A 66,553-nucleotide genomic window follows, 5' to 3' on the forward strand; every position below is an offset into this window, starting at 1 on the left:
GTGTTTGAGTTCAACGCCACCAAGTACTCCACCGATCGGCTTCGCATTGCTCTTCTCGTATCGTTGTTGTCCGGGCAGGCAGCTGAGTGGGCCACGGCAGTGCTTCGAGCAGACACCGATACCGCTCATTCTTACAACGAATTCACCAGCCAGCTCAGACTCACCTTTGAACATCCTGCGGGCGAGGTGGAGACCGACACAAAGCTCTACCACCTGCGGCAGGGAGGATTGTCCGTGAGTCGCTATACTGCCGAATTCCGCACCCTCGCAGTACAGACAGCCTGGGGAGACGCCGCGCTCCGGACATCCTACTACGAGGGACTGGCTTCACGCATCAAGGATGAACTGGCCGGACGAGAACTCCCCGCCACACTGGAGGGGCTAATCCAACTCGCCCTCCGCATCGACCAGCGCCTCCTCTCTCGTCCGAAGCCAGCCCCGAGGACCCTGCCGCCTGCTCCAATCCACGCCTACACGTCACCTCGACCATCCACCACCTTCACTCCTGCCATCACTGAACCTGTCGGATCTCCACCTCCTGCCGTGGTTAACACCGGAGCCGGGGAACCCATGCAATTAGGACGCGCCTCCCTAACCGTGACAGAACGAGAACGCCGGTTCCGAGAAGGGCTGTGCGCCTATTGTGGGTCAGCGGCCCATCACCGGGCGATCTGTCCGCTCCGCCCGGGAAACGCGCAGCCCCGGTGAGCAAGGGGAGAGACTCACCGGGCGCCATCCACCTCTCCACCACCACCCACACCACCACTTCGCGTCTCACGGTTCAGGTAACCCTCCAATTTGGCCACAAACGGGTCCGAAGTACCGCGTTCATCGATTCCGGTGCCGCGGGGAACTTCATTGACTCCACGTATGCCAAAGAAATGGGGGTAAAGATCGAGGCGTTATCCCAGCCGCTTCACATCACCTCAGTCGACGGTCGGCCCCTGTCATCTAGCCCCATCACTCACCAGACCCAACTTCTCTCTTTCATCATCGATCAGCATCACGAACAGCTACAGTTTTTTCTCACACCTATCTCATCACCTCCGGTCATCCTCGGTTATCCCTGGTTACTGCAGCACGACCCTCTCATCTCATGGGCACAGAACCGGATCCTTCAGTGGGGGCCGACCTGCACCGAGCTCTGCCTCCGGGCACCGGCTGGGACGTGTTCCAAGGAGTCCGAGGTCCCCGACGTCGACACCGACGCCATTCCACCTGAGTATCGAGACCTGGCTGAAGTATTCTGCAAAAAAAGAGCCACTCACCTACCACCTCATCGCCCATACGACCTGGCGATTGAACTTCAGCCAGGCTCCGCCCCCCCCGCGGCCATCTTTACTCTCTATCGACCACCGAGACACAGGCTATGGAGGAGTACGTCGCCAACGCCCTGCGCCACGGTACCATCCGACCCTCCTCCTCACCAGCCGCCGCGGGGTTTTTCTTCGTGAAGAAGAAAGGGGGCGAACTTCGCCCATGTGTCGACTATCGGGGGCTAAACAAGATCACAATAAAGAACCGACATCCGCTGCCACTCACCAACTCTGCCCTGGACGCCCTCTCTGGTGCCACCATTTTCACGAAGTTGGACCTCCGGAGCGCCTACAACTTGGTGCGTATCAGAGAGGGCGATGAGTGGAAGACGGCGTTCATCACACCCACTGGACACTACGAGAGCCTGGTCATACCCTTTGGACTCTGCAACGCACCCTCGGCCTTCCAACAATTTATTAATGACGTCCTCAGAGACATGCTGGGCCGATGGGTGTTCGTTTTTAACAAGGGGGGCAATCACTTTTTCACACAGGGCCATGTAGATTTGGAGTTTTTTTTCTCTCTTAATAATGTAAACCTTCATTTAAAAACTGCATTTTGTGTTCAATTATGTTACCTTTGACTAATAGTTAACGGTTTTTGATGAGCAGAAACATTTAAGTGTGACAAACATGCAAAAGAATAAGAAATCAGGAAGGGGGCAAATAGTTCACAAAATAGATTTTATTTTAACTTTATGATTATATTTCTTACTATAATCACCATAAATATTTTTCTGTGGTGCACTGTTCATACACACACATTACAAATGTTAACAAATTCACATTCAACACACACACTAATGCACCCAACAAATATTCAGGGCCTAAACTGACATCAGCCCTATATTGTGTCTGAAATGTGCAAGTTGAACGGTGCGGCTATGGCTTTTTGTAGGTCTTAACGCACTCAAATAACACAGGTTGTGCGGTAGAACCGGGATAACGGTTGGCGCAGGGTGCTTGGGCGCGTCATTGTTACTTGCAACTATATTTATTACTGCTGTTGTTATTTAACATGTTATTAATTATTATTAAAGATTTAACAAAGCAGCTTCTTACATCCACAGTCTTCAGCATCCAAAGATATTGACCAGGATATGACATACAGCTTTGTAAATATTGCTTCCAAGAAGAAAACTGTAAGTTAATTCCATTAAAATAAATTATATTCCAATACAATCCATAACCAGTATACTCACAAATTTTCCAGGAAAATATATATATAAATCTTATACGTCTTTATTTCATATTTTGTTCTAGGTGTCTCGAAATGCTGTTGATGATAAATCCTTTTATAGCACTGTGGTTTACCATTAAGAGGTTTGTGATAAAAATGTATATATATATATATATATGTCATTATTTTCCTCCACACGGCATACACCAGTCCAGCCACTGAATACAACTACATTGTACAACTAGTTGGTAACCCTACACAAATGGATGAATATTCATTTATAAAACAAAAACAACTGGTGTTTGTCTTTTTCAGCATATAGCATATCTATGTATGCTTATTTACAAAATATTTCTCACTTTTGCCTATACAAAAGCATGGATTAAAAATGTGAAACATACACATGTCTGATGAGCATTAAATGTATTTTACATTCTTCAATCATTAAATTTTTGCTTAAAAAAAGAATGTATGACTTATCTTATTAAGATTTTATTTTAACTTTATGATTATATTTCTTACTTAATTATAATATAAAAAAAATATTTTTCTTGAATGTTGAATTTATATTTACCTTTTATGAAAATCCTTGAGATGATGTTAAACGTTTCATTAATAAAGATTATATTGCTTTAAAATGATTTATGCTAATAAACTAACATGAACTAACCTGTCTTATACAGTAGATGACCCACAAAAAAAGAGGTAAAAATAATCAAGGAATAATTAATTATTTATTGTTTTAATGCTGTTTTCTGGTTGTATTTTTGTTACAAATTTCACTTCTAATGAAGATTTCCTCAATTATGACTAATTTTTACAAATTCCTGCAGTTAACAAACACAGAAATATTATTTTACACCACTGATACTTCAGATGATCAGTTGTTAGTATAAACCAGCAAGTTTCGGTATTTAAAATTTAATTTACTATTTTGGGTTGTGCATGCTTCCCAAATAATGTTTAAAGATTTTACTGCAACATGAAGAATTCTTAACCTTATTCAAAACTAAGAATACTTTCCTTTTTTTATATTTTTTCCAGATTTTCTCCCTAATTTAGTCATTTCCATTGTCTCCATGTTACCACTGTTGGGTGTAATGCATTACAAAGTAACATGTTAGAGTACTTGGATTCCTTTTTGGTGTAATGAGTAATCTAACGCGTTAGGTCCGCTATTTAAGTACTCAGTTATTGTTATATTTTCAAAAATGTAAACCGTTATTCAGACAATTTATGTAACCCGTGAGCCAGACAGCAGTGATTCGTTATTGTGTATGCGGTATGACTCACGGTGAGAAGAAGTGCTAGGCACTGTGAGTTCTCCAAGGTCTAATCACATTACCGCGTAGGTGAGATAGGGGTGTTAGTAGCTGAGTGATGATGGTAGAATAATTATAAATGTATTACAAAAATATTTTTTTTATATACAATTAATTTCTTATACTGTACAATTTTTCCCATTACAATTAAAACTTATTATTTTGTAACTAATTATTCATTTCCAGTTGAGTTTAAACTGAATTACAGTCCCTCAAAGAAAGCTAATGAACAGAAGTCTCCATGTGATAAAGAGTAAAGATTTTAAAATGCAACAAATGAAAAAAAAAAATGAAACAAGAAAATGAATGCACATTCCAGACATAAAAGCCGCAGAAACACTGAGCAGATTGTAGAATCACATCCTTATTTGAGTTGTCAAAGCTTGCCCACTAAAGGTCCTGAAGGGCCACCAGTGGTACTGCCACACAGAAATGCAAAAAGGTTGTTCCTTTATGTTAAATAGATTTTGGGGTTCAAAATTTAGTAAAGCCACTTTTAGAAGACTAATGGAGCCTGGTTCATACTAATGGGAAAGTAAAAAACAACACAAGGATTGTAAGAACTTTACAAATACAACTGAATCAAATAAAGTCACATACTGTAAATTAATATGAGGATTGTTGAGAAGCTCTACTGCGGATACAATGTGTTTGTGTTATACTGTAAGGCATGGAATAATGTCTGGCTGATTTGCCTAGAATTGCTGATTTTTATTTACTTACATATTTGTCAAAGACACCTTTACAATTTTTCAGGAAGCACAAACTTACTAAATCACAAAATCATGGTTGTACATTTTGCACAGAACAACAACAACTCCACCCAATATACGCACCCAATACTCAAGGCACGAGACACATGAATACATCTTACACATAAGTATGTAGCTTGTATGCTTGTGTGAGAAAAGAAATTCAGGAAAACTAAAAACATGACACACAATAGCAGTGTAACCCAAATTTTAAGACTATGCAAATATATACAGTACTGTGCAAAAGTCTTAGGCGCCATATTATATGCTGTACCAATTTTGTTATGTATGTTTATCATGTCTGCATAATTATGTACAAAAGTATTCAGTATTTCCATACAATTAAAAATAAATAAATAAATAAATAAATAACATAACAGGAAAATATATGCATGGCTGTAAATAAATATAGTACAAGCCAGACCAGTTTTCAGATGTAAACAAAAAAAATTATGTACGCTACTGGGATTTTCATAAAAATAGAAAGGAGCGAGAGTGACAAAGTTACTCAGGTTTTACTGAGCTTGCTGGAGAATATGGGTTCTTCTGGTAACTTTGTCAAAATAGAAAGGAGCGAGAGTGACAAAGTTACCAGAAAAACTCATATTCTCCAGCAAGCTCAGTAAAACCCAACAAATATTATAATACTTAGAGTACTGTGCAAAAGTCTTAAGCACATACAAAAATATGGCATAAGCAAAAGATGCTTTTCAAAACATTTCTGCATGAAAGAAACTTCTATAAAGAGCAATAAAGAGTAAAAAAAAAAATTAGTCAATATTTGAGTGAAAACCAGGGGTGTGCGGTGATGGGGTTGGGGGAGGCAAAATCCAGTGTCTTCTTGTGCCAGTCCTAAGTCTAAATACCTGCAGAGGGTTGTGGCAGGAAGGGCATTCGACGTAAAACATTTTCCAAATCAAATGATGCGAATCACTAAGAGGACTTCAATACCGGATCGGTCGTGACTCAGGTTAACAACGACCGCCACCGGTGCTGTTGACCTACAGGGTGCTGGTGGAAATTGGGCTACTATTAGTCGAAAAAGAAGAGTTTGTAGGCAGAAAGGAGGAGAGGTTGCAGTAGAGTTTCTGACTAGTCTGTTTAACAAGATTTTGGAGAGTGAGAGAATCCCAGAGGAATGGAGAAGTGTATTAGTGTCGATCTTTAAGAACAAGGGGGATGTGCAGAGCTGTGGCAACAGAGGAATAAAGTAATAGGGAGGTGCATTGTGTCTGTAGATTTAGAGAAAGCGTATGACAGGGTGCCGAGAAAGTTGCTGTGGTATTGTATGAGGAAGTCTGGAGTGGCAGAGAAGTATGTTAGAGTGGTGCAGGACATGTATGAGAGCTGTAAGACAGTGGTGAGATGTGCTGTAGGTGTGACAGAAGAGCTCAAGGTGGAGGTGGGTCTGCAACAAGGATCGGCTCTAAGCCCCTTCTTGTTTGCTATAGTGATGGACAGGATGACAGATGAGGTTGTTCATCTCCATGGACAATGATGTTTGCAGATGACATTGTGCTTTGAAGCGAGAGCAGGAAACAGGTGGAGGAAAATCTAGAGAGATGAAGGTATGCTCTGGGAAGCAGAGGAATAAAGGTTAGCTGTAGCAAGACAGAATACATGTGTGTAAATGAGAGGAACCTAAGTGGAACGGTAAGGCTACAAGGAGCAGAGGTAAAGAGGGTGCAGGACTTTAAGTACTAAGGGTCAATGGTCCAGAGCAACGGAGAGTGTGAAAAGGAGGTGAAGAGGCGAGTACAGGCAGGTTGGAATGTACAAGACAGTGGTAAGACCAGTGATGCTCTACGGCTTAGAGACAGTGGCAGTGAAGAAAAGACAGAAGGCAGAGTTGGAGGTGGCAGAGATGAAAATGTTGAGGTTCTTTTTGGGAGTGACAAGGATAGATAGGATCAAGAATAAGTACATCAGAGGGACAACCCATGTTAGATGTTTTGGAGATAAAGTCAGAGAGGCCAGATTGAGGTGGTTTAGACATGTTTAGAGGAGAGATGTTGAATATATTGGTAGAAGGATGCTGAGGTTGGAACTGCCAGGCCTAGAGGTCTAGAGGAAGACCAAAGAGGAGATTTATGGATGCAGTGAAAGAGGACGTGAAGTTAGTTGGGGTGAGTGAAGAGGAAGCAGAGGATAGGGTTAGTTGGAGGCAGATGAAGAGAACAGCCGAAAGACAAATAAGACTTGAGTGAAAACTCATTGCTTAAAATCAGGAGTTTTAGACACAGATTTGTGCAGTTTTATAAGAGAACAGCTGTTAGGTTTTACTGAGCTTGCTGGAGAATATGAGTTCTTCTTGTAAATTATCACCCTCGCTCTTTTGTATTTTTATGCATATCCCAGGAGCGTACATTAGGTTTTTTGTTTATATCTGAAAACTGACATGTCTTGTACTATATATTTTTTTCTTTACAGCCATGCATAAATTCTCCTGTAATGTTATTTATTAATAATTTTTTTAGGTTATATATGGAAATACTGAATAATTTTGTATATAATTATGCAAACATATATAACAAAATTGGTACAGAATATAATATGGTGCCTAAGACATTTGCACAGTACTGTAAATGTAATATAAAATGCACCCTGCAGATGATCATTGTCTTATAGCATCACCATCCTGAAATGTTATATGTCATCTTTGTAGGGATTTTATAATTGGAGTGCATCTTATACAACAGCTTAATTAAATGTATAACATAAGCAAAACATGTTAGCTCTTTTATAGCAGCTCTACACATTTGTTGCTACATCAGCCTTTCTTTTTATCTCTGTTAAAGTTGAGAAGGAAAATCACCAAATTAAGCAGGTTGTGGTTTTAGACGACATACTGTAGTAACCTTAGCAGGAAGAGAAAGTGTTTGATCCACTACAGATATACTAACAAGTTCACTGAGAAATAGGACAAAAGAACATCTTACATTTTATTCAAATTCAAAACAAATTTAACATGAGCCATACACAATATAAGAAATTCTTTTTTTTTTTTATAATACTTAGTTAGCATACTGTACAATTACTGCAAAATTTAGGACAATGGTACACATTGTGTAGAGTGACTGTGACTGATAATCTATCTGAGAGTCTTTTTACTCTGACTATGAATAATCTCCAGACACAAAACACAGCAGTGCTCTTACTGACTATCTATATAAATAAAACTTACATCTCAAGCTTTGGTATCTTTACGTTTCATAATGTTGGAGACCCGAAACCAGTCTCAGAAAAACAATAATAAATTAAAATAGATTATGTCACAGCATCTTACAAAACTGCCTAGACAGAATTTAATGAAACTTAGATATCTGCCTAATTAAAATGTTGAGTACTGTAAAAGCAATGTTATGAACAATTATGTGCCGGGTTTAATAATCTACTATAAAATAAGTTACTTGCTCAAAGTAAACAAAAACACACCTGCACCAATAGATATTAATGAGAAAAGCTAAACTTATAAAGTCCATATTTCCACTGCTGAAATAACAGCACTGAAGTGGTATAAGTGAATTTTAATGGCCTGGTCGTATTTAGACAAAACTTACTCTTTATCGTGATCTGCAGTTTCAATTTTTTATTTGTGATTCCCTTTTTTAATTATCAAACAGGGAGAATATTTGGCTGACGATAAAAGCAGTTCAACTTAACATAAACAAGGTGTAAACAAAGTTTTTATATTCTCTTTTTTCATTGACTGTAATAAATTAAATGACAGTAGATTTAAAGTCTAGTCATGAAATAGGTAAAAATGTTTTACCTTTTCCTAATATTTAGCCATCAATCCATTGGAAACCAAAACCATATAGAATTGTCACACAGGCAGACATGTATGTGGGCTTCAACCTAAAATAAAATCAATGATTAACTTAAAGCTGATCAGCTTATTTTTAGCTTTAACCTTTTAACTATTTTACAAGCTCCTAACAACAGCTAGGTGACTATACAGTATTTGTACTTTTGAGTGAAAGGTGAGGAAGGAGGCAGTGTCACAGTCCAGTGTCTCTACAGCATGGTGCAGTGGTGCAGAAGCCAAGTACTACAAAAAAAAAAAGACTGAAACATCCCAGAATTCAGCAGTGCAGCTCAGTTAATACAGAAGAGGCTCCCTAAATGTGCAGATAAGTAGACTGAAGAAGTGTGATGCTGGCTGGTACTGGTGCAGTGCAGGAGATCTGCAGGTTCCTGTTTTGTAATTTAATTTATTAGATAGAAATAACACTGACTTTTTTCTGTTATGACTAAAACACTGACTACAACATCTCACCATGTCAGTACTTACAGTACATGTAAGTATGAAAGATCCATCTAGACATGCTTTTGTCCTCTTCAGTTTTACAGATTTTCTATGAAGTGTATATAACTTGTTGAAAGAAGAATGGAAGTAGACCAAGTTCAAGGTCCATTAAAATTTCTCTCTTGCCAGCTGTGTTGACTTTAGCTGCCCCGCCTCTTCACACATACTGTATGTTGAGGGGGAGGCTGCATGCCAAGTGAGCCCTTATAAATGAGCAAGGGACGAAGAAAGATTTGCCCATCACCGTTGCCATGACACCAGGCTCAATACTGTGTAGATATATTTTACAGCTATTTTGTTTTTAGTTCAGAAAATTGTTATTAAATTTTATTTGTATAGTGCCTTTACCAATTGTTATTGTTACAAAGCAGCTTTACACAATCAAAAGAATTATGTATTCTCAATCAAAAGTTTGTATGGAATGTGAATGTGTATGAATCAAAATGGTCAGATAGTCCCTGACGAGCAAGCCAAGAGCGACAGTGGCAAGGAAAAACGCCCTGAGATGGCAATAGGAAAAAACCTTGAGAGGAACCAGACTCAACAGGGAGCCAATCCTCATTTGGGTGAAACAGAAAGCGGGAATTAATCTGCATTCATACTGTGTGTTAGGTGGCAGGCAGTATAACAGTTGATGTTAATTGATGTTAAATTAGGAGTCCAGGTAGTTATTGGAGGCTTAGATAGACTTGTAGAAAATTCCAGTCCTGAACTATTGAGCAACTGCAGCCAAGTCAAGTCCTCAGAGAAACAGCTGTCAACATCAGTCGAGGCCATAACCGTCTTCACGGTAGAGTGAAACTGTCCCCAGACACCTGACACATCCCGAAAAGAGACACAGGGCATCCATGTGACGAGATCTCCAACCAGAAGCGGGGCACTAGGATAATGGCAGCTTAGGAATGACATGTGTAGCTTGACAGAGAGAGGGAAAGAGAGGGAAGAGAAAGAGGGGGAGAGAGAACAGGAGAGGCGATACCAAAAGAGGACAGATAACAGTTAGGTATGGTCACAGTCACATAATGTATAAGGTGAATGTATATTTAGTGTAGAGTGCAAGCAGGGATAAGCATTACTTAAAGGAAAAGCCAGAAGGAAACACAGACATGAGGGCTCCCTGAGATGTAAAGTCACCTCACCGTCAACAAACCCTGAGTGATCAATGAGAGTGGGGTAGACAGCATTTAAACATACCAGTTAACCATAATACTCTACGTCCATGAGACCCCAGATCTGCTCCTTTACCTATGGCAAATCTATTTACAAAAATGCTTGATTAAAAAAATAGGTTTTTAGCCGAGACTTAAACATTTAAAAATTTACTCCTAGCTGTATGCAGTCCTATGACTAGAACTTCTGTCTTATCCAGATTAAGCAGAAGGAAGTTAATTAGCATTTCTTGTGTCCTGCACACATTGCTCAACTTTAGTAAGCTGTTTTTTCTCATCTGGTATTGCTGAGACATATAACTGTGTGTCGTCAGCATAACAATGAAAACTAATACCATGCTTACGGATTATGTTCCCCAGAGGAAGCATGTAAAGGGAAAAAAGCAGTGGACCTAAAACTGAACCCTGCGGAACGCCAAACTCCACTAGAGAACATGCAGAATAATCACCATTTAAGTCTACATACTGATAACGATCGGTCAGATAGGATCTGAGCCAGGAGAGGGCTATACCCTTAATTTATACTACATTTTCTAATCTGTGAAGAAGAATAGATCAATGGTGTCAAAAGCTGCACTGAGGTCGAGTAATACAAGCATATACACAACCCTGATCAGAGGCCAATATGAGGTCATTTACTACTTTAACGAGTGCTGTCTCTGTGCTGTGATGAGGCCTAAATCCTGACTGATACAGTTCATGTATGCCATTTCTATGTAGATATGAGCATAGCTGCTCTGCTACTATCTTTTCCAGAATCTTAGAGATAAAGGGGAGGTTTGATATTGGCCTGTAATTGGACAGCTGACAGGGGTCGAGGTCAGGTTTCTTAATTTTTTATTTGATAACTGCTAATTTAAAAGATTTTGGAACATAACCAATGCTGAGTGAGAAATTAATTATTCTCAACAGGGGTTCTGTTATTGCTGGTACTATCTGTTTAAGAAAATGTGTCGATACAGGATCTAATATACAGGTTGATGAATTTGCAGAAGAGATGAGTGAAATTAGTTCATTCTCTTCAAGGGGAGTAAAATATTCTAGGTTCTGATCTGACATGGCTAGATTAACATCTGCATCAATTACATTGTTTGGTTTCAAAGCCTCAATTTTATGCCTAATATTTTCAATTTTATTATTAAAAAAGTTCATGAAGTCCATACTATTGCATAATGTTGTTGTGGAGATTTCTGCAGTGGTCTTATTTCTGTTAAATTGGCTACAGCATTAAATAAAAATCTAGGATTATTTTTTGTTATTTTCTATAAGAGTGGAGAGATATGTTGATCTAGCTACACTAAGAGCTTTTCTATAGTTCAGGATGCTCTCCTTCCATGCTATTTAAAATACTAACAATTTAGTTTGATGCCATTTACGTTCTAATTTCCCAGCGGTCTGTTTTAAAATGCGCGTGTGATCGTTATCAGACGGTAATCTAATCGAAGTTGGGAACTCTGGGAGGTAACTGATAAAACTCTGTTTGGTAGTTGATGTGAATGTACGTTTCATACGGTAGCGTGGTGCTGTGCATACATTATTACTGTGACACACTTAAATTGAGACAAGATAGTGATCTGAGATAACTTCAGATAGTGGAATTGTGAATAAAATTCTTACACTTAATCCGAATAATATTATTAAATCTAAAGTGTGACCTTCTTTATGAGTGGGTCCTACTACACACTGATTTACTCCTACTGAGTCCAGTATGTGTCAGGAATCAGAATGGACACAAATGCAGGTCTCCTTCAGTGTTTTTTCCTTTATTATTATTTGTTAGAGAGGTGCCTTGAATCAGGCAAAAAACAAAAACAAAAAGCCAAAAACAAAACAAAAATAAACAAACTGAACAATTCTTCTTAGGCAAAGACACGGGGCGCCAAAGTCTCACAAGAACAAAAAACATACAACAAAAACCACTCAGAAGAGGAAAAGGCCTTTAATGTGAGACGTGGCTGCAGTTCCCTCGGCGGACAGCAGGGGGCGATAGGACCGAAATCCGCTGAACTGCGCAGCCGCGAAGAAGAGCGAGGGCAAGCCGGCCTCGGGCCGGGAAACTGCAGAACGGCACAAACTAAGAAAAGCAGGACCCAGTCTGGATGCAAAAAGGATAAAAACCGAGAGAGAAGGGGGAAGAGAGAGGTGAAATAAAACAAAACTGGAGAATACTGGCTTGGAGCCAAAATAAGGAACAACATGTAATGAACTGGACAGGACACGAAATGGGCAGACAGCTGGCGACATGGAACAACGATCTGACACAGGACAACAGAGAGGAGGAAATAAATAGGGTGAATGATTGCAACGAAAACAAGGGGAACAGGTGAGTGAAATCATTTTGATAGAATAATAAAGAGGAAGTGGGAGGGATGGTGGTGATGTCACAGAGACACAGGCACATGGCGAAGGATCAAAACAAACGCCATGTGCTTAAATAGGCATGTAAACAACACAATACGAGGGAAGAGAGAAAATAAATGAAAATCTTTAAGATCAGACCCGGGGTTTGACAGTATACACAGGTTTAACCCTAGAAACGTGAAATACTGGGTGTACCCGACCAAGACCTTTGTGATCCGGTATGGGCCAATAAACTTGGGAGCCAACTTGCGTGAGGCTACCCTGAGAGGCAAGTCCTTGGTCGAAAGCCATACTCTTTGACCACAAACATAGTTAGGGGCAGGAGTCCGGTGGCAATCGGCTGCAGCTTTGGTTCGTCTACTAGCCCGGGCCAAGGCCTTTTTAGCTTTTCTCCAGGTGCGCCGGCAGCGTTGAACAAAAGCCAAGGCAGACGGAACCGCCGCTTCGGGTTCCTGTGAAGGAAACAGAGGGGGGTTGATAGCCAACAGAACACTAAAATGGCGACATACCTGTGGCAGAAACCGGTAGAGTATTGTGGGCATACTCCACCCAGGAAAGCTGTTGACACCAGGAGGTTGGATTGTGGGATACCAGGCAGCGGAGAGAACGTTCCAAATCCTGGTTAGCCCGCTCAGACTGCCCATTGGTCTGGGGATGGAATCCAGATGACAGACTTGTTGAGGCCCCGATCTGTCCTTCCAAAATCGAGAGACGAACTGTGGGCCCCTATCGGAGACCACGTCAACCGGAAGACCATGAATCCGGAATACTTGGTCAACCACCACCTGAGCAGTCTCTTTGGCGGAGGGGAGCTTGGGAAGAGGGATGAAGTGGGCTGCTTTGGAGAAGCGGTCCCCCACCATGAGAATGACGGTGTTGCCCTTTGACTTGGGGAGGCCAGTGACAAAATCGAGAGCTAGATGTGACCACGGGCGGGCGGGAATGGGTAATGGGCGAAGCAGACCAATGGGAGGCGAAGATGAACTCTTGTTCTGGGCGCAAACTAAGCAAGCTGCCACGAACTGCCTGACATCCTTGGTCATGGCGGGCCACCAAAATCGCTGATGGATGGAGGCTAGCAATCTCCGCACTCCTGGGTGACAAACAAGTTTGGATGAGTGACCCCACTGGATGACTTTGGAGCGCAGTATCATGGGAACATACAACTTGCCCACTGGAACCCCTCTGGGTATGCGGCACTTACACAGAGGCTCCTGAACCTCTCTCTCGACATCCCAGGAAAGTGCAGCCACCACCACGGCAGGATGGTGTCAATAGAGGCCTCCTTCTTGGGGGTCTCAAACTGAGACCTAAATTTTTGTGGTCGGTCCAAACCACGAACGGTTGGACTGCGCCCTCCAGCCAGTGACGCCACTCACCCAAAGCCAGTCTGACTGCCAACAATTCCCGATTACCTATGTCATAGTTCCGCTCAGTGGGGCTCAGGCGGTGGGAGAAGAAGGCGAACGGATGCACTTTCCCATCCCGAGAGCGTTGTGACAGGACCGCACCAACACCAACATCAGAAGCATCCACCTCAACAATAAACTGTCGTTCAGGATCTGGAGTAGACAAGACAGGAGCAGAGACAAACCGGGACTTTAATTTATCAAAGGCCTCCTGGGCCTCATTACTCCATTCGAACAGTACCTTTGGAGAGGTGAGCGCTGGTAAGGGTGCAGCCATTTGACCGAAGTTCCGGATGAAGCGCCGATAGAAGTTGGCGAACCCCAAGAACCGCTGCAGAGCCTTCCGAGAGTCAGGAGTTGGCCAATTAGCCATCGCCCTTATTTTAGCAGGGTCAGCTCTGATCTCACCCGCCGAAATCACGAACCCCAAGAACGAAACCGACCTTGCATGGAAGACGCACTTCTCCGCTTTCACGAATAGCTGGTTTTCCAAAAGCCGTTGCAACACCTGGCAGACATGCCGAGTGTGTACCTGTAAAGAGGGAGAAAATATTAGGATGTCATCTAGGTACACAAAGACAAATTGGTTTACCATGTCTCTCAGCACATCATTAACCAGGGCCTGGAAGACAGCAGAAGCATTGATCAGACCAAACGGAAGGACTCTGTATTCAAAGTGTCCTGTGGGTGTGTTGAAAGCTGTCTTCCACTCATCTCCCTCCCGAATACGGATAAGGTGGTAAGCATTGCGCAGGTCAAGCTTGGTGAAGACCTTGGCTCCCTGCAGGAGTTCAAAAGCTGAAGACATAAGAGGGAGGGGGTACCTGTTCTTAATGGTAATGTCATTCAACCCACGATAATCAATACAGGGATGCAGGGAACCATCCTTCTTTTTGACAAAGAAGAACCTCGCCCCCGTAGGAAAGGAGGAGGGATGGATGAGGCCGGCTTTGAGGGATTCGTTAATATATGTATCCATGGCCTCTCTTTCCGGACCTGAAAGGGACTATAGCTGACCCTTGGGTGGAGAAGTGCCTGGGAGGAGCTTGATGGCACAGTCGTAAGGGCGGTGAGGAGGCAGGGACATGGCCTGGGTCTTGCTGAACACCAGTCGCAGGTCGTGGTACTCCGCCGGGACCCCAGACAGATCAGCAAGCTCCACCTGTAACACAGGACAAACAGAACCAGAAAAAGGGGCAGGACCAAGACAAGAAGCAAGACAATTTTGGCTTCAAGACAAGACAGAATTTCAAGACCAATCAACGTGAGGGCCATGCTGTACCAACCAGGAGTGCCCCAGTAATATAGGAGCACCAGGGGAGTCCAGAAGGTACAGCGAGGTTTCCTCACGGTGATTGCCTGAGACTACTAGGCTAACCGTGGGTGTCCGATGCGAGACAGTAGTAATCAAAGTCCCATTTAGGGATCGGGCAGGGATAGATTCCGGCAAGGGAATGGCTGGAATACCCAATCATGCAGCTATCGAACGGTCCATAAAATTACTCTCCGCCCCCGAATCGACCAAGGCCGAGCACGACTCTAAAATCTCCCCATACTGGACCAATACAGATAAAAGTGTGCAAGAGGAGGGGGATTGTGAAAAAAAAAATAGTGCTCACCAGGATCCCCCGCTTCACTGGTGAGCCTTGGCTTTTGGCGAAGTGGCCTGGTTTTCCACAATAGAGGCACAGTCAGAACGAATGCCACCCTTGTCTCTTCGGCTGCGAATGTAAGTGGCTGGAGGGCGAACACTACTGAACATTGTGTCAGGAAGGCTCGACAGGAGTTGGGATCCCCGTCATAGGGAGGTGGATTGTTGCAGCGGGGTTCATGATCGTGATGGGAGGAGAGGTGGGCAGAACCTGCTTGGGTGCCTTCCCGCTGGAGTTCCTGGATGCGCGCAGTTAGGTCTGCCACTTGGTTGGCGAGGAACTCGACCTCTCTCGTGGTGCTGGTCAGCCGAGTCTCATGCTGGCCTAAGAGAACCCCCTGTTGGGCAACTGCTGATCTGATGGGGTCTGGACCTGCTGCGTCCATGCTTGGTCAGATCGTTCTGTCGGGAATCAGAATGGACACAAATGCAGGTCTCCTTCAGTGTTTTTTCCGTTATTATTATTTGTTAGAGAGGTGCCTTGAATCAGGCAAAAAACAAAAACAAAAGGCCAAAAACAAAACAAAAATAAACAAACTAAACAGTTCTTCTTAGGCAAAGACACTGGGCACCAAAGTCTCACAAGAACAAAAAACATACAACAAAAACCACTCCGAAGAGGAAAAGGCCTTCAATGTGAGACGTGGCTGCAGTTCCCTCGGCGGACAGCAGGGGGCGATAGGACCGAAATCCGCTGAACTGCGCAGCCGCGAAGAAGAGCGAGGGCAAGCCGGCCTCGGGACCGGAAACTGCAGAACGGCACAAACTAAGAAAAGCAGGACCCAGTGTGGATGCAAAAAAGGATAAAAACCGAGAGAGAAGGGGGAAGAGAGAGGTGAAATAAAACAAAACTGGAGAATAGTGGCTTGGAGCCAAAATAAGGAACAACATGTAATGAACTGGACAGGACACGAAATGGGCAAACAGCTGGAGACATGGAACAACGATTTGACACAGGACAACAGACAGGAGGGAATAAATAGGGTGAATGATTGCAACAAAAACAAGGGGAACCGGTGAGTAAAATCATCTTGATAGAATAATAAAGAGGAAGTGGGAGGAATAGTGGTGATGTCACAGAGACACGGGCACATGGCGAAGGATCAAAACAAACGCCATGTGCTTAAATAGGCATGTAAACAACACAATACGAGGGAAGAGAGAAAATAAATGAAAATCTTTAAGATCAGACCCGGGGTTTGACAGTATGGACATAAATGCTGTTCTCAGAGGGTCTTCTGGATTCTCAAAATGAATATTAAAATCTCCAGCAATAAACACTTTGTCTACAGAAATGACTAGGTTTGAGAGGAAATCTGCAAATTCGTTAAGAAATTCAGAGTACGGCCCTGGGGGTCTGTAAATGACAATTAGCGGAATCAACTGAGCTGACTGTACTTAAATACACTTATGTTACTATAAAGAATTTCAAATGAATTAAATTTGTGTCCGTGTTTTTGTACAATAGTCAAATTATCATTGTAAATAACTGCGACGCCTCCTCTACCAGTTAACCAAGGCTGGTGTATGTAGCTGTATCCAGGAGGACTAGCTTCATTTATTGCTACATACTCGTCCTGTTTAATCCAGGTTTTAGTTAAACAGAGTATATTAAACTCCTGGTCTGTGATAATTTCATTACTATAACTGCTTTAAATGCGAGAGATCTAATATTTAACAGTCCTAGCTCCAGATCAGAGGTGCCAGCTGTGCATTTAATGTGATCCGAGTTTGTGGTCTTTATGTTGATTAAATTTTAAAAACAGACATTCTGAATCTTTCTACATTTTTGCTTAGCTCGGGGAACAGACACAGTCTCAATACAGTGAACCCTGGGAGACGACTCTATGCAGCTATATGCATATGAGGACTTGGATATGGATTATTAGGGCCCAAGCACTATGACATCAGCCCTATTACATTACAGTGTGTAAAGGGCCCTCTTGTTCTTCTAAAGATTGTTATTAGGAACCAAGCATCATGAACATCAGCCCTACAGTATGTCGTCATAGTGTGTGAAGGGCCCTTATGTTCTTCTTAGGATTTAAAAAAAATTTTTTTTTAGGGCCCAAGCACTATATATCGTCTGTATGTCGTCATAGTGTGTGAATGGCCCTTTTGTTCTTCTAAGTATTTTTTTTTTTATTAAGGCCAAAGCAATATGAACATCAGCCCTATTATGTTACAGTTTGTGAGGGCTCTCTTGTTCCTCTAAGAATTTTTTTTAATGGGGCCCAAGCACTATGAACATTAGCTCTACAGTATGTCGTCATAGTGTGTGAAGGGTCTTTTTTTTTTTTTCTTTTTAATTAGGGCCCAAGCACTATGAACATCAGCCCTATTACGTTACAGTGTATGAAGGACACTCTTGTTCTTCTAAGGATTATTATAATTAGGGCCCAAGCACTATGATATCAGCCCTATTACAGTATGTCATCAAGGTGTGTGAAGGAGCCTCATGTTCTAAGGATTATTATTTTTTAGAGACCAAGCACTATTACATCATAGTGTATGAAGGGCCCTCATGTTTTTCTAAGGATTTTTTTTCCAGCCTCCAGGGGCCTCATGTACAAAGACTTGCTTTGAAATTATACTAAAACATTGCGTACGGACAAAGCTGTAAATGTGCGTACGCAGTAAAAAAAATCTGATGTATGAAACACTGCGTACGCGGAATCCCACGCATATTCACTTTGTACATCCGAATTAACGTGAAATTGAGCGCACGTGCACAAGCGCAAAACCCGTCCCTGCCTTCTCCCCCGTATAAATATGGTAATGACTCCACTTTGAGTGACTCCACACGGCTCGCAAAACCAAACGAAAAAGCAATGACAAAAGCAAGCAAGAAAAGAAACTTCACAGAATGTGAATTAGAGGTGCTCCTATCTGAGGTAGACCGGAGAAAAACTGTGCTATTTGCAAGTTTGTCCTCCGGAATTAATAACAAAATAAAAAAAACTTAGCTGAAATGATATCTTTAAATACATCACTCACCAAGAAGCCACCCATCGCATACCCTGCCACCTTAGAGCCTCATCCATGCTGTTTGTGAGGATGAATGAATCATGAGTTGTCCCAGGCCACCTTGCCACAATATTTGTTAGGCGCATTTGAGCATCACATGTTATTTGCACATTTATTGAATGGAAATGTTTCCGATTCACGTATGCAAATTCGTCTTCTGATGGCGCCTTTATAGCAATGTGCGTGCAGTTGATCGCTCCGATTACATCAGGAAAACCGGTGATCGCTGCAAATTGTTTTGGCTTTAATGTTTGGCTAGTCAACTGCTTGGTATGAAAACCTTATATACCTGCTAGACATGCGGATGATCTCGTACCATACAGCTGGCATTGCACGGCTCAAAGACGACTGGCTTAACCCCGAGCGGCCTGCCAGTTCCCTTTGGAAAGAACCAGTTGCCAGGAAACCAAGCGTTGTCAGCACCTGTAAGGGAACAGGTAATGCGTGGCTCCTCGCTGTCTCTCTTTCCAAATTTGGACTTAACTCAGCACAGAGCTTCAAGAGGATAGCTCTTGGAAATCTGAAATGGCTAATAAGCCAGTCATCATCGTGGGCCAGAAAATCACTGTGATCCCTAAAAACGCAGTCCCCTCGGATTCGGCCATTGACAATGTCCTCTAATAAGGCCAACACTGCCATTGCCATGGGCTAAGGGTTGTATACATTTGCAAATGCTTTTATATTTTCTAAATCACATAATTGGTAGAAAAATATTGTGTCAATTAACCCATTTTATCAATTATAAATTAATAGCAATGTTTTTTACGTGTTGGTGCGATACTTTGTAGTGTGCAATTTACCATAATTGCCACTAGGAGTCGCCAACGGAAATAAAACAAACACACACAAGAAATACACGTACGCCAGACAAGAAGTTGGCGTGGAAGAACGCACATTCTCACGTTAATTTCACTGTTAGTAAATCCGACCATGAGCGTGGAAACTGGCGTGAGCAAAGTTTTTGTGCGTAAGCAGCGTTGATACATGAGGCCCCAGGTCTTTTTGGCTTTCCTAGCATGCCCTGAATGTCATTAGTGACAGGTTAGAAACTGCTGCCATTAGGATGCAACGCCAAGATCTCACACAAGATTTGGCTGCATAGCTTATGCACATTTGCATGTATACATGGAAAATCCGGTACACATTTACAAACTCGATTCCAAAAAAGTTGGGACACTGTACAAGTATTCAGAATAAAATATAAATAACATCAAATGTTGAAAGTGAGACATTTTGAAATGTCATGCCAAGTATTGGCTCATTTTAGATTTTATGAGAGCTACATATTCCAAAAAAGTTGGGACAGGTAGTAATATGAGGCCCGAAAAGTTAAATGTACATATAAGTATCAGCTGGAGGACCAATTTGCAACTTATTAGGTCGATTGGCAACATAATTGGGTATAAAAAGAGCCTCTTAGAGCAGCAGTGTCTCTCAGAAGTCAAGATGGACAGAGGATCACCAATTCCCTCAATATTTGCGCAATATCAGAAAGAAGTTTTTCAGAGAAGAATTTAAAGTTATTGTGGGAGATACTTCTTCCACCTGTTGATGTTTCTGTTAGTTTAAAAAATTAATCAGTTAACAAACTACTTACAAAGAGAATTAAAGAAGTTCTCAGACACCACGCAGAGCTGGATGAAGTAAGTCAGACTTTTATTGCAGCAATAAGAACCCAGCCTTTTATTTGTCTTATTTTACCCAATTCAATGTTGTTTATACATTTTATTTTACTTTATAGCTAACTGCGACTTTTCCATTGATGACTTAATCCCTTTGGATGACTCGGACAGCCAGGGCAGTTTAGATTGTTTTCCTTCTAAGGACTACAACCTGACTGAGCCCGTTATGGATCAGGCCTCCGTGAGTCCTGTCCGAGCTGATTCTGAGTTGTCTGGATCTCTGTTGCAGTATCTACGAGATAAAGGACTTACTTATTTTAAAAACTTACTTTTTTGAGATGTGTTGATGCCATGAAATTTAAAATCAACTTATTTTTCCCTGAAAAATGATACATTTTCTCAGTATAAACATTTGATATGTCATCTATGTTGTATTATGAATAAAATATTGAAATTTGAAACTTCCACATCATTGCATTCTGTTTTTATTTACAATTTATAGTGTTCCAACTTTTTTGGAATCGGGTTTGTAGATTTGATTGAGCTAAACAACTTTTGCATTGCGTGTCGTAGGCTCTACTCTACAGCAAGTCAGTTATTTTGGAATTTAATCATACTGCTCCTAGAGGATTTAACGATCACCACCAAACAGAGCCTATGTAATCTCAAGACAGAGGATGAAAATTTGCGGAGCGATTTTTAATATCTCAAACAGGTCATTCATGATGATGCCCTAAACCTATGCCGAAAAGTGGTTAATAATCTTGTGTGACATTAAATTGAATGACATCACATTGAGTGACATTGTTGTGGGATGGTTTTCTCCAGCATCCAGGGCTTTTTGAAGGTCTTGACAACCCCATCCCCCCCCCCCCCTCCCAGAACATGTGGTCACACATTTTAGAAGAGATTTTGTGCCAACAAGTCACATGACCTGTAAGTTTTTGGAATAAATGAATGAATAAAAAAATAACATTAAAATACACTGATAAAATGTGATAAAATATAATAAAAAAAGTTGTGCCCACTGCAAAACATGTAGCCACACATTGTAAAATAGGCAATACAGTAGGTTACATGACCTGGAAGTTATTGAAATAAAATATAGAATTATTACATATTAATTATAAATAAATATGAAAAGTGGCAATATTAAATAAAAAAGGTTGTGCCCTCTGCAAGACAAGTAGACACACATTTTAGAATAGATTTTGAAGCAATATGTCACATGACCTGAAAGGTATTAAAGTACAATCAATGAAAATTCTATAAAAAATGATTAATAAATATGCAAAAGGATAATATTAAATGAAAAATGTTGTGCCCTCTGCAGGACAAGTGGACACACCTTTTAGAATAGATTTTAAGCCAATAGGTTACATGACCTGGAAGTTATTAAAATAATTTTTTTAATTATTACATATTAATTAATAATAAATATAAAAAGTGGTTATATTGAATAAAAAAAAAAGGTTGTGCTTTCTGCAGGACAGTTGGACACACATTTTAGAATAGAATTTCAGGTCACATGACCTGAAAGGTATTGAAGTAAAATCAAGGAAAATTCTACAAAAAATGATTAATAAATATGCGAAGTGATAATATTGAATAAAAAAGGGTGTGCCCTCTAGATTTGGAAGCAGTAGCTCATTTATTTATTTATTTAAATTAATGTTTATAATATTAATATTATCCGTATTTCAGTCAGACAGTAATTTGCAGACGGTCCCTAACTCGCGCAATAAGCGAGGTGCTTTTGCCGGAATTTGTTAGCGTATCTCCGCTGCAAATCAACGAATCTCCGCTACAAATCTGGTGGCCGGAGCTCCAATATCCAATGTCCAACGACAAACTAACTTCACCGCAGTAACACATTTGCAATACTGTAGTATAGAAGGTTGAGTCTACTGTATGATATAATAAAGGATATCTGTATTAATCACAAAGTGTACTTTTTTAGTATTTGTAATTGGCCAGAAGTATAGTAATCCCACATTAAGGCTACTACTACCATTCAGCTGGGAGGGCAAAGACTATCACGTGTTTCCTCCAAACCGCGTGACGTCAGCCGACCGCATCTTTTCGAACTGCTTGCTCACGCACCATTAGGGGCGGAGTAACACACTCGGAGGAAAGCGCTAGCCGCTCCTTCCGCGTGCGCGAGCTCACAGACGCCCCTGATTGGCTGTAGAGCCGTGATTAATGTGGGAGCGCAAGTACCTCTCATCCCTCCCCCCTGAGAGAGCTTAGTTCGAACCAGCGATCCCCGGATAATAGGGCGAGCACTTTACCACTGCGCCACTCGGAGGCCTATCATGTATTTGTAACACAGTAAAAAAGCTGTAATGCACTTACAGTACAATCATGTAGCGTTTTACCGCCGAAGGAACTTGGAGATACGAGTGAGCTTGCTTGCTGCCCAATGCAAATGGCTGGGAGTACTTTATTTAACATAGCACAGTATAGCATGAGCAACACATTTACACGAGACCTAGACTCAATTCAGCCTAAGCATGAACCGGAGCACATTCAACAGGTCACACACACACTCCACACACAAACATGGCCGAAGCCCCCAGCCCAAACAACCTTCCCCAACAGGGTGAACACATAGAGAACCCCCGCAAGGCATGACGGTCGACAGCCGCCGCCCCGCTCACGCCACACTGCCCCCACCCGAGCTGTGACCGTCCCCAGTCACCATGACTCTTTCAGACATGGAGGCGTGAAGGCAGTTGGCGCTGGCGCTGTGAACGCCGGGGTCCTTTTGTGGGGGAGGGAGGAGCGCAAACCTTGTCCTGAGGCGGTCCGGCCTCCGCAGAGTTTGTCGTTTTGCCGGCGTGTGTCCACGCTCATACGCTCCATAGGTGCCCCGAAAGTTCTGCAGCTGTGCTCGGAGCGCTGGGTGGGGCCCTTCTTTGCCATGCAGAGGTCGCATCGGTGAACGAAGAGTTTACTGTGGATATGACAGCCTGGCCAGTAGAAATAAGCGCGCAACTGATGCAAAGTTTTATTCACCCCGAAGTGTCCCGAACCAGAATGTCCATGCAACAAATCCAGTACACGTGTCTGCCTCGCGCAGCGCTTCAGAAAGGGAAGCTGGTGGTGCTAACCTGATGTGACAACTTTAAGTGTAAACTTAAAGTTGTTCCACTTTAGCACACAAAAGTATTCTTAATACATTTAAATTGTGCTTTTGTACAATTTAATTACAACTTAAATACACTTAGGACAAAATTAGTTGTTCCAAAATAGCAAACTTTAAGTATACTAGACATTAGTCTGGCTGCAAGTACATTTAAGTATGCTTTGGCATGCTAGGATTTAATATACTTAGGATACTTTTATTTTTATTTTTATTAGGGTTACTTATTGTTAAATCATGAACACTGAACTTGGCAACCGAAGTGAGGTCTTTAGATGTTATTCTGGGTTCTTTTATGAGCTCCTGCCTGAGTCATTGTACTCGTGGAGTTATGTTGGTAGGCCAGCCACTCCTGGGAAGAAGTAAGTAGGTTAGTAGATAATGGCTTTCACCATGTTTCACTGGTGTCCCAAAGTCTTAGAAATTGCTGGATAAACTTTTCCAGACTGATACATGTCATTACTGTCGCTTTTGTTCCTGAGATTTCTTTCATTTTTTAGATCTTTTTACCATGTTTTACTTCTTCACACAGGTTTTTATTTAAGTAATTTCTTGATTTAACAGGTCTGGCAATAATCAGGCCTGGGTGTGGCAAGTGAAATTTAACTCAGCATTTAAAAATTACAGTTTGTTCATGTTTTACAGTAACAGGGGTGAGGGGGATTGAGCGATTAGCTTTTTCACATACAGTAGGGCCAGGTAGGGCTGGGCGATATTGCAAAAATGTAATCTCGATAATTTTTACCCATATTGAACGGTAACGATATATATTTCGATATAAGCTGTTAATGATGCCAGCTTTAAAAGAGTATCCCAACAATGACTGAAGCCACAAAAATTAAAGGGTTCACTAAATTACATTTTAAAGTATAGTTTATTAACAAAAACAGATGACAGATTTGGCCTTAAAAATTAAGATAGGCACATGCCTAAAAAAAAAAACTTGTTTGTGATGATAAAAAGTATTTGGTGATGATAAATTACTATAATGAAAAACAACATTTAGGCTGTCTTTTTATCCTACAATTCGGAGTTGAATAAAGGCTAATTTAGACTGCCCCAGTAAACTGACATAATGGCTTAAGCATGCAATGACAACAAAAATGGAAAGAATTATGAGAAATTATCACGTTATTATTGTAGAACAGATGCATTACTCACTTTTTAAAACATTAACATCATGTAACATGCTTAATATATATGCATATTTATTAAATATCGTCAAGCAGGTCTAGACGATCGTTTATTTATTTATATCTGCCTTTACAGCGTACAACTACACGCAAGTTGGTGTTTGTTCGGGCAGTGTGAATACAACAGCATTTCCTAATTTATGCAGTCAAACGTGATAGCCTTAAATGCTGTGAAATCGTAGGATATGTTTTAAATCCTCATATGCTGTTTTGACACTGAAAACTTCAACTTTAGTAGATGCTTAACTTACCAATGGCTAGATGCAGCCGTCTTGTTCTACTGTGCTTAGGGGCATCATATCTTTCGCTAGAAAGTTAGAAATGGCCCTGGTTATATCCTTGCTCCTTTTGGAACACCAAGGTGTTTGGGTGATGCTTTTTAAGGTGATAGGTTGGTTGTGTTGCCAGGCTTGGTTTTCACAAACCGAAGACATATTTTACAGATCGTTTTAATCTGTGCCTCATCATTTTTCAGATAGCCAAACCACTTCCATATAACGGAATTCGTGCTAGAATGTTTGGATAGATTCCATTCTTTTAATAAATTAAATAATCATTAGGAACGCATATTTCGAGAAAAGGGATCCGGCGACTTGCGGCAGCTGCGCACGGCAAGCTGTGAAAATACCCTTCATTACTTGTAGTCGTGTTTCAGTCTGAAGTATTGTGTGTCTACTGAAGCCGAAAATGTGTTATCTCTCTTAGGCGCCCATTGACAGCAAGTGACAGAGCTCATAAACCTGTCGAGCTCAAACTGTAAATATTGATATGTATTTATTCTTCATTTTCTTCTTTCCTTCAATAATACTTATTTAACTGCGCTTTCTTTATTCAGTATTATTATTATTATTATTAGTAGTGTTATATAGTAGTAGTGCTCCGAATTTATTATTACTGTTATTATTCTTATTATTATTGTAACGCACCTGTGCGTGTGTGCAAAAGGCGAAGTACAACAAACAATACAAAAATATATGATATGTTAGCCTAAAACATTATTGTTTTATTGTGTTTATGCGCTTTAAATATACACTAAAAAATAAACACTGCCTTGTGAAAGCGAGAATTACAGAGAATTGGGTAGTTTTTGTGTAACCCAGCTGCTGGGTTAAATTTTGGCTGATCCCTCCCCCAAAGTTCACCGGTGTATTCAGTGGCTGTATCAGCTTCGTGTCTTCTCTTGAGCTCCCACACCGCTGATGACGGTTCATCCTCCTCATACATTTAAGGGAAAATGACGTTAAATATAAGGTCTGTATACACATGTTCACTCACCTAAGTCACATATGACTAAAAAATTATCAATATATGTAATATTAATTATTGTTATCATGTTAAGGTTAACTTTCAGGCTGGTATGAGGTATGATAATTTAGCTGTCAATAGCTGCTAGTTAGCCAAAGAACCCCACCTGTGTATGAAAAAATCGGCTAAGATGTCTGAGCTTTTTAGCTTTCTCTGTAGAATGTTTGCAGGGTGACGAAGATGGTGAAGTAATGAATGAACGCTAAACTGTAACTGTAGTATTAGCATGACACAGGCATTTAGTTAGGTTGCTAGCGTTAGCAATCACATTAACATTAGAACTTTATTAATCTCAATGCTTGAGACAATAAAATGCTGGGGTGTTAGAAAAACACTGATCTTACAAATATACATACCTGCTAACCCTCCCGATTTTCACGAGCTAGTAATTTACTCCCGAGTTATAACAATATTTTACACCTTTCCCCTTTGGCGAGTATGCAAATAATCCTTAACGAAAGTTGCTTGTGACTCAGGCTAAATTAACTATCAGTCAACTATAGGAAAAAGTACCACAGCTGTACAAATAACTACTAAAAAAAGTATTAATATTTGGATGATTGTAATGTGCCAGTATGTCACCAGCTATGACAATGCATTTTCTTGGTAATTAGCTTAAAATCAATGCAGATCACAAAATCAACTAGTCTGACTTAAAAATATATACTATATATATACGAGCTTTAATGACCAGCGCTGCTCTCAGGCTTTCGTCATTCTGGTGGGACAGGCTCTGGAGCAATGCTCACTACTTGGGGCGGTTGATGTGTGCTTCAAGGCATTTTATATTTTTGACATTAACTATCCAAAGCAGTGTGCTCCTGTAGAGGACTTTTTGTAATGTTGCTTTAAAATAGCGAGGCCTACTTGAAAAGTCATAGACAGTGTTTGTATGTTAAAATGAGACCAGGGCTGGATAGTTTTGTTCTGCAGAAAAGATATCTGAAGTCACAGAGAGATCCTGCTCTGTAGAAGCTGCCTCAGCCTATTTGTGTTAATACTCCATTCTGCCCTTGTGAGTAATAGTATAGTAATGATGTCGCTGTTGATTATCTGCTCTTGTGCTTTTGATAAATAAATGTTTTTTTCTATGAACATTTAATAGGGTGTTGTTTATTGCATACAGTATATGTATGTATGGTTTGCAAAACTTGGAAGTTTTTTTGTAATAGACCAGTATATCAAAGTAATTTAACTGTTTTATAGACATGGGTATTGTCATGTTTGCGGATCTTGTGTCGGCGTGGCACAAATGCAGAGGCAAAGAGTGACGTTTTAGATGTTCTCTTAATTTAATGACAAAGCAAAACAAAACTGAAACAAAACGCTAGAGTTTGAGCACAACAGAATTCCCTACTTTAGTCATACTAACAGTAATAATAACTACCACAACAAATGCTAGATGCCTGACTGAACCTCAGTCAGGCTATTTATAATAATTCACTTAAATACTCTCCTCGGTTCAGGTGATTGCTCCCCTCACCTGGCCGAGGTGCAGTATGGGACATGAAGTCCAACTCAAACTAACCTACAAACATAAACATAATTAGTGCGCGTTTGGCGCCCTCTAGGGGTTAACCCTTACAGGTTTTAAAAAAAAATTATTTTTTTTACAGATTCACTGTAAAACATGAAAATAGTAAAAACCTATTTGTGAGGTAGAATTAACTCAACATTCCAGTTAAAATGAACCAACATCTGGGTAGAACATTTGACCAATTTATGTGGTAGAATTAACCCAGCATTATAGTTAAATATGACCCAGCATTTCGGTTGTATATTTAACCCATCTTGCTGGGTTAAACAAATAACCCATTTTGCTGGGTTAAATTAACCCAGCATGTAGTTGGTCCGATATTTACCCAGCAGCTGGGTTAAAAACAACCCAAACGTGTTTTTTTTTTTTAACCCAGTATTTTTTAGAGTGTATTACTACTAATACACTCTAAAAAATACTGGGTTTCTGTAAACCCATTGTTGGGTTGTTTATGCCAAAATGGACAAAATTCTGTGTTATTTCGGGTACTTTAATAACCTTATGGGCCAAAAACAGATGAAACTGAGAAAGACCTAAGCCATGAGGAACTGGCTCACGTCTGGATGCATTAAAGAGGTACAGTGTTTTCCTGGCAAATTTTATTAAAAGCTCATGAAGGGATTCAGTTCTGTGGTGGCATCAATCCCCTCCCTCAAAAAGAAGAGGGTCAGTCCTACCGTAGCTGATAAGGCCATTCAGCAATTGAAGCCACGTTTCTCTTCTGCCCCCATCCCAATAATTAAAGATCTGGCAAAGCCGTTTATTGTTAAAGTTGACACTTCTGATGTAGGTATGGTATTTTCTCATCACCTTAGCCCCACAGATTCGAGGTATGACTAGGTCACTGAGAAATCTGGCGTTTAAGAGGGCCCTGGAAGAATTGTGACACTGGCTGGAAGCGGCATAACACTTTTTTCTTATTTGATCATGAGAACCTAAAGTACATCCAACAGGTTAAGCAGCTACTGCAAACCTTTTTTTTTTTTTTTTCATTTTGATTTCACTCTCACATTCTGAAGCTATTAGCAATTTCCACATGTATTTAAGTCATATTGTTGTCATGCTGTGAGCTAAGATTGGTTATTAATACGTCACACTGTGGTTAACATGAGCAAAGTTGTATACTGTATCAGCTTGTAATATCTCTGCTTGACTTCTACAGTTACTGGTAAACATTCTACTAGCCAATGCCTAGCGGGTGTCTGTGTGCACAAATAAAATGTCAAATGAGAATTAGGCTTTTGAATTTTTTTAGTAAGTCTTGTTAAATCACCTGAGGCAAAAATAGAATTTAACAGTTTCTACAGCTGTTTAATCAGAAACTTGTGCTTACTTAATTTTAAAGAACACTACACCTCTGCTAATAGCATATTAAAAAGTAAAATTAGATATCAGGCCCACGATGCCCGAGAAACAACCTCCTTTTAAACGTCAGTAAGACGGACTTAAGTGGACTTCAGCACTAAGCAGGAGCGGAACTACCAGACCCCCGTCATCAACGAGGGCCCAGTGGAGAGCGTGGAGAGCTTCAAATACCTCGGTGTTCACATCACGCAGGACCTGTCATGGTCCTGTCACATCAACATTGTGGTGAAAAAGGCCCGACAGCATCTCTACCACCTCAGACGCTTGAGAGACTTCAGACTGCCCTCTAAGGTACCCAGGAACTTTTACTCCTGCACCATAAAGAGCATCCTGACGGGAAACATCTCAACCTGGTTTGACAACAGCACCATGCAGGACAGGCGAGCTCTACAGAGGGTGGTGCAATCAGCAGAGCGCACCATCCGCACCGAGCTCCCTGACCTGCAATCAATCTACAGCAAGCGGTGGTGGACCAAGGCCAGGAAGATCGTGAAGGACCTCGAAATTCGCCTGCTGAGAATTTTTTTTTTTTTTTTACAATTTATATTGGAGCTGAGCAGCTCCTTCAGTGACAGACTGTTACATCCTAAGCGATATTGGAGGTCTTTTCTCCCTGCTGCTATTAGATTGTACAATCAGAGTTGCACCACTCACAGTACACTTTTATTATTACTGTGATACACTGTTGGTGCAATAATACTGTTGTTACAATGCCTTAAATACAATATATTAAATATAGGTACATTATTTTACACTATAGTTAGAATATCTTACATTTTCGTGCAATACTAACTTTGCAATAACATTTTGTTTTAAACTGTGCAATATTATATTACCTAGTAATATATACTGAAAGTACAGTATAACTACTGTATTGTTTTCCTCATTTTTTGTATTTATTTACTGTACTCTGTATAAATATTTGTTTTTAATAATGTTTATTTTACTTTTCTTTTGTGTTTATAGATGGAACTGTCACTATTTTATGCTTGCACATTGTTCTTTGCTGCTGTAATGTAGAAATTTTCCCACTGTGGGACGAATAAAGGTATATCTTATCTTATCTTATCTATTTACTTACTGTTTACATACACTTACACCGGTGGTGGCACATTAAACACATGTTAAACCTTAAATAAGAAAACAAATTTACAAATGTGTAAAACTGGATAAAACACCATGATGGCTGAAAAATGTTTAACATGTTTTTCAAAAAAGGATTTGTGTTTGTTTGCACTCACATTTTGCCATCACTTTTAGGAAATGCAGTCAGAGATGATGGTGTGGGTGAGAAATTATTAAAATTAGAAATGTGTTAAGATGTTCAGTTGGACTAATTCTTTAAATATGGACATCTGATGGACTACCTGACATGCGCTTTGAGACAGATCTGTTAAAAACATAAAATAAAAATTAGAAATTAAGGCTTTACCACTTTACTTTATTCATAAGATCACGGTTTATGCAGTTCTGTTCCTTTTTTTATATACAGAATTATATAGAGTGGCACGGTGTTGTAGTGGTTAGCACTGTCGTCTTGCACCTCCAGCGTCTGGGTTTAATTTCCGGCCAGGCTCGATTCCCGTCTCTGTGTGCATGAAATTTGCATGTTCTCCCTGTGCTTGGTGGGTTTCCTCCGGGTACTCTGGTTTCCTCCCACAGGCCAAAGATATGCAGATTAGGCTAATTGGCGTTCCCAAATCGCCCATAGTGTGTGTGTGAGTTTGTGTGCCTTGCGATGGAATGGCACCCTGTCAATCCCTGTGCCCCGCCTCCTGGGATAGGCTTCAGGTCCCTGTCACCTTGAATACAGATATATAGACGATGAGTGAGAGTGAGTAAGTGAGAATTATATACAGTAAATATATCAATTCAATTATAATCGAATAAAACAAACACAATATGATCATGAATACAGGAACAATGGCTAGGACTAGGGCTAAAACTAATTACAATCAAGTTTTATTAGCCTTTGAGTGTTCTTATAAATATTAAAGTTCCTCATGATTAGACTTGATGCAAATACTTTATTGTCACAGTAAGTATTGAAATGTATGTCCCTTTTGCGAAATTACTATGTCACTGCACTCACACACTCTTTAATCCTCTAGCTGGTGTGTAACTTTGCTGCAGTCTGTCAATTTGAATATTTATTTTAATAATTATTTTTTTATTGTTGATCAGTTAATCAATAATAATAATAATAATAATAATAATAATAATATAATAATAATAAAGTTCAACAATAGTATGACTGTTTCTATTATTGTTTCTTCTTTATACCTTCATGTAGCTGTAAATGTATGTCAATATTAACCAGATTAAGCTAATATTAGATAGGATCTAATTAGCCAAAATTCCAGTGCAGACAACTGAACAATGGGTCTTCACTTCACAGGTTAAAAGATATTTCTAAATAGTCATTGCGTTTCACTGGAGCATAAAAGAAATGGAGCTTTAAAAAAGGACGGCATCTTATTAATAGGTCAGCAGGCTATTTAAATTTTAATTTAATCAATAAATCCTTACTATTATATAGGTTAGTAATCTGTAAAAAAATCTTTGTACATTTTGTAAATTAATCTAATATCATTTTTGCAAGTTATACATGTTTTGATAGTACAGTAGATGTTTTAAAATGGTATCAGTTTTTAGGTTTTAATAAATATTGCAGAGTGTTCCGAATTGTGGAATTTTGTCGAGGGGAGGTACCTTAACTTCGTCCACAGACAATGGCTGTGAAAATATGAATGTGTGCGAAATTGTAAGTGAGGCATGAGAGTGTGAAAAGATGAGTGACTGGGTGTGTCTTACTGTACGCTCAGCGTGTAAGAGGTGGCAGCTTTGGACAGTTTCTTTGACAGAGATTATAATGAAATGAGCTCAGTTTTAGTCTCATGTGTTGGCCAGTCTGTGGTGTTTCTGTTTGACCACAAAAAGATGTTAAAGAGTATTAAATGATGATGTCTATCCAGGTTTTCCCACAATAAATGCAGACAAATATTTATTCACTTTCACTGAGCTAGTGTATCAGATTTACTACAGTTTAACTATTAGTCACTGAATTAAGGCAGGCTGTGGTTTTAGACTACATAGTAAAACTTAGCAGGAAGAGGAAGTGCTTAAGACACTACAGACACAGTAACAACTTTACAGAGAAGCAGGACACAAAGAAACCTCACATTTTATTTAACATCAGAGCAAATCTAACATGAGCTGCTTTTCCATTTTCATTCTCATAATTTCAAGTAAGTACATTTCTCATGTATTCTTATATTTCACATGAATGTACAGAGTAAACCACTGATACATCAAAAACCTAAAGTATTTATATGATGAATAAGTAATTTATTAACCATCAGTACAATCTTGTTTTGATCAAATTATTTGTAGTAATTGTAGTGTTTTTCTGTTCTGTTTTCTGTTCCTGTTCTGTGTGCAGGTGTTGCCAGTCAGGCGTATAGACATTTAAGTGTTAAAAATGAAACATCAGTGACTATACCATGTGCTTATGATAAGAAATATATACAGCATAAGAAATACTGGTGCTCTGGGACACACTCTGGTACCTGCTCAATTCAGGCGTATACCAGTCAAACAAAGGGGAGACTGACAGTGACTGATAACCCAGCTGAGAGTCTCTTTACTGTGACTATGAAACATCTGAAGACAGGAGACACTGGATGGTACTGGTGTGTTGTAGAGATAGATAGAGGGACTGATATTAGTGAATACCTTTATATCACAGTGAAAGGAGGTGTGTATTAAGATACCTGCAAATACTAATTAGTGTGTTTAGTATTGCTTTTATTGATTATTAAATATAATTTGAATAATACCCTAATTTAAATAATTATCTTTATATCTTTATATCACAGAGAAAACAAGAATTAAGTTACAAACTGTGAATGATTAGTGCATTCATCACAGTTCTTATTAATCACAGATAACTGACTCTATATTTGTGCTCAGATCCTGATCTGTCTGTAAATGAGAGCAGAGTGAGAGGTGAGGAAGGAGGCAGCGTCACAGTCCAGTGTCTCTACAGAGAGGCATATCAGAACAAACAGAAGCAGTGGTGCAGATTCAAAGACACAGACTGCTACACATATAAGAAAAAAACACCCCAGAATTCAGCAGTGCAGCTCAGTGATGATGGGAAAAGATCCTTCAGTGTGGAGATGAGAGGACTGAAGAAGAGTGATGCTGGCTGGTACTGGTGCAGTGTAGGAGATCTGCAGGTTCCTGTTCATGTTAATGTCAGTGATCCACCTCCAGGTATCATCACACACACTATGGGCACCAAAAAAGGGTGGAGGATTTGTAACATTTTATTGGATGACAAGTTGCAGAGTATGGTATCTACAATTTACAATTAATTAATGTTCTTTCTTTCTTGTGGCAAAAAAGGTAAATAATCCAATAAAACATCCCCTGTACCCCCCCTTTACTTTAGTTTAAATGGTCCAGCTCCGCCTCTGTTCCACATAATATAGTGGAACCTTGAATTCAATCAAAATTTCCCCATAAGGAATAATGAAACTCAAATTATTCAATTCATAACCCAAAAAAACATACAATAAATACATTAAAAATAATTAACACAAAATATAAAGTAAAAATAAAACAAGTAACCCGCACTTTACCTTTGAAAAAAGTGAAAAAATCCCGACAGATAAGTGTTTTTGTTAGTGTGTGTGTGTGTGTGTGTTTGTGCACCCAGGCACTGTGTAACTGTGTGTTTGTGGACGCTCGCTAAAGTAAGAGAAGAGGAGGAATAAGACCCTCCCCTTTCCCTCTTCTTGTCTTACACAGTAACACTTTCTCCTCTCTTATTTGAGTTTTACACACACGCACACATTAATGGAAACAATGTTTTATCAGAAAAAAATAACAAGGAACATCGCTAATCACACTTGAGTAAGCGCACACTAATGGAATCACTGCTGTAAAATAAAAATGAAACAAATTAATCTGCACTTTACCTTTGAAAAGAATCGCGATAGAGCAGTGTTTCCGTTAAATGTGTGTGTGTGTGTGTGTGTGTGAGAAGGAGAGGTGTGCCTGAAGGCGAGAGGAGCGGGGAAGGAGCATGCTATCTAATGACGCGTGTGCACACACACAAAGTGCAGTACAGGCTGACACAGAGAGAGAGAGAGGGAGTGGATTTTTAACCTCGCTAATGAGACTTGCTCTTGCTTTACACACGCACACACACACGTGTGTTATAAAAACAGTACATGAGCGGGTGAAAGGACGACTTTCATGTACACACACATAGAAACACAAAATAAAAGATGTGGCGTGCGCCCAAATCTAATATCGCTCCTCGCTTACTTCTCGCTCACTAGCAGGTGTGCGAAGGAGTGGGGCCGCGGAATTAGGCACGGCTGGTGAGCTATCTTCGTTGGTGATCCTGGGCTTCTCCCCACGCTATAAAACAAAGCTGGGATTGTAGCTCAGGATTGTTGGGATACTTTTTCCATGGAAAGCCGCCAGATGTCAGAGAGGACTCCGGTCTGAGGCTGCGTCGACAGAGAGCTGGGAGGGTCTGGTCCGGGCATCGCCCAAGAGCAGGGCCAGCAAGAGCAAACCGTGCAGTTGCTGCTGTCCACACGGACCCACGCTAACACTCTGCCTGCCTCCACCACTCACCAGCCAGTGGCATTGCCCACCACACCATTCCTTTCTTTTATTTCCATCCTCAATCCTTTAACCCTTTACTTCCCTATTTACATCATGGGTTGAACTTATTACAAAATTTTATTTTAAATTTTTGCTCATCTTGCAGAACGCTTGCAATCCGTGTTACTTGCTATCCGAGGTTCCACTGTAATGTTTGCACAGTGTATGTATGAATCTGGCATGTACACAAAATGCTAAAATTTTAATCTGGTTTTCAGTAAAGAAACGCATAGTTACATAACACTGAAGGAGAAAACAACGTGGTGACAACACGGCAAAATGTCTAGTTTTAAATTAACACTCTAGGGCTCAAATGGAATCTGAAATTGTTAAATCAACACTCAGGCTTTTAATATAATTTGCTTACAGTCAGTGTATTTATGTTGGCGTGTGTCTATTTCTTTGTGCAAAGAAATTGATTAATTTCATTTACACCTGATGATTATATAATAAATGTGGTTGTGGTGTATCACTACTTCCCCAATAAAAGGAGTTACTATTTTGCTGCTTAATTTACAATTTGTCTTAAACTTGGAAAATGCATGTGATTCATGCTCGTTATATCAATTAATTCTGTCCTGCTGTGCCATCCATTGTAGCTTTTGTGAGTCTGACATCACTCTCTCCCCAAACCCAACTCGCAGCTTAAAAAGATAAACAGTTAAAGTTGACAATAGTTTCAGCTCAACACTTGGCTTTGTCAAGGTTGGGGTCCTTGTACAGTATGTCTGACTTCCAAGGAGGCCGGAGTCTTTAGTTTTGTGTAGAGTTTCCTGTATTTAAGAGATACTGTGATAAAAACTGATTTGTAATGAAAAAACGATGTCTTTCTTCCTTAGTTTTGACAACGGCAGGTACATCAGTGACTAAAGAAATAAACACAGCACTGACTACAGCAGTGACTACAGCAGTGACTACAGCGGCGACTACAACAGTAACTACAGCAGTGACTACAGTGAACACAGCCACTAAACAAGCCACTACATACATGTAAGCAGAAAAGCATTTATTGAAGCATGCTGTTGTCCTCTGCAGTTTTGCAGATTTTTAGGGACCTAGCCATAATTCTCTATGTATTCTTCATGTAGGGGTTGAAAAAGTTTTGCCTCTTCCTGATTTATTATTATTTTTTGCTTGCTTTATCAATTTGTTTTCAAACAAAATGTAATATTACACAAAGATAACCCAAGAAATACAAAATGCTGTTTTTAAACGATGATTTCATTTATTAAGAAAAAAAAAAACGTGCCAAACCTCTCTGGCCCTGAGTAAAAAAAAAAAGGACCCCCTTGCTACATCATGAATGAACTTAGATTTTTGGAAAGAGTGAAATCGCCACATCCGGACCTGATTATCGCTAGATTCAAGATTAAAGAATTTTATGTCACATACATGGTTGTACAAGTACAACAGTAGTGCAATGCAATGCAACAAACTCCAAACTGCGCAAATAAAAAGTGTGTACTGTATGTACAAAATAAAAAGCAAACCGATCTAAAGAAATTCAATAACAGTTAATAAGTAATAAGTTCCAGCCTTAAAACCATTCGAGTTACGAATTTATAAACAGATATGAACGGACCTTACATATCAAATAAATTATTTATGTATGAACTCTTTTTTTCTTACATGTTGTGCTTCCTACAGGAATTATTTCTCACCCACAGCAGCGCATGTGACAGCAACGTTTAGCAGTGAGAAAACCATTTGAGTTCAAACACACACACATATTCTTTTGTTAAATCTTGTAATCTGATTCACCAAATGTAAAAAAAAAAAGTGCCTCCTGGAAGGGGTTCCACGGCCCCTGCGACCCTAAATTCAAGATAAAGTGGTATAGACGATGAGTGAGAGTGAGTGAGTTAAAATAATGGTGATGAAGGAAAACAATATCTGCAATTGAAATTCATGTACATTTTGTGTATCAAAGATTCAGTGACACCTATGTCATACAAAAGCACTTGGAATGGTCTAAGTTGTTGGAGTAACCCGTTCCCGTATTCTTTCAGGAGCACAGAGAATATAGCTGTGGTGCTCGCTAATGTCACCTAATAAAATAAATAAAAAATTGAAACATTCTTTATATTTTGGAACATCTATAAAGGTACCATCAGGGAGAATTACTGTGGATAGTTGGTCCAGTATTAATTATTAACATTCCTCCTGTTGTGGACAAATGATGTGCTGAATGTGCAGAAATGAACTGACATAAATTTGTTTCTTTTCTGATCATTTCGGGAGCCGACTTCCCATCACACAGGTACAAGCATGATTTCACAGCACATGGTGTAATATATACTGTGGTTAATCCCTTGTTTGTTCTATGTTTTAGAAAGCCAGTGAAGTTCTGTACTGCACACAACTGAAAGCTGTGATCTGTGATGGACTGGCACCTGTCCAGGGTATACCCAACCTTGTGCTTAAAGTCTCCTGGGGCAGGGTTCAGGCCGCCACGCAACCCTGTACAGGAGAAGCAGCACAAAATATGAATACAGTATGAATAAATAATGAAAAACTGGTAGTGTTTTATCTCAGATTTGATTTTGTCAGAAACATTTGAAAAGATGAGATCAGAATCCCACACTGTCCCTTACAGATCTATCTATCTATCTATCTATCTATCTATCTATCTATCTATCTATCTATCTATCTATCTATCTATTTCATAATTTACATTCCTAGGCAATTTTCTATTTAAAAAATATACTACTTTCATTTCTTTGCTATTGCGTTACTGATTTGTATAATGTTTGTGTTATGCTTCCTGTTTCTGTTTATCTGACATGCAAAATTGCTTTATAAAATATTCTAAGACTTGACTGATTACAGGATGCAAGGGCCGAAATTTATTAAGATATATCTGGGCAGATTCCCAGCAAAATGAGAACTAAATTATTTTATTTAAATAAAATAAAATTATTTTTATTTAAATCAAACAAGAAGTGTTGCGAACGATTTTTCTTGCACAAGGTGATAAAAACCAAACATTTATGATCAAACAAAAATATTATGTTAATGTGAGGGCTCACCACTAGAGGGCACTGTGTGCTCGCAGTCTTCTTCTTGTAGTTTTTGTTTGTAGACTCAGTTTCTCAGAAGGCACCTCGGTCAGATGATGAGAGTGCTCACCTGAACCGAGTTAGCTCATTACACTAGACCTCTTATAAATAGCCGTTCGTTCTGGGAAACTGGGTCGAGCATTAATAATAATATGAGTTTGTCATGTGGGCATTTAGTTTTGTTTGTTTTATATTTAGTTTTGTAGTGCATGTTTGAGTAAAGAAGGCTCTAGTTTTGTTATGTTTCTGTTCGTTTATTGTTTGACTTATGGAGCTGTTTTTGTTAGTTCGTCTCTTGTCTTATGTAAGTAATGTTTAGTGTGTCTCTAGTGCCTATGTGTAGGTCCTTGTATGTGTAGGTCCTTGTAGGGTTAGCAACTTAAGTGTTTAGCCATTAGCGGTTTTAGCCTCCAGTAGGCTTAGCCTCTAGTCCGGATTGGCCCCTAGTGGCTATAGCCTCTTGTGTGCTAAGCTTCTTGTGTATTTGTTCCCCATGTAGCTTCAGGTACTAACCCATTTAGATACTAACATGTTTAGATCATCAACCATGTCTACAATAACCAGATTAACTACTAACCTCACTAACTACTAACGTTCAGTCATTAGTCTCTCCCTGTCACCGGTCTCGTCTAGTCTTTGGTCTCTCCTGTCATTGGTTAGTCTCGTCTCTAGTTTGTCTTGTCATTGTGTAGCTTCAGCTCTATGTTTTTCGTTAAGCTCTGAGCCTGTGTTTCGCTTGAGAGCCTGTGTTTCGCTTGAGAGCCTGTGTTTCCCTTGAGAGCCTATATTTATTTAAAGAGTCTGTGTATCGGTTAAGAGCCTGTGTTAAGAGTTTGAGTTCTTTGTTTGTTTCTTTGTTTAATCTCTTTATTATTCTCTGTTGTGGTTTATTATATTATTAAAAAGACAAATTCTACCATCATCCCCTCTGCGCCTATGCCTGCCCATTTTAGCCCACAGCAAGTAACATCAGCCAATACCACCTACAGCATGATGGTTAAAATAGTTTTCTCAACCTCAGTGTGAATTTTGTGTTATTTTGAAAATGCCAAAACTTCACCTTTTCACAGTTTTGTTACAATAAATTATATCAGACTTTAAAAACCACATTTAGGAAAAGAACCACTGTTGAATTGTTGGTTTTAAAATATAAATACTACTGAATTTATTAAACTAAAATATTTACTCTGAATTTACTTGTATGTGCACTGAATTTAACTTGAAGTTCTCACAAGTCTATTTTAAACTGGCAAATTTCAAGGTGTAGATTTCAGTATATTTAATTTAATATTCTCAAGTTTAGAAAGGAACATTACATGCCTAATATTTAAAAAAGTATATTTAATGCATGCTATTTCATAACGTTTCATTTAATTTTGATCTAGAAACTGAACTCAACTCAAATTTCAAGTGTTAAAATTCTTTACTTTTTTCTTTTCCGTATTTGTCACACTTTAGTGTTTTAAATAATCAAACAAATTATATTGTACTGTACAATGATTACCAAAGTAAATACAAAGTGCTGCTTTTAAATGATTTCATTCTACCTCTTTCACATGGCTGTGGAGGAATTTTGCCCCACTCTTATTTGCAGAAGTGTTTTATTTTAGCCACATTAGAGTTTTGAGCATGAATAGCTTGTTTAAGGTCATGTTGCATCATCTCAATGAGCCAATCAGAGGTGGTCTTGCTGGTGTATTGCAGGGCGTTGTCCTGCTGCATTACCCAAGCAAGCTTGAGCTTAAGGTCATGAACTGAAGCCTGGCCTTTCTCCTTCAGAGCACAGAATTTTCCTAAAATGCTGTGTTAGTTTTATGGCATCGACGTTGCAAAAAGTTCACCTTTTGTCTCATTAGGCCAAAGAATATCTGTCAAACGTCTTGGGGAGAATCAGGATATTGTTTGGAAAATGTGGTTAATAAATACAATAATCATTTAAAACCTGCATTTCATATTTACTCAGCTTATCTTTCTGTAATATTAAAATCTGAATCATTTAGATGAGACACAAGGAAAACACAGTGTGACAAATACCTTATGCACAAAATAATTCAGAAATAAGCAAATACTTTTTTAATACTGTGTGTGTAAGAGAGAGAGAGAGAGATGTTGAAAAAAGTGAAAGCTACAGTATAGTTTACAAGCAAGTGTTGAAGTTAACAGGAAGAGGAGCTGCTTGAGGTCCTACAGACGTACCAAAAATGTTAAGAAACAAAAACACACTAGAGATTGTAAGTAAGACTCTGACAAATCAGTTGAGATTCATAAATATTACAAATCTTATATTAATATGTCCATAGCTTTTTTTTTTTTTGTATGTATAGTTACATATGAAGGACCTGGAACAACCACATGATTAAATAACAAAATAATTAATTTAAGACCACACATTATGAAAATGACTAATATGGTATATAATATGATGTTAACTAAAATAGTATAACATCATATCACTATCAGTAAGGGGTTCATTAAATGGTTGCCATTAAAGTTTGTCAGTCAATAAATTAAAACATACTGTGTTTTTTAGACTACAGCTTGAAGTTAGTATGAAGAGGAACTACTTGAGGTGCTAAAAACAGACTAGCAGCATGCAAGGAAAGTTACCATAAACTCCTTAATGATTTCTACATAGAATCAATTGCCAACCAAAGTACACTTGAAGAGGAGGAAGGCTTGTGAGTTTTCTGAGAGTAGTATAATATAGTATGATGGATAAGTGCCGGTTCCTTGAGCCTGGAGAGCATAAACTGACTCCACTGCTGTTTCCATGGCTTAGGATCTGTCAAACAGTCACTATGAAACTGGCACTGGAGGAAAAACCCTGCAGAATCAAATTTTACCCCATCATAACCTCTTGATGAGATCATTAATCTCAGTGAGGAAAGAGTTTGAGCCTTGTGTGTTTTGTAATATTTGGAGGAAAGGTAGGATGCAATTGCAATCGATGGTTTATTTAATAGGAGTTTAAAAAAAAATATAATGATAAAATCATGAATACAGGAACAATGGCTAGGACTAGGGCTAAAGCTAATGACCATCACGTTTATTAGACTTTCAGTGTTCTTATAAATATTAAAGTTCTTCATGATTAGACTCGATGAAAATACTTACAATACAGTAAATATTGAAATGTATGTCCCTCTTTGGGTAACTGCACTCATACCCTCTTTAAAGTGCCCCTATTATGTCATTTGAAAGGTTGCTAATATTGCTTAATGAGTCTCTTAAAACAGTTTTACCTGTATTCAAGGTCAAAAAAACACTTTAGTTTTCTCCAAAAATAGATAAAATTTTACTCTAAGTCTAAATGATTCGTAAATGACTCATGTGAAGCAGTTAGAAAAATCAGTCTGTCTAAACCCCTCCTTTTCGTGAGCCCTCACTGCTGTGATTGGTCAGGTGGTGCGTTCCTTTATGATTGGTCGACCGCTATAGCGTGTGCCGGAAAACTAAACACCCTTTACCATAACTGAATGATGGCTCTGGAGACCCGTCAATACATAGAAAAGATGGCGTCGGTTTTACCGTATCAATTTGAGCCGGAGTCTGCCGATAAAACGGTTAAAGCGGCACATCGACAGAAAACTGTTTAGCTAGCATGACTTGAGCAGGACATTTCTCAGTGGTAAGTGTCATATGTTAATGTTAGATGCATGGGCGCACCTGATGTGCATATGTGTGTGCGATGCATTTTTCCCCTCGGGGATTGCCGTAGAAGGGCAAGGGGCATGCGCACTTCGCGAGTGTTAAGTTCAGTTTTGGTGAATGGTGGAGAATAAACTGTTAAAAAGGATTTCATGTGCTCTCGTTTTTATTGTTTTTTTTTTATATTACAAAGTGTTTAAGCGAACCTGGCATGAACCAGTCACATTAACAAGAGTGTGCTAACATTAATTGTAAGATGGCGGGCAAGTTGTTCACGACGTAAAACGTGGGCGGACATTATTCAAATATTATTCATATATATTATTCAAAAACTTCATTTATCATGCACTGTCAGCATCACAGATAGTTTGCAGATAGTTTATGTTTACATACAGCTACATGACACTGCATGAAATATCATATTTGAAAAAGCATAATAGGGGCACTTTAATCCTCCAACTGGTGTGTAACTAACTTTGCTGCGGTCTGTTGATTTGAATATTTATTTCATTTTATTTTATTGTTGATAAGTTCAATAATAAAAATAATTATAAATATTAACAAAAAAGTTTAACAATAGTATGACTGTATTCATTATTGTTCCTTCTTTATACCTTCATGTAGATGTAAATGTATGTCGGTGTCAACCAGATTAAGCTAATATCAGATTCGATCCGATTAGCCTGAAATCCAGTGCAGAAAACTGAACAATTAGTCTTCACTTCACAGGTTAAGGTTTTTTAGGTTTTAATAAATATTTAATATAAGTATTAGACTTGCTCATGTTACCATGGTAACGCAAAGAGAAAGTGAGGGGGAAGTTCCCTTAACTTCGTCCACAGACAATTGCTGTGAAAATACAGTATGAATTTGTGAGAAACTGTAAGTGAGACATGAGAGTGTAAAAAGATGAGTGATTGGGTGTTTTACACTCAGCATATAAGAGTTGGCAGCTTTGGACAGTTTCTTTAAAAGAGATTATAATGAAATGAGCTCAGTTTTAGTCTCATGTGTTGGCCAGTCTGTGGTGTTTCTGTTTGACCACAAATGGATGTTAAAGAGTATTAAGAGTATTTATAACAAGTGTGAAGTAGCATTGACCTTATGAAGTTATCTACAGTATGGCGCTGACATTGTGGTGCAAACTTTAGGTTAGTTTAAAATGAATTAAAAAAACTAGAAGTAGAGCTCAATTATATATACACCATGTGTCCAATTTAAATAACAGCTAGAATTTATTAGCCTAGAGACTTGCCTTTAAATTACATCTTTTCACAGAAATTTGAATAAGGAAATTAAAGTAATTAATCTGTGAATCTGAAACAAAAGCATCCAGCATGACATATAAGATTTTAACAACAAAATGTTTATTTACTGTTGTCAAATTGGGCTTTTTTGTGCAAACCCTTGGAATTGCAGTGTATCAGATTTACTACAGTTTAACTATCAGTCACTGAATTAAGGCAGGCTGTGGTTTTAGACTACATAGTAAAACTTAGCAGGAAGAGGAAGTGCTTAAGACACTACAGACACAGTAACAACTTTACAGAGGAGCAGGACACAAAGAAACCTCACATTTTATTTAACATCAGAGCAAATCCAACATGAGCTGCTTTTTCTTTTTTATTCTCATAATTTCAAGTAAGTACATTTCTCATGTATTCCTATATTTCACATGAATGTACAGAGTAAACCACTGATACATCAAAAACCTAAAGTATTTATATGATGAATAAGTAATTTATCAACCATCAGTACAATCTTGTTTTGATCAAATTATTTGTAGTAATTGTAGTGTTTTTCTGTTCTGTTTTCTGTTCCTGTTCTGTGTGCAGGTGTTGCCAGTCAGGCGTATAGACATTTAAATGTTAAAACTGGAGCATCAGTGACTATACCATGTGCTTATGATATGAAGAAATATATACAGCATAAGAAATACTGGTGCTCTGGGACACACTTTGGTACCTGCTCAATTCAGGCGTATACCAGTCAAACAAAGGGGAGAGTGACAGTGACTGATAACCCAACTGAGAGTCTCTTTACTGTGACTATGAATAACCTCCAGACAGGAGACACTGGATGGTACTGGTGTGTTGTGGAGATAGATAGAGGGACTGATATTAGTGAATACCTTTATATCACAGTGAAAGGAGGTGTGTATTAAGATACCTGCAAATACTAATCAGTGTGTTTAGTATTGCTTTTATTGATTATTAAATATAATTTGAATAATACCCTAATTTAAATAATTATCTTTATATCTTTATATCACAGAGAAAACAAGAATTAAGTTACAAACTGAGAGTAATTAGTGCATTCATCACAGTTCTTATTAATCACAGATAACTGACTCTATATTTGTGCTCAGATCCTGATCTGTCTGTGAAGGAGAGCAGAGTGAGCGGTGAGGAAGGAGGCAACGTCACAGTCCAGTGTCTCTACAGAGAGGCATATCAGAACAAACAGAAGCAGTGGTGCAGATTCAAAGACACAGACTGCTACACATATAAGAAAAAAACACCCCAGAATTCAGCAGTGCAGCTCAGTGATGATGGGAAAAGATCCTTCAGTGTGGAGATGAGAGGACTGAATAAGAGTGATGCTGGCTGGTACTGGTGCAGTGTAGAAGATCTACAGTTTCCTGTTCATGTCAATGTCAGTGATCCACCTCCAGGTATTATCACACACACTATTGGCACCAAAAAGGGTGGGAGATTTGTCACATTTTATTGTACTTTAGTTTAAATGGGTCTAGCTTCGCCTCTGTTCCACATAATACAGTGGAACCTTGAATTAAATAAATACCTTCGAAAAAGTAAAAAAATAATCCTGACAGATAAGTGTTTCTGTTAGTGTGTGTGTGTGTGTGTGTGTGTGTGTGTGTGTGTTTGTGCACGCAGGCACTGTGTAACTGTGTGTTTGTGCGCGCTCGCGCTGTGTATGTGTGTGTGCAGCTAAAGTAAGAGAAGAGGAGGAATAAGCCCCTCCCATCTCCCTCTTCTCATCTTACACAGTAACCCTTTTTTCCTCTCTAATTTAAGTTTCACACACATTAACGGAAACACTGTTTTATTGGGAAAATTAACAAGGAACATCGCTAATCACACTTGAGTAAAAATCAGTAAAAAAGCTGTAAAGTAAAAATTAAACAAATTGATCTGCATTTTACCTTTGAAAAGAATCGCGATAGAGCAGGGTTTCCGTTAAGTAAGTGTGTGTGTGTGTGTGAGGAGGGGGGAAGAAGCACGCTGTACAATGACGCGTGTGCACACAAACAAAGTGTAGAGCAGGCTGACACAATAAGAGAGAGAGAGAGAGAGAGAGAGAGAGAGAGAAAGTGGATCTTTAACCTCGCAAATGAGACTTGCTCTTTCTTTACACACGTGCACACGTGTTATAAAAACAGTACATGTGCGCATAAATGACGACTTCCGCGTAAACACTCATATAAACACAAAATAAAAGATGTGGAGTGCACCCAAATCCAATATTGCTCCTTGCTCACTCCTCGCTCACTAGCTAGACGGCCTCTTCTTCTGCAAGTGTATAAAGAAGTGGATAAAAATCCCCCTTTTCCCGTAAGACCACGCCTTGTGTCCGTGCTTTATAGTGCTGCCTGTACAACATGGGTCGAACCCATTAAAAAATGTTTAACACACACATGTGTTGGTCACAGTGTTAGTAGCTTGGGCTCAAATGGAATCTGAAAGCGTTGAATCAACACTCAGGCTTTTAATGTGAATTGCTTACAGTCAGTGTATTTATGTTTGTGTTTGTCTATCTCTATGTGCAAAGAAATTGATGAGTTTCATTTCCACTTGATGATTATATACTGTAATAAATGTGGTTGCTGGTGTATTACAATTTCCCCAGGAAAGGAGTTATTAATTTGATGCTTAATTCACAATTTGTCTTAAACTTGGAAAATGCATGTGATTCATGCTCGTTAAGTCAATTAATTCTGTCCTTCCGTGCCATCCATTATAGCTTTTTTGAGTCTGACATCACTCTCTCCAAACCCAACTCTCACTAATAGCGAGCCTAATGACACTCTCTCCCCAAACCCAACTCCCAGCCAAAGAAGAAAAACAGCTAAAGTTGACAATAGTTTTAGCTTAACACTGATCTAACTAGAGGGCCAACAGTCTACAGATTGTCATTTTATTCACGTTCTCAGCTTCATCCAGCAACGTCTGGTTGGTTGAGATAAAATCTTGTAGACCTGCTTGTAGAAAAATCTTGTAGAAAATTAATAGCACATGTTTTTAACTGTGAACATTATTTTATAGCTCATGTAATGTACTGTATAGATATTCAAAAGAGCTTCAGTACCAGCTTACAAAATAATGTTAATCCATGCTGTAAAAGCTTTAAATGGTTTGGAACTTGGTGTGTTTAGCTATGACAATTAAAAACAGCTGGCTTTGTCAAGGTCTGGTCCCAGTTTGCTACAGTAGGCTTTCAATGAGCCCAAAATCTCTAGTTTCACACCTGCACGTACTGATTCTTTATTTAGGAAATGATGTGATGAATTATTTTTCTTTTTTTTAGTTTTAACAACAATGACAACAACAACGACTACAATAACGACAACAACACCGACCACAACACCGACTACAATTCCGACTACAGAACTTACTACAGCAGTGACAACAAGAGTGCCTACAACCAGTGACCATGATCCAACCATTAAATCCAAGTAAATAGAAAAGCATGCTGTTATTTTATGCAGTTTTGCAGATATTCATGTTTCTCTGTATTCTCTATGCAGGTGTTCTCAACTTTTGGGTCTTGACTCAAAATGAGAGCTATCCCAGATCATAAGATATTTAAAAATAATTATATTTGGTAGAGTGCCATGAAAAATATTTGCCCCTTCCTGATGTTTTGCATATTTGTTTGCAATTAAATGATTCAGATTATCACACAAATATTTTTAATATTACACAAAGATAACCCAAGTAAATACAAAATGCAGTTTTTAAATGGTGATTTAATTTATTAATGTAAAAAAGCTGTCCAAACCTACCCAGACCTGTGTGGAAAAATAATTGTTCTTTTGTTCTTTTTGATCAATGTGACTTTTATGAACTGGAAAATTTTGTAAAAGTTACTTCCCACACCCAGGCCCAATTACTGCTAGACCTGTTGAATCAAGAACTCATTACGGGCAGCACAGTTGTCATACTGTTAAATTACTTTACAGTTCATTATTATAAACATAAAACACAGTATATTTCTGTATTTTTTTTTTTTTTACAATTTACAGTAGAATACTGGCAGCACAGACACCAGAAATTTACTGTAATTTTACAGTATACATTAAGTTTTTATTTTACAGCAATTTTCTGTAAAAATTAAATTTGTAACTTATTATGTCTCTGTTTATTAATTGATAACAAAATAACTTGAGGTTTAAAATAAAGTATATTATTTTAAATATTTATTATTTATATTAAATATACTATAATAAAATAATAAAATATACTAATTATATAAAAAATTTCAAATAAAAGTAGAAAAGTATTGCTGTGTTAATAATCTATAAAATATACAATATTAGAAAGTATATAATCTAAAAGCTTTTATTAAAAGGTAGAGTAAAAAAATGACCCAAGGAACGAGTCACAGAAAAATTTTATGTAACAAAATTTTTTTATTAAAAAGTAAAAACAATAGCCATAAATCGTTCTTAAATTGCATATCAGAGGCATAATCATGGCAAATAATTATTATTTTTGCAATAAATTGCATAATAATGGCTGCTCAAACCAAAGCAACACATTGTAACAACGCGGGTCTCACGAGGGGCAGAGCCGCACAAAAATGCTTTGCACTGCTTGGAACGGGCAGCTCCACAGGCTGCTACCACAAGGAGTTCTAAAAAGGCAAATGCGCGGCCATTTTTAAACACGTGATTGCCAGGCAACACCGCAATTAGCCTGAACAAGCTGCACCTGGCAGCGTGTTATATAAAAGGTCAAAGACAAAGTTAAAGACAAAGACAAAGCTCGCAAAAAAAGGCACAGGTGTTACGATATTGGATTTATTTGTTACGATATTGAATTTATTTGTTACGATATTGGGTTTATTTGTTTTGTGTGTCTGGTTATGCTTGCTTTGTCTCTATGTCTCTGCTGGTGGTGGGATAGGGTGTGTCATCCCTTGTTGTTTCAGGTCCCACCCTCTTCAGTGTGCCTGTAAATCTACTGGTTGCTGCTCTGCCTGTTCTTTGTTGGTCCCGCCTCCTCCCAGATGATTGGTCCTCCAGGCAACCCAGAGCATTGTAAACACAAAGCATTGCTTTGGTGCCTATGTTCAGAGAAAGTAAGGTGGATACTTATTTCCCTGTGTTTGAGCGCATCGCTGCCACTCTGCAGTGGCCTAGGAGTATTTGGTTCTTGCTTTTACAGTGCAAGTTTGTGGGTAAAGCTCAGGAAGTGTGTTCTGCCTTAACACTTGAACAAAGTGTTGATTATGAAACTGTTAAGTCAGCTGTGTTACGGGCATATGAACTCGTCCCCGAGGCTTATCGACAGAAGTTTAGAAAACATGCCAAATCCGCCAGCCAAACATTTGTAGAATTCGCCCGTGAAAAATGCGCATTGTTTGACAAGTGGTGTGCAGCCAGTAAAGTTTGGTAAAAGGTAAACCACCTTTGACCAGTTAAAAGAACTGATACTGTTAGAAGAGTTTAAAGACTGTATTTCGGATAAAATAGTTGTTTATTTAAATGAACAAAAAGTCTTGTCGTTTGCTGATGCTGTCGTTTTGGCTGATGAGTTTGTGCTCACTCACAAAACTGTGTTTTCGCCTCCGCGGCGCGATATTACTAATCGTAGCCCTAAAGTTTCCGCTAGCGCATCTAAGAATGGTAGTGATTCCTGTGAATGCTTTTATTGTCATGAATCTGGACATTTTATCGCTACCTGTCCCGCGTTATCTCGTAAGAACCGTAAAGCACAGAACTCTAAGAGTTTGGCTTTAGTTCATGTACCACCGCAGCCAGTTGAAAGTTCAATTTTGCTTTCGTCGGTGGATGCTGCGTTTAAACCTTTTATCTTGGATGGAATGGTTTCACTCTCGGCCACAGATTCTGAGCCTACGCCACTTCGTATTCTGAGAGAAACTGGCGCTGCTCAGTCATTTATTTTGGAAGGTGTCTTGCCTTTGTCTGACCAGTCTAGTTGTGGTGCCGATGTTTTAGTTCAGGGAATTGAACTTGGTGTGGTAAAAGCTCCGTTACATATGATTTATCTTAACTGTAATATTGTGTCTGGTTTTGTTAAAGGGGTCATACAGCACTACATGCACTATTTTAAGCTGTTTGGACTAAACCGTGTGTTAGGAGAGTGCGTACACAACCACTCTACGATGATAAAGAGCCGCCCAGTGGTTTTCTTTTCGTTTATTACAGTAACATCCCCCTTCTGAAATCAGGCCAATCGCAAAAGCCTTGCCTTGTGACGCCACACCACAAGAGGGCGTTCCTACACAAGTTGATTGACACTGGTGTTTTAGCAAAGACCCGCCCCGAGTGAGAAGACGCTGTCGGCCATTGTTTTTCGCCGCTGGAGCAAAATGACGCCTAAGCGAGTGTTGTGTACAGTTGTTGGGTGTAATAGCGAACACAGCAGTTGTCATTCACTACCTAGGGTTAGTGACCTAGGGTACCTACCTAGGGTTAGGTATCTGAGCCACTGAGGACGCAGTGGCTGAATTTAGTTTTTGAAGCTAACGTCCCCACCGATTTACCTAAATGCGTTCATGTTTGCACTACTCATTTTTCACCAGACTGCTTTATAAACGCGGGTCAATATAAAGCAGGTTTTACTAGGAAGCTGCTCCTAAAAATCGGATCTGTACTAACGCTTCATGTTCCTGCTTCATCTTCACCAGGCTCGGTGAGTGTGATTTATTTTACTATGACTCTTTGCAGATCGCCTTTTCTAATAATCACGATGAATGCGGAGTGTAAGTTAACTTACACTCTCATAGAACATGGTTATGGCTTCTTCTCTATGTACATCCGTCTCTATATAATCCCTAATCGCCCGTTTATAATAAACAATGCATTAAGGTGATTGTCTAGTTGCAGACTGTGTACGTAGTCGGAAAACTATATTATGCTTACCTTTGTAACGTTAGATGGTTTATAACGATGTCTGTCGAAGATTAAGAAGTCATGTAAACACATCGGTAAACACATCGCGTCCGTATCTCTCTCAGTAAGTTTCTCCGCTTTTGTTGTTATTGCTCGCGGCAGCGCAACAGCCCGTTAATTCATGCCCATTCAGTGATGAGAAAGACAAATCGAGTCGATGCATGTCCATTCTTTTAATTTCTGCATTGTCAGGCGATATTACAAACTTCCGCGTAGGTTCCGTACTTAAATCAAACCAAAAACGACTGAAGAAAACAGGCTCAGGCTCTATATTCCATAGTTTTCCAGTTTGGACTGCATTACCCACAAAGCATTGCCTGCACTGGACTACACTTCCGTCGCTATACCCCATGTGTCACGCCCCACAGAACTGGGGGGGCGGGCTCAGCAGAGGTCATGAGCATTTAAATTAGCATGTACTGAAACAGGTTGCTAAGAACAGAGCTAGTTTTTACCCGGTAAAAGTAGTGTTTTTTTTACACAATCCTTTTGAATTTTTAATTAACAAATAATACAAACTTTTCATTAGGACCCTAAAGATCATATTAACATTTAATAAAAAATATAATGTGTAGGACCTTTAAGGTCGCAGTTCATCCTCAGTTGCCAATTAAAGGAGTTTCTCGTATTTTGGGTAATGATTTAGCTGGTGGAAAGGTTTTTCACTTGCCTGTTGTCACGGATGCTCCTGAGCTGAAAGAAAGTGATGCGCTGTCACGTGAGTTTTTAGTACCTGTGTGGTGACACGCTCTCAGGCTCGTAAAATGAAGGATGCCGATGACATTTCAGATTCCTTTATGTGTAATGATAATCCGGTGTTTGAAGATGAGAATTTGTCTTCCAATCCACTTGTTTCACCGAAGGATAAGACCTTCTTCATACAAGATGATGTCGCTACTTTGGGTGTTGGGCGAGAGCAGTTCATTGCCGCTCAGAAATCTGATGCATCTCTCTCTCGTTGTATTGCTGCAGCTGTAGATAGTGCTGAGTTACCTCAACACTCAATGGCATACTTCTTTGATGATGATGTTTTAATGCGAAAATGGTCACCATCTGATATTAAGCATGAGTCAAGGGCTGTTTTCCAGGTTGTGGTTCCAAAACCATATAGAACACAAGTTTTGCTTATTGCCCACGACCATGATCTTGCTGGTCACCTTGGTGTAAGGAAGACCTACCTCCGTGTTTTAAAACACTTCTTTTGGCCTGCCATTAAGTCTGATGTTGCTAATTACTGTCGATCCTGTCATGTTTGTCAAATGGCAGGGAAACCTAACCAGGTTATTCCCCCTGCTCCACTTCAACCAATCCCTGTTCTGGGAGAGCCTTTTGAGAGCCTTTTGTTAGATTGTGTCTGTCCCCTTCCTCGAACTAAGTCTGGTAACGTGTATCTGCTAACCCTGATGTGTGCTGCCACTAGATATCCTGAAGCCATACCCCTGCGTAGCATCAAATCACGTGCCATCATTCGAGCACTTATTAAATTCTGTACCACCTTTGGTTTGCCCAAATATGTTCAGTCGGACCAAGGTTCAAATTTTATGTCTGCTTTGTTCAAAAAGGTTATGAACCAGCTGAACATACAACACCAGGTTTCTAGTGCCTATCACCCGGAGTCCCAAGGTGCATTAGAACGTTTCCACCAAACGTTAAAGTCTATGCTCCGAACATACTGTTTGAACCATGAAAGGGATCGGGATGATGGGGTACCATTAGTTCTGTTTGCTATTCGTGATGCTGTGCAGGAGTCTCTTGGATTCAGTCCTGCAGAATTAGTTTTCGGTCACTCTGTTCATGGTCCCCTAAAAGTACTGCAGGAAGAGCTACTGTCTCCGAGTCCTGTGAAAGGTCCAACTATGAATGTTTTAGATTACGTGAGTTCCTTTCGTGAACACCTACATGCAGCATGTGACGTAGCAAAACGTTCTCTTGCCTCCACACAAACTCGTATAAAGAATCGTTTTGATAAAAAGGCTCTGAAAATGTAGTAGCTGACTCATTGTCTCGTTGCCATAGTTATAATTGTGAACAGGATATTCACTCTTAAGGGAGGGGGTGTTACGATATTGGATTTATTTGTTACGATATTGGGTTTATTTGTTTTGTGTGTCTGGTTATGCTTGCTTTGTCTCTATGTCTCTGCTGGTCGTGGGATAGGGTGTGTCATCCCTTGTTGTTTCAGGTCCCACCCTCTTCAGTGTGCCTGTAAATCTACTGGTTGCTGCTCTGCCTGTTCTTTGTTGGTCCCGCCTCCTCCCAGATGATTGGTCCTCCAGGCAACCCAGAGGCCTACTTAAGGCCTTCAGACCACCATGCTTCAGACCTTGTTTTTGCTTACTGTTTATCCAATAGTTTATCCTGAATGTTATTCTGTGTATGACCCCTTTGCTACGTTCTGACAACTCTTAGACTTTCCCCTTTTGATGGTTGCTTGGTTTTGTTCGCCTATTCTGTGAATGACCCTTTTGCTTGTTTTGACTACGCTTTTTATTTGCCCTTTGTTTTGTTTGTTTAGTTTGTAAATACTTTTGTATATATTTCTACTTAATTCTTTATTGAGTGGCTTAGTAAGGAGTCGATGCCATTTTGTTTGCCCCTTATTTTTTTTTGGTTTGTGGTTAGTTAGTGAGTAAGGGAAGAACTTTGTATTTCTGTTTCTTTGTTTTTGGTGAAGGTTAGTTGTTTCACTTTCGTACTAGGTAGAGGGAATTTTGTTTATTGTTTTGGCCTTGTCAGCTTCTGAAGCTTACAGCCACATTTTGGGAATTTGCTTATTTTACCTTGTTGTAAAATTAACACTAAGCAAAGCACTTTTGGTCTCACTCCCTTTTTTTTCTTTTCACTCCTGTTACGGCCCGACCTAGACCAGGGCGTAACAACAGGCAAGGCCTCAGCCTCGGCCTCCCTAAGACGGCTGCGAGAGTGAGAGAGCGGCACGCAGCAGTTCAGTGTGCACGCTAAGTTTAAGTTAAAGTGCACAAAGCACAAACTCTCCGTCTCCACTAAAATAAATCCTCGCTAAGGGCGAGGACCCCAAGGGGATATAAATTTTTTTATTTTCCAGAGCCCTGTCCATTCGCGCGTAGACGGCGGAGCTCTGTTTATTGTTGTGTTTTCAATGTAGATGTGGGGTAACATCCTCAGAGTATCTTGTGTACTGTAATTAGGCATTGCTGGGCACCTCATGAAAAGTGCATGAACAGCGACAGGCCAGGCAGTGCTTGTTATTCGTCCGCTTCGATTCTGTGTTATCATGTACATTACAGTAGATAAGACACAATGAACCTGAAGCCTGATGCCGTGACACTGGGATACATCAAATTATTGGACATGATATTCACACTTCTGAGATTTTACCGAATAGTGCTCGAGTGACTTGGAAAATATCAATACACGTGTATTTTGTAGAGCAAATAATTCAGCCAGTCTGTGCTAACAAATTTTTGTCTATAGTGATATAGGCTGGTACCTGGTGGTCCTTCTTTTTCTACTGGTTATACTGGTCATCATCATTATCATCATCAGCATCATGTTAAGATTAAAAAAAAGTAGTAAGTTTCCCTAGTATGTTTCATTTCTGCATTTGTCTGGTGGCAGAGATTATTATTATTATTATTATTATTATTATATGTTTTCTTAATTTAATATACTGTAGCAGAGTTCAGTGGACTAGGAGTAAGTTTACTTTATTCTCTCTTTATAACTTATACAATTCTCTCTTCTAACAGAGAATCAAATCAGGACCAGAGAGGGGAGCAACGACACTGTGGTTCACACGGTATGTACTGCATTTAATGTGTGATTTAATGCAATCCATTATCATGTTATTTTTTATTTCAATACTGTTAGTACCGTATAGCGTGTGTGTGTGTTTGTGTGTGTGTGTGTGTGTGTGCGCATGTGTGCGTATGTGTTTGAACAGCCTACTTTTACAGCTGGGGATCCTGTTGTATACAGCAATTTGACTGAAAACCCCAGTGTAACAGCTGAAGACTCGGTTATATACAGCTCTGTTTCTAAGCCAAAGGTAAGTCTGCAATCTATTTTTACAATATTATTATTATTATTATTATTATTGTTGCTATTGTTGATTTAGCAAAGCATTTTCTTACATCCACAGTCTTCAGCATCCAAAGTTATTGAGCAGGACGTGACCTACAGCTCTGTAAATTTTACTTCCAAGAAGAAAACTGTAAGTTAATTTCTTTAAAATCTATATAAATAAAATAAGGTTTTGTCGGTACACTGGTCAGATCTCACACTTTCAATGGTATCGACTCATTCATTGTAGGACCTAAAACCAGATTCAGTCTGCATGTCTGTCTGTATATACTGTATGTATGTCTGTCTAGTGAGATTTTTAAACTGAGCAGCTATGCGCAAAACTGCCAACTCTCACACATTGAGCATGAAACACACCCAATCACTCACTTCACATGCTTTCACGCTACACTTCCAATCTCTGATGCTTTCATATTAAAAAACAATTGTCTGTGGAAGACGTGAGCAAAATCGCTGAACTCCTACTGACGAGTCAGCTATAAACAGCTTTTATTTTGAGGGTGAATAACTCATTATTCCCTAAGTTAAACAAGAGCTAGAGCATTAAAGAGCCAGCGAGGGCAGTGACAGAATTATCCAAAGAAGGAAACACATGTGGTTATTAACAGTGGCAAAAAATATTTGAATAGTTTAATCATGTAGCACTTTTATATTTATAAGAACACTTTTTCATCTGTTTGTGCAAGTTTCCTCGCTGCCCCCATAAATGAACTTTGTTCCACAACTCCTGCATGACTGCTAAACTTCATATAATATTTTGTCTGTTTTGTTGTAATTTCACCTAATCAGGTTTATTAGTCCCTGAGTGGTATTATGACTATAAATAGTGATACAATGTTTTTTGTATGATTAAACTCAATGCAAATATTGTAATTTTATCTGTCCTGTGTATAAATAATTCGACTGCCCTCAAGGGGAGTCAATAATGCGAGGGCTCTTGTAATTCTGAATAAAATAAGTGAGATATGAATGAAGAAGGAAAAAAGCCCTATAAGACCACGTATGTATAGGGCCCAGAGTTCTGTGCTATGCTAATATACTAACATGCATTTGTTGTTTTAGTTTAACACTGCAACACTAAAATATAGAGAACCTGAGACAGCATCGGCAAGATGCCTGGTTAGTGTTAGACGAATGGCTGGGCGTGTACAATGGAAGTATTGTGTATGTGTACATACAGAACCAATGACCGTGTTTTCAAAATCTTACTTTAAGCTTTTTTGGAAAGTTGGCAGCTATGGTTATGCAGAAGATAAAAACAGGATGCATCTTTAATCAATCACTGGACAGACTTTAATAAAACTTTTGCAATACTTGAATACCTGCCTGAAGTTTAACCTGTTGTTTAACATGTTGAGTAAAAACGATTTTATGAACAGTTACTTGATGAATTTTAATATATTTACCGTACTTTCCGGACTATAAGCCGCGACTTTTGTTACACAATTTCAACCCTGCGGCTTATGCAGAGATGCGGCTAATGTATGCATTTTTTCCAACGGCCGCCAGGGGCGCTCGAGCAGAAAAGGTAAGAGTGAGACATGTGTTGTCCAGGAAGACGCAAGTCACAACCGCTAATAAACACCATAGAAGAAGAAATTTAACGTACGGTAACTTCGCGCGCTTTGTACATGAATAAAATTAGCATAAGCCTACCCTTATCATGGAAAATGCAAAAAGAAAAGCATATGACGCAGCTTTCAAGTTAAAAGTAATTGAGCTGGCCGATAAAGAAGGAAACAGAGCTGCAGCACGTAAATTTCGCATAGATGAGTCGATGGTGAGACGCTGGAAACGGCAGCGGGAAGAACTGAAGCAATGTAAAAAGTCGAAAAAAGAAAAGCTAAGTTATATTATTAAAACATTGAAAACTCTTTTTGTGTACCGTCTTTCTTTGTAAATATCCCATGTTTCAATGTGGGCACAAGTGGCTTATAGTCAGGTGCGGTTTATGTATGTACAAAATGGTTTTTCCTTTAAAATATGTACTAGGTGCGGCTTATAGCCAGGTGCGGGTTATAGTCCGGAAATTACGGTAATAATCTATTTTAAAATAAGCTATTAATAAGCTACTTACTCAAAGCAAAAAACATCTGCACCAATAAATATTAGTTTAAAAGCTAAAGTTAAATATTTTTACTGCGATTAGTAGCTACATATTGAAATAACAGCGTTAAAGTGGTATAAGTAAATTACAGTAACACATTTGAGTAATTTTAAGACAAAACCTAATCTGATCTACTTTTTAAAATTCTCAAAAACATAGTGTATTTGCCTGACACTGAAAGAAGTACAATTTAGTGTAAAGAAGGTTTAAGGTACAGTACGTGGGCTTTAACCTGAAATAATAATGTCACTTGTTACATTAAAGCTAATCACCTTATTTTTACCTTTCACTTTCAGGTGTCTCCAAAAGACACTGATGAGACCACATACAGCACTGTTGTTCGCCATAAAGGGGTGTGTAATTGAAAAATACTTTACATAACTCTCGGTCATTCAGAAAACACCAGTTTTCTTACTGCCACATGACAACTGCTAAAGCTTTCTCTATACAATTCCTTCTACACCACTAGCACTTAAATTCCTCATGTGTGTATAACACAACACATTGAGAGACCTACACAAATGGATAAATATAAATGTATGAAACAAAAACAATTGGTGTTTGCTAACAAATTAAGCAATTCCAGCATATAACACATACATGTTTTGATATATATATACATTTATCACTACTGCATATACAAAAACAAGAATTGAAAATGTAAAACATGCACACGCCTGATGAAGATTTAATGCAATTGTTTTATTTGTCAATCATTACTGTTTAATTTAAAATAAGAATGCATCACTTATTATTGTGACAGTGGCTGTGTCTATCAGAGACTTTTATTTTAACTTTATAGCTAAATACTCAATTTGTGGACACATCGTTTTGCTTTTTATATTTACTTTTTTATCAGAATATTTAAGATTAAATTTTTCATTAATTAAGATTACACCTATTCATATGCTGTTGTTGACAGTTCTGGTTGTGTTTCTGTTACACATTTTAAATAAAGATTTCCTCACTTATGACCGATTTGACAGATTCCTGCAGTTAACAAATACAGCACATAAATATTATTTTACACTGCTAATAGATGATCAATTATTGGTATAAACCAGCATTTTACTGTATTTTAAATTTTATTTACATAGTGTGGATTTTGTGTGATTCCCAAATAGGGTTTTAAGAGTTTATTACAAAGCAAAGAGTTCTTAACCTCATTTAGAAGAAGAACACTGAAGAGATTATACAACCACTGCCTTGCCAACAATGGTACTACTACACAAAACTGCGGTAGTACCACTCTTGAGAGAAAAGAAACGTCATGCAATCATGACTTTAATGTTTTACATATGTTAAACAAGTCCCCATTTATTTATGAGCATTACCAATTACATTTCCTAGCCCTATAGGAAAAATACATCCAATTAAAACATCCAATTCCAATTAAACATTTATATTTATATATATATATATATATATATATATATATATATATATATATATATTTATATATATATATATATACATTTATATATATATATATATATATATATATATATATATATATATATACATGTGTATATATATATATATATATATTTCAGTGGAACCTCGGATTGTGATTTTTCCCCTTTTCTTACTTTAGCACAAACACACAAACACACATACACACAGCGCCTGCACACATAAACATAAACACTTATCTGTCGGGATTTATTTTTACCTTTTTTAAAGGTTAAGTGCAGGTTAATTTGTTTTATTTTTACTTTATATTTTGTATTAATTATTTTTATGTATTTATGTTTTTGGGCTGTGGAATGTAGGTTTCCATTATTTCTTATGAGAAAATTTGGTTTACGAGTGCATTGAAATAAGAGCCCACTTCCAGAAGGAATTATGCTTCCAATCCAAGGTTCCACTGTAGATATACTGTATATATCTCTAATGAGACTTTTTTTTTGCTTTGCACACGAACACACACACGCATGTTATGTGAAACAGTACATGCGCGCTGTACACACATGCTAACAAACAAAATAAAATATGTTTTATGCATGCATGTGGGTCACAGTGTTATAGTAAACAGTACACACGTGCACAGATGCGATTATACCAGTAAGAGACGAGCACTAAGACCAAGCAGGGGAGACGATTACCCACAATTCCACAGCACAAGAGAGAAAAAAAACATTGGCTCAGTTGTGATCATGTGACGCTCGGCATTAAAACAAGAAGCGCATGTGTACTATATGATACTCGGTACTCATACACCAAGACTTGTTCGTTTTCCAAGTCAAAATTTATTAAAAATCTTTGCTCATCTTGCGAAACACTCGCAAACCGCGTTATTGACCATCTCATGAAAGTGATCTTGAGGACAGAGGAGAAAGTGTCATTGAGGAGAATGTGTCTGAGAATGAGGATGATGTGGGGAATGATCCTGAACAAGAAGACATATCTAATGATGAGGACAGCCCAAATAACGCAGATGATCAAAGAGAAATCTTTAAATCAAAAAAGGTGACATTTTATGGGCGTCAATCCCATATGACAATAAAGGCAGAGCATCAACTGTATTCAGAATGGCCCCGGGCCTACTAAATATGCTGTGTCACATGTTCAAGACATCAAGACAGCATTTGAGTTGTTCATACCACCATCTGTTTAAAAGATCCTGCTTGAGATGACAAACAGCGAAGGAAGGAGTGTGTTAGGCAACAGCTGGCCAGAGATCGACAAAACACACCAGGATGCATTAATAGGGCTGTTGCTTTTTGCTGGGGTGTACAGATTTTTTTTTTATAAGGTTACAGGCTGCTTTTGGGATGGTGAGTTAGGCTAGAGTATTTTTTTAATCTACCATGTCACTTCAAACCTTTCATGTGTTGTCAAGAGTTAAATCACTTAGAAAATTAAGGGACAAGAGCAGCTCCCAGTGGGACTGACCAGAGGTTTCTGTAGATGAACCACTAGTCCCTTTTCGAGGCTGCTGCCCCTTCAGGCACTGTATCCCAAGGTGAACACACCAGAAAGCCGCACAAGGAACCAATCAGGGTTTGCCAGTGGGATCAAGAGAAATATGTGACAGATCTGCCCTGACAGCAAGGACAGAAAAACCAGTACCACTTGCCATACATGTGGGAAACATATATGTAATAAGCACACTTAAACAAATCACATACTGTAATTGCATATGAACACACATACACACGTCAGTGTTCAGTATTCAAGTTAAAATGTTTTTTTAACACACATGCACAAGCACAAATAATGTTGTCATGGTTCAGTTTGAGAGAGAGAAAAACTCTTTTTTTTTTAGGTAAAAGAGCAATGACTTGTTATCACTTCCTAACATAAATCTGTGCGGGTCAAATTGGACCCATTAAACAGATGTCACTATGATTAATAATATTAGGTAAACTTACTAACAACTAATAATATTAACTTTAATGTGTTATAGTCAGATAATAAATATTATCTTTACTATAACAATCATAATGAGTGAACTTAAGTTTAAGTTACTTAAACATCATTTTAAATGAAAATGAGTGGTATATTCTTAGATGAATAATCCATGTGGAGCAACAACAACAAAAAACATTTTAAACAATGTTTACATTCTTGCACAGTAGCAACATTAAAATCAACAGTGTATGGCTTACTGCATTGTTTTCAAAAACAAAAACATTTAAAGACCGAAGAACAAAAGAATAGTTGAGTTGGGTGTGCAGTGCACCAGTTTGTGATTTCTTCTGAGAAAAACACATTTAAAACACATTTATTACAAATTAAATAAAACTCTTGTTTGTTATATTTTGTACTTCTGACAGTAATTATTTCTCACCCAGAATACCATATGTGACTGCAGCTTCTAGCAGTGAGGAAACCATGCGAGTGCGAACACATGTTCTTAGTAAAACTTGATGTGAATAAAATAATAAAAAAAACTAATTTCTGGATAAAAAAGATAAGATAAAAATAGAAAAGAAAAAGTAAATAGAAAAAGTTAAATGTAACCTAAGTCGCTGAAGAGGCTTTTTCCATGACGTCATAAAGAAGGCGTGTTTAGATTTTTTTAACCTTAAGAACCATTTTGGTTTTGACCCTCTGGTGGCATTGTGTGGAACTATACGGTGGGTTTTTACAAGAAAAAATGTATGTACTCATTTTTAATGACATAATTTGGGCAATTTTTTTTTTTGGTATTTTCCTATGATAATACAAATTTTATGACCGCCCCTCATAACACTGACTGTAGTTACATTTATATACTATAATAAACCTTGTTTTTGCTAAATGCCAAATGTCTATGAGAATATAAGATGTAACTGACTGATAGAATGCACCTGCCTCAATTTACAACCACCAATATACATTATTGTATGGCTCTGGTGAAAAGATACTTTCTGGCTGCCTGTATTCTACACAAGTGGAAAGTGTTTAGCCGGGGTAAACCAGAACACAGACACAGGAAAATCTAATGTAAAGAAATAAGTGCTTTTTTTATTTACAAAACAAATTAAAGTTTACAGTGGTTAGGGGAAATCCTGGAGGGGTAGCCTGGAGGCCTTAAAAATAGTAGCAGCTAGTTTTAGGTAATCAACAGACTCGTAAGCAGGAGGCAGCAAATTAAAGGCACAACCCCTATCACAGCCAGGTGTTCAAAGTTAAAGATTTCCCTTGACCTGTAAAAGAAGGGCGTTGTAGACACGTGGATGGTAGGTGCTGTATTGCCTTCACCCCTCCCCTTTCTGCTCATGAGGTGGAGCTGACCATGGTGCTAAATGTATGCTGGATTTTTCCGCTTTTTCTGTTACTGTAAGTGCGAGGGCAGATAGTAGGGGGCTGCCTTAACAATTGAATAAATAAAGTGATTGCATCATAATTTAAATAAGATAAGATAAGATAAGATAAGATAAACCTTTATTAGTCCCACAAGTGGGAAATTTGTTTTGCCACGGCAGAAAGTGGACAGTACAAAGTTAAAAATTAAGAAACAACAGAATAAAAGTAAAATAAAATAAAAAAAAATTAATACTAACAGTATAAAATGTACACTATACAATCTGGATATAAATATACCTAACTGTTAAACTAAGGAAAATAAATTTTGCCAGCCTTAACTTATACTGTATATAGTGAAACATTCAATTTATTTTTAAATATCATTTAAATAACCGTATAGTTAAACATAGGCAGTATGGTTAGTGATAATATGATTAGTTTATTTAAAAACTCGACTCAAACCTGTTGTAGTGAATCAAGTTATTTTCTACAGATAAATGATGTCGGCGGATGTGCTTAAATTGCTTAAATATACTCCAAACTGTACAAATGTAAACTTGGAATTAATTTTCTTCAACAAGGCCGTGTTGATGTAAATTCCTTCTTTGTAGATTTGATGCTTATCCCATTGGTGTCTTTACTCTGAAATGGTTTAAAAAGCAATTATTTGGCTATTTTGGCTATTATACAGTGGTGTGAAAAACTATTTGCCCTCTTCCTGATTTCTTATTCTTTTGCATGTTTGGCCCACAAAATGTTTCTGATCATCAAACACATTTAACTATTAGTCAAAGATAACACAAGTAAACACAAAATGCAGTTTTTAAATGATGGTGTTTATTATTTAGGGAGAAAAAAAATCCAAACCTACATGGCCCTGTGTGAAAAAGTAATTGCCCCCTGAACCTAATAACTGGTTGGGGCACCCTTAGCAGCAATAACTACAATCAAGTGTTTGCAATAACTTGCAACGAGTCTTTTACAGCGCTCTGGAGGAATTTTGGCCCACTCATCTTTGCAGAATTGTTGTAATTTAGCTTTATTTGAGGGTTTTCTAGCATGAACCGCCTTTTTAAGGTCATGCCACAACATCTCAATAGGATTCAGGTCAGAACTTTGACTAGGCCACTCCAAAGTCTTCATTTTGTTTTTCTTCAGCCATTTAGAGATGGATTTGCTGGTGTGTTTTGGGTCATTGTCCTGCTGCAGCACCCAAGATCGCGTCAGCTTGAGTTGACGAACAGATGGCCGGACATTCTCCTTCAGGATTTTTTGGTAGACAGTAGAATCCATGGTTCCATCTATCACAGCAAGCCTTCCAGGTCCTGAAGCAGCAAAACAACCCCAGAACATCACACTACCACCACCATATTTTACTGTTGGTATGATGTTCTTTTTCTGAAATGCTGTGTTACTTTTACGCCAGATGTAAAGGGACACGCACCTTCCAAAAAGTTTAACTTTTGTCTCGTCGGTCCACAAGGTATTTTCCCAAAAGTCTTGGCAATCATTGAGATGTTTTTTAGCAAAATTGAGACGAGCCTTAATGTTCTTTTTGCTTAAAAGTGGTTTGCGCCTTGAAAATCTGCCATGCAGGCCATTTTTGCCCAGTCTCTTTCTTATGGTGGAGTCGTGAACACTGACCTTAATTGAGGCAAGTGAGGCCTGCAGTTCTTTAGATATTGTTGTCCTGGGGTCTTTTGTGGCCTCTCGGATGAGTTGTCTCTGCGCTCTTGGGGTAATTTTGGTCGGCCGGCCACTTCTGGGAAGGTTCACCACTGTTCCATGTTTTTGCCATTTGAGGATAATGGCTCTCACTGTGGTTCGCTGGAGTCCCAAAGCTTTAGAAATGGCTTTATAACCTTTACCAGACTGATAGATCTCAATTACTTTTGTTCTCATTTGTTCCTAAATTTCTTTGGATCTTGGCATGATGTCTAGCTTTTTAGGTGCTTTTGGTCTACTTCTCTGTGTCAGGTAGCTCCTATTTAAGTGATTTCTTAATTGAAACAGGTGTGGCAGTAATCAGGCCTGGGAGTGACTACAGAAATTGAACCCCGGTGTGATAAACCACAGTTAAGTTATTTTTTAACAAGGGGGGCAATCACTTTTTCACACAGGGCCATGTAGATTTGGATTTTTTTTTCTCCCTTAATAACGTAAACCTTCATTTAAAAACTGCATTTTGTGTTCAATTATTTTATCTTTGACTAATAGTTAACGGTTTTTGATGGGCAGAAACATTTAAGTGTGACAAATATGCAAAAGAATAAGAAATTAGGAAGGGGGCAAATAGTTTTTCACACCACTGTATATTATCAGGGCTACCAAAGCTTGGAGTGATGGTACTGGACAGTATTTATTCCATTTTGTACAACCAGCATTTGAAATATTTGTCTAACAAATAAATGAAATGATAAATGAATGATCTTACCCACCAGGCAAACCACCTGCATGCTCTTCAGCAGCTCCATGTAGAACAGCAAGGGCATAGCACAGAACTCAGGGCCCTATACATAAGTGGCCTGACTGGAGCTCCTCCCTTTTTTTTATTTCATTCCAGTTGTACAATGGCATATAACATGATATCACAACGATTGTATTTAATTTATTCATAAACAAAACTGCGTGTCACTATTTATATTTATAAGAACACCCAGGTGCTAACTCACCTGATTAAGAGAGAATACAACAAAACACACAAAATATTATATCAAAGGCAGCAGTCATGCAGGAGCAAAACAAAGAGAATTTATGTGGGCAGCTAGGAAACTTCAGCCACGCAGAAACAGACGAAATAGAAAAATCAAGATACTATAAACTGTAGGATCGAAAAGTTTACGAAGTTGAGAGATCTCAGACAGTCCAGACTCAAGACTCTTTCTATGCACTATTGAGAAATGTAAACAGAATACACACACACACACATACACACACACACACTAATCCGTGGTGGCTGGTGGAAAAATGATTGCCACACTCACTAAATGCTATGCCAGATTGACTAAACACAAGTCTGCTTAGAAAGAAAGATAAAAAAAAAATACTAACGAATACAAAATTGTATGTGTGTGAATTGTATGCTGAGTCGTAGGCATTTTTCTCATGCAGTCACACACAGTGTCCACTAGAGGGCAAACAGAGCATTGTCACGCTCTCAGTGCTCCGTGCTGATCAAAGACCGCGTCATTCATTTGACATTTCCTTACCCACGCTGTCAGGCTCTCATCACGTGGTCATGCGATCACACGCTGTCATCGCCCCTCCCGGACCGCCCCGCCGGCACACCGGTTTCTCATCTGGCGCTGATTTCATCCAGTTTATAAACTGGATTACTGTGTGTTGTATCGCCGCAGTTTTCTCGCATTTTTGTTCATGTTAGTTTCACGTTGCCAACCTCGCCTGTTTTCTCGATCTCGTCTCACGATTCGGATTTGTTACTACTCTTGGAGTTAACGGCTCCACACTGACACCACGCTGACGGATTTCCACGCCTCTGCATTTACTCCACGCATACGGATTTCACGGCTCCGAGCTCGCGCACCTGCTGACACAGTCACGCCCGTACGGAGCTCGACCAAAGCCACTCAGTAAGAGTAAAATCGTTCCGTGCCACGGGCATATGACACTCCACATTTCACCGCTGCGTGCGCATGGTTCTTGATCTTTTACTATTATATGCGCTTGGCAACCGGCCCGGCACGGCCATGCGCGCATTTCACGGGACCCGACACGGCCATAGAAGCCGGTCACTCGACATGGTGTCTTCGCATATCGGCTGTCATTCGACCTGTCACACCTACGTGCGACTGTCACCACTTAAAGCTTGGTTTATACTTGCAGAGGTGCGCGCGGCGAAAATGACTGCGTGGTCGGTCATTTTGCGTGATGGTGGGCACGGTGTTTTTTTTTTTTTTTTTTTGTAACTTCGAAAGTTAGCAGAGGATTAGCAGGAATACATTTTTTTTTGGCGCAGTGGTAAAGTGCTCGCCCTATCATCAGTGGCGGCCGGCCCATAGGGGGCGCTGGGGCACCGCCCTCCCTAATAAGAGGGGCTAAAAATGTAAAATATATTTTTTACAAATTAAGTTTTTAAATTCGGTTTACCCACCAGTATGTGCCTACATGCGATATGAATAACATATACAACATTTCCCACCTAGTGACATTCATTCACCAGTGAATTTCCACAGACAGACTTGTATCGTTTCTGTCATGGGGCGCTGAGAAAAAGCGCCCCTGAGTGCAGCCAAATAGCCAGTCATGTAGCTGTTGCTAGGGTAAATTAATAAATATGCGGCCAATCAGGTTCTCCGAATTTTATGGTCTTGGGGCGCTGGAAATTCTGCCCCAAGCCGCAGAAAATACCGCGAGATTTAAGTTTTTTTTTCTTTTGAGGCGCGGCCAATCAGAGTAATGATGGCGAACTTAACGAGCGAAGAGCAGTTTCCACCAAATTCGGTGAGATCCTTATTAATATACCCGTTTTAGACTGTTGTGTTAAATTGCATTTTTAAAACTGTTTTTCTTTGTGTGAACCACTTTGAGATGCAACTTTGCTTGAAAGGTGATCCAGCTGATCATACCCTTTGATGTTGATTATTGTATTTGATACTCTCTTAAGAATACATGGCGTATTATACAATGGAAATTTGTTCATTTACTTTATCTGTGAAACTGGTGATTTTGAGAAGGAGATTAAATCATTAATGTTAATTGTAATCATCGTCTGACTGTTGATTTTAATTCTTATATTGGACTAAGCAAAGAAATATTTTGTCACATCAGCCCCACCAGGAAAAATTTTCACCAGCCGCCACTGCCTATCATCTGTAGGTCGCTGGTCCGATTCCCGGGTGATGCTAGAGAGAGTTGATTGCGCGCTCAAATTTTGCTCAGCATACTATAAAAAAACAGCAAAAAAGGTCAAATTACAATGATTGAAGACATAACAGAACATTTATTATTCAGAGCACGATATACAACCATAATGAGTCCCGGTTTATACAGCTGTCATGTGACCAACATATTTAACCGTGACGAGTCCAGTGGCGTACTGTATACAGACGTGTATAGTCGCGTTGAGACCGATGACAGACGGACATATCAGTGGCAGCTGCTGTACTGGTAGCGTGCGAGTGGCAGCTGCCAGGGCCATGCACACCCAGCGGTGACATGTGGGGTGGAATATGCCCGTGGCACGGAAAGATTTTACTCCCTCTTAAAGCAACTCGCGTACTGCTTCTGGATCCATCCACCAAGCCCAAAGAGTGTCTTCTTCCTGACAAGCATAGTCTGTTTAATCAATTTTTTTTTTTTTTTTTTGGGTGCAAACTGATGGCAAGGATGTTACACACTAGGCATTTTAGTTGAATACAAGTAGCGATTGAAACAATCAGTGGACTCCCCTACAAACTGCAGTAACACCAAATTGCAAACTTTTGTTGTGAACAGTGGTACACTACACTATCTACTGCAGTGAACAGTATCTTCACAAAACATAACACAAACAATTATTTTTAGATAAAATGTGCATGTTCTTATCAATCTTCTCATTGTGCTTTCTCACCGAAATTGTCACCATCCAGCTGTGTGGCAATGTTCAATCTTCAGCATTTTTTATTTATTTTTTTACATCTGCCCTGGTGTTCACATGTTTCCATATTTTCTCTACCAGGTGCTTTATGTCCTTCACTCCTTTAACTTGTATCCAGTGTACTGAGCTTTCAAATAAAACATTCTCTCTCTCTGCTTCCTGATTGTGAACTTGCTGTTTTTGTTGCTGTCTGCAAGCTGTCCTGCTTCTGATTTCAAACACCTGTTGCGTTATTACAGTAGGGATGTCTCAAATGGAAAGCAAGTTGTGCAACTAAACATGATCAGCAGGTGGCGGCTTTAAATGCTACACACCATTGTTAGGCCATGCAAAAATGTTAAGTAAAACTACAAATATTTGCTAAACTTTTGAGTGAAGTGAAAGCAAATGAAAAAAAAAGGAAAACTTTAAACCAGAGGTTTATGGTATTTACATTTTCAGCTTTCTTTAACTTTTAAATGTATTTAGTTTTATTATTTATGAATATGAAATATTTTGACTTTCCTTCAGGAAAAAAATACTTATTTTGATTCCTATACTCTTCCTTTAGCTGTCAATATATAAATAAGTAGAATTTCTTTAGCTCTATAAATAGTTTATTGCATAATTTATGGTTCATAACCTCCTTTAAAAAGGTCTATATGAAACTTCAAACTCCATAGATTCGTGAAGTGAATGTAAGAAACTTTAGCGTTGCTGTAAAATACACTGTGATGGATATCTGGTGTGCTTTATGCTTCAGAAAGCCAGTCGCTTTATGTTTTGGACACAACAGAAGAATGTGATCTTTCTACTGTAGTGGTGAGAATTTAAGAGAATTTGACCTACTTGACTT

The 66,553-nt window shown here is 38.9% G+C and overlaps 1 protein-coding gene and 1 long non-coding RNA gene across 2 annotated transcripts; both read left to right on the forward strand.

Moving 5' to 3' along the window:
• Nucleotides 1-27,838: 27,838 nt before the first annotated feature.
• On the forward strand, nt 27,839-45,758 carry LOC128513466 (polymeric immunoglobulin receptor-like). Its single transcript, XM_053487214.1, has 10 exons — nt 27,839-27,874; nt 32,066-32,420; nt 32,636-32,941; nt 35,188-35,338; nt 35,996-36,056; nt 37,907-37,912; nt 42,648-42,696; nt 42,891-43,208; nt 43,424-43,729; nt 45,607-45,758. Exons 1-10 carry the CDS (start codon nt 27,839-27,841, stop codon nt 45,756-45,758), a joined length of 1,740 nt encoding a protein of 579 aa, XP_053343189.1.
• A 7,188-nt stretch (nt 45,759-52,946) lies between these two features.
• On the forward strand, nt 52,947-56,241 carry LOC128512941 (uncharacterized). The gene is made up of 4 exons (XR_008356341.1): nt 52,947-52,997; nt 53,142-53,246; nt 53,340-53,411; nt 55,685-56,241. It is a non-coding gene; the product is annotated as an uncharacterized LOC128512941 (long non-coding RNA).
• The last annotated feature ends 10,312 nt before the right edge of the window (nt 56,242-66,553 follow it).

This window comes from Clarias gariepinus, chromosome 25 (genome assembly GCF_024256425.1).
Source record: "Clarias gariepinus isolate MV-2021 ecotype Netherlands chromosome 25, CGAR_prim_01v2, whole genome shotgun sequence".
Lineage (NCBI taxonomy): Eukaryota > Metazoa > Chordata > Actinopteri > Siluriformes > Clariidae > Clarias > Clarias gariepinus.

What these genes read in the sequence shown, in the direction of transcription:
- LOC128513466 (XM_053487214.1), top strand. Translation starts at nt 27,839, where the DNA reads ATGAGGAACTGGCTCACGTCTGGATGCATTAAAGAG. An exon ending in AAACAAGCCACTACATACAT is followed by an intron (nt 35,339 to 35,995) that starts GTAAGCAGAAAA and finishes TGCTTCCTACAG; the next exon opens with GAATTATTTCTCACCCACAG. An exon ending in TTTTATTCTCATAATTTCAA is followed by an intron (nt 42,697 to 42,890) that starts GTAAGTACATTT and finishes TTCTGTGTGCAG; the next exon opens with GTGTTGCCAGTCAGGCGTAT.